Below are 72,089 nucleotides of genomic sequence, written 5' to 3'. Positions count from 1 at the left end.
ATCCTTGGCACTGAGGTTCAAACGATAAGATCTTCGTAGAATATGTAGGATCCAATATGGGCATCCAGGTCCCGCTATTGGATATTGACCGAGGAGTCTCTCGGGTCATGTCTACATAGTTCTCGAACCCGCAGGGTCTGCACACTTAAGGTTCGACGTTGTTTTATGCGTATTTGAGTTATATGGTTGGTTATCGAATGTTGTTCGGAGTCCCGGATGAGATCACGGACGTCACGAGGGTTTCCAGAATGGTCCGGAAACGAAGATTGATATATAGGATGACCTCATTTGATTACCGGAAGGTTTTCGGAGTTACCGGGAATGTACCGGGAATGACGAATGGGTTCCGGGAGTTCACCGGGGGGGGGGGGGCAACCCACCCCGGAGAAGCCCATAGGCCTTGAGGGTGGCGCACCAGCCCTTAGTGGGCTGGTGGGATAGCCCAAAAGGGCCCTATGCGCATTGGAAGAAAAATCAAAGAGAAAGAAAAAAAAGGAGGAGGTGGGAAGGGAAGGAAGGACTCCCACCCACCAAATCAAGTACAACTTGGTTTGGGGGGGGAGACCTTCCCCCCTTGGCTTGGCCGACCCCCTTGGGGCTCCTTGAGCCCCAAGGCAAGGCCCCCTCCCTCCCACCTATATATACGGAGGTTTTAGGGCTGATTTGAGACGACTTTTCCACGGCAGCCCGACCACATACCTCCACGGTTTTTCCTCTAGATCGCGTTTCTGCGGAGCTCGGGCGGAGCCCTGCTGAGACAAGGTCATCACCAACCTCCGGAGCACCGTCACGCTGCTGGAGAACTCTTCTACCTCTCTGTCTCTCTTGCTGGATCAAGAAGGCGGAGATCATCGTCGAGCTGTACGTGTGCTGAACGCGGAGGTGCCGTTCGTTAGGAACTAGATCGTGGGACTGATCGCGGGATTGTTCGCGGGGCGGATCGAGGGACGTGAGGACGTTCCACTACATCAACCGCGTTCACTAACGCTTCTGCTGTACGGTCTACAAGGGTACGTAGATCACTCATCCCCTCTCGTAGATGGACATCACCATGATAGGTCTTCGTGCGCGTAGGAAATTTTTTGTTTCCCATGCGTCGTTCCCCAACACAAGCAACTTTCAATGTAAACAATTTAAGTACAAGTCACCGCAAAGAGGCAATTGGATATGGGATATGGGCTCGATAATCCAAGTGACTTGGCTTGAGATGATACGAATGATGAAGAGTCCTCAAATCTTCATTGTGTATCCAAGTCTCCAATGTCCTCCATAGTCACCTATTGATCAAGTTTGAGTTTGTTGGTCCCCAACTACGTTGGGTCCTAAGAGGTTAGTCACAATAGGCTTGGCAACCCAAATGGTTCTTTTCTTGACACCATATTGAGTTCCAACAAACTTGGCTAACACATTGCCAACCTTATCCTTCCCAAGGGAATAGCTATCATCAATGGTGATTGGGTTGGATAAGTTACCTCTCGTGCAAGACGAAGTGACGTGACCCTTCTCACGACATAAGTAGCAACATCTACCCTTTGTTTTCTTCCCAGTTGATTTCTCACCTCGGGGAGTGTTGGCTTGGGTCTTATTGGGAAGAGACCTTCCTTCAACTTGTAGCTGAGTGTGTGATTGAGTTTGTGGCCGCTTCCCTTGTTGCTTGTGACTTTGAGACTTCGTCTTCAGAGGGCAAGATCTAACATGGTGCCCTTTAACTTTGCACTTGAAGCAAATGATTTTGGCTGAATTCTTAACTCATTCTAGGCCACTCTTGTTCTTGTTTGAGTTTACTCCCACATCATTTTTGTCATTCGGAGATGTTTGCTCACACATGACGTTGTTGAGTGTGGACATCCCTTCATGACACTGTTCCAAGTCTTTCTTTAAAGAAGTGACTTGGGCCTTGAGCTCTTCGATTTCCTCTGCATGGTTAGTGTCAATGCAAGTACTAGAGGAAGTGTAAGCTTCATTGTTAGAGCAACAAGCCAAGGAAAGTAATTCATCACACGAGGTAGCAACATTATGAGTAGACGAATTACGAGGACTAGCACATGGAAATATAGTACTTTGATTAGAAGTGGTGCCATTGTCCACATGAGGCTCACTTGATGTTACCTTGGTGATGATAGCCTCATGAGCTAACTTTTGCACATTATGGGATGTTAGAAGATCGGCATGGGAGCTTGTGAGCATTACATGATATTCTTCCAACTTCCCATAATTGCTAGTTAGTAAATCAAGTTGAGCACGTAGCTCAACATTCTCCTTCAATGTTGATACTTTAAAAGAGACAGGGTTAGATGCACAAGTATCATCAACAATATGAGAGGAGCAGGTAGCGATTAGAGACTTATCATGAGTAGATTGAAGCTCCTCATAGATCTTAGAGGTTTTGATGAGCTCTCCCTTGACATTCTTGCATTCAAGGAGAAGGACCTCAAAATCCTTTTTAAGTTTATCATGAGAAACTTCAATCTCTCCTTTTGAAGATCTTAAGTCTCTACATGCTTGATGACTCTTCTCAAGTTCATGTTCAAGTTGTTCACTTTTAGCTTGTTCATGATTAAGTGAATCATTACAATTTTCAGAGTAAGCAAGAACATCTTGAAATCTTTGAAGAGCATTATTTTTAGCTTTATGAAGAATTTTACTGATCACATAGATATTTTCAGTCAAGTCATCATCATCAACCTGATCGCAAATATCATCGTTGTTGCACAGGGAGGATGATACCTCATTATTACCTCTTGCCATGAGGCACATGTGAACTGGAGGAGTTGATGATGATTCTTTTGGTGAATCAGATTCTCCATTAGTCAAAAGTACTTCATATTTCTTGGTTTCCCCTAAATGATTAGTCATAGAACAACTAGGGAGAAACAAGATATTTTGATCAAGAGGACACGGGAAAGCAGGCATATCACCACAAACATTTGTCGAGGGATCTTTAGGTGAAATGCATGACCTATCAGCACAATAATTTACACTATGTGTGGTGCTCGATATGCTCGTGTCCATGGAGGCTATGACATTTTCATTATCATGTATTTCTTTACTCACCATATCGTTACCTTGTGAGATTGAAGATGCTGAGGTGTGCAAGCAATCGGATATGGAAGTACTGGTGGACTCTTTATGATCGAAAAGAGTGAAGAGCTCATGCACCAACTCCTTCATCATAATATCGTCTTCATCAAGATTGGACCAACCATATATATCTTCAAGTTTAGTCCAAACTTCATGAGCTGACTTGCAAGTCGAGATAGACTTAAACACTTCAGGACTTATGGTTCGATGAATGGCAAGAAAAGTCTCACAATCAAGATACATTTCATTAGTAGATGAAGATGCATCATCCTTTTTGTCGGAAATCCCTACAAGAACAATTCGTAAAGTATTTGGGCCCATGGCCCGAAAGTGATGAAGCATACGAATTCTCCATAGGGTATAATTTGTGCCATCAAAGTCAAAGGTGTCATTGTGCACTAATCCAATAGTCTACATCGATACTCTCTAGGTTGTGAAACCTAATTAAAGAGAGACCTCGCTCTGATACCAATTGAAAAGACCTCGATGACGCCTAGAGGGGGGGGGTGAATAGGCTATTTAAAAATTTCTTCGGATTTGGCTTAAACCTAATGCGGAAATAAACTAAGAGGGTACTTGTCAAGCACAAATCCTAAATGCACTAGGCACTGCAATGTGTAACAACAACACGATCTACCAAGATGGACACAATACAGTTACTAACAAGCACAAGTAAGTTACACAAACTTACTTGAGCTATATCACACAACAAGTAGGTGAACGACATAAGATACTAGATCACACTATAGCACACGATATATCAAAAGCTGCAAGTGTGAACGTGTGGATATAGAGGGTATGCTTGAATGATTAATCTTGTACAAGAAATCGCCAACACAATATAATGAGCACAACCAATATGCAATGTATGTATGCTCAAGTAACACAAGTAAACCACAAGTAAGGAGTTAGGGTTAAGGATAACCAAGGTCACTCAGACGAAGATGTATCCCGATGTTCACTTCCTTGGAGGGAAGCTAGTCACCGTTAGAGAGGTGGATGTTACCACGAAGGCACACCAAGGCCACGAAGGCTCACCCTATTCTCCCTTTGAGATAACACCACGAAGGCGTTTCTCAACCACTAGTGGTAATCCTTTGAGGTGGCTTCCAAACCCTCACAAACTTTTCCGGGGGTAATCACACGGATTGATTCCTCTCCGAAGAACTCCTACCGCCTAGGAGTCTCCAACCTCCAAGAGTAACAAGATCACGGGGAATGCTCAAAACTTTCTCAAATCTCAAATAGCTTGGGTTGAGAGAAGAAGAGGGAGACGATCTATCTTTTGATTGGAACAACTCTCAAAGGGGCTCACAAATGCTCTTGGGATCTGAGATTTGGTGTGAGCAAATGTATGTGGGGTAGAAATGTGTTCGTATGAGGATATGGCTGTGTTGGGCACCCTCTCATGAAGTGGGAGGGGGGTATATATAGTGGGGAGTGTAAAACAGCCGTTGGGGACACTTTAAGTCACACAGGGTTCGGACATCCGGCAGTTCACGGATGTCCGGGCGTCCACAAGGGGTCAGACGTCCGACAGGGGTGGGTCGTCCGAGGGCTGTATATATATCTGGAACCACTGTGGAGTTCAACAGGGACCGGACGTCCGGAGAAGGCCGGAAGTCCGAGTTATTCGACTCAAACTTCTCTAGTGCAAGATTCCGGATTTCCGAAAGGGGACGGACGTCCGGCTCTCGGACGTCCGGAGGGAGCCGGAAGTCCGAGTTATATGGCTCAAGTACTTCTGGTGCAAAGCTCCGGATTTCCGAAGCTGGTCGGACGACCGGCCCTCGGACGACCGGAGGGAGCCGGAAGTCCGAGTTATATGGCTCAAGTTCTTCTGGTGCAAAGCTCCGGATTTCCGAAGCTGGTCGGACGTCCGGCCCTCGGACGTCCGGAGGAGGCCGGATGTCTGAGGCACTGGTCCTGTTTTCTGATAACAGCAGAGCAGTGGAGATGTGGTATGAGCCGAACAGTGGATATCTAGTTTGAGCAAGTTCATCACAAAACCTGTGATCCCCTCTTAATAGTGTGGGATCCTAAAGACTCAAGAATTGTAAAAGGGGTACCGATGATCCATACTTGAGTGTATACTTTTATTCGGTGATCATCACTCTGCACCGCTAACTTCAAAGGAACTGATACCTTCAGTTAGCCCTTTCACTTGAGCTTGATGTTGTTGTTCCTTCTTGGCTCAATGTTGAAAGCAAGACATGATGAAGTCTTCAAGTAGATCTCCCATACACAATGTGGAAAGCCTAGCTTATATATTCATCTCCATTTGTCCACCATGTGAACATCCACAAGGATCAAGCATGTAGTGCTCAGGAATGCTTATCTTGATCTTGTCCTTGTTAGCACATGAGCTTGTCCTTATCAACACATGATCATTCACAATTGCTCAAAAAGGGATTAGTGATTAATTATCTATATGTGTGTTGTCAGCAACACCAAAACGCGATTAAGGGCATGACTGCACTTTCAACAGTCTAAAGTGACTGGGGAGGAGAGTATGAGAAACTCAACTCTTTCTTTCGTAGTATTGGCATTGCCCACCATGTCTCCTGTCCTCATGCTCATCAACAGAATGGCCGTGCTGAGCGTAAACACTGCCACATTGTTGAAGTAGGTTTATCTCTTCTAGCTCATTCCTCTATGCCACTAAAATATTGGGATGAAGATTTCATTGCTGCAACATATCTTATCAATTGTCTTCCTGCCAAAGTTATCGACAATATCACTCCCTTAGAAAAGTTGTTTCATCATAAACCTGATTACAATTCTCTAAGAATCTTTGGATGTGATTGTTACCCCAATCTTCGCCCTTAAATCATCACAAACTCAAGTGAAAGGACGTGGATGTCGCCTAGAGGGGGGTGAATAGGCGCTTTAAAATAATTACGGTTTAGGCTTGAACAAATGCGGAATAAAACTAACGTTTAATTTGTCAAGCACAAAACCTAAAACAACTAGGCTCACCTATATGCACCAACAACTTATGCTAAGCAAGGTAAACAACTAAGTGATAGCAAGATATATGACAATAAACAATACGGCTATCACAAAGTAAAGTACATAAGCAAAGGGTTTGGGTAAGAGATAACCGAGGCACGCGGAGACGATGATGTATCCCGAAGTTCACACCCTTGCAGATGCTAATCTCCGTTGGAGCGGTGTGGAGGCACAATGCTCCCCAAGATGCCACTAAGGCCACAGTAATCTCCTCACGCCCTCGCACAATGCAAGATACCGTGATTCCACTAAGGGAACCTTGAGGGCGATCACCGAACCCGTACAAATGGCAACCCTTGGGGGCGGTTACCGGTACCCGTACAAATTGCTCGGGGAAATCTCCACAACCTAATTGGAGACCCCGACGCTTTCCCGGAGCTTTACACCACAATGATTAAGCTCCAAGACACCACCAAGCTTCTAGGACGCCAAAGCATCCACGAAGAACAATCTCTAGGGTACTAAGTACCAAAAGGTAATATGGCTTCTCAAACTTCACTTCCACGTATCACCGTGGAGAACTCAAACCGATGCAACTCATGCAATGGCAAGAACACACAAAGTGGTCAAGTCCCTCACACTCAAATCCCTCCAGAATAACAAAAGCTATGGAGAAATATGAGAGGAAGAACAAGGAGTTCACAAAGAACTCCAAGATCAAGATCCAAGTGGTTGCCCTCACATAGAGGAGAAAATGATTGGTGGTGATGTGGATCTTGATCTCCTCTCTCTTTTCCCTCAATAACAAGCAAGAATCATTGGAGGGATTGAGAGTTAGCAAGCTCTAAGAAGGTCAACAATGGGGGAAGAACATGAGCTCAACGGATAGATTAGGCCAAGGGGGAAGAAGACCCCCTTTATATAGTGGGGGAAGGAATCAGACCGTTACCCCCACTTACAGCCCGCGCACAGTGGTACTACCGCTGCCCCCAGCGGTACTACCGCTCAGGGTGGAGCGGTACTACCGCTAGCCCCTGGTGGTACTACCGCTAAAGAAAGTCTTTGCAAAAAGTCCGACAGAGAACAACCGCTCAGAGAGAGGTACTACCGTCCCGAAGCGGTACTAGATGCATATGGAAAGAGACCTCTATGAATGAAGAACCGGCAAAAACCATGTGAATATGAAAATGCTAATGCTATAGAGATGTGAGACCTCTATGAATGAAGAACCGGCAAAAACTCCAACATCGAAAACATCATAGTAGATGCATATGGACTCCGTTTTTGATGAACTCGAGCTTGTTATGAATATCACCATAAGCTCTAAAACTCACAAAGAGAAACACCAAATAAGAACCAAGAAGTGTGATGCAAGGATGGAAATGGTTTGAGATCTCAACGAACGATACGATCGAGCTACTCACTTGAGAGCCCCCCTTGACAGAACGACAATCTATCCTAAAACAGAAAACCTATCAAGGGCAAACCTATACCTTGCACCTCGTCCTCTTGAGCTAGATGACGATGATCTTGGCTTCCTCAAGATGGACCACCTTCTTGATTGCCTTCGCTTGATGAATACTAGTTGATTGCTCCCCCATACACAACATGGGTGAGCCGCTCTTCAATATATGTTCACAAGTCCATTACGGCCACAATGGACGGCAGGCTTCAAGCATGATATCTTCGTGCCGATCCTCTTGAACTTGCACACCGCAATCTTGATGACGATCACCACTTGACGTCATCCTTCATGGGTTGTATGAGATCTTCCTTTAGACGCAAGCCCATGGAGACACATCTAACCCCACATAGAACTCTCACGAAGACCATGGGTTAGTACACAAACACGTAATGGACAATGCTTACCATACCATGGGATCACTTGATCCCTCTCGGTACATCTTGTACGCTTTATATGAGATCTTCCTCTAGACGCAAGCCCATGGAGACACACCTAACCCCACATAGAACTCTCACGAATACCATGGGTTAGTACACAAACACGTAATGGACAATGCTTACCATACCATGGGATCACTTGATCCCTCTCGGTACATCTTGTATGCTTTGTGTGTTGATCATCTTGATTTACTCTTTGCCTGAGATCTTGATCAACCTTGTGTCTCTATGACCATTCTTTGGATAATAACTTAAATACCATCTTGGTCATCATATAAACTCCTTGAACCCAACAGATGGACTTCAAGAAGTGCCTTTGGACAAATCCTATAAATATAACTTAAGGCAACCATTAGTCCATATTAATTGTCATCAATTACCAAAAATACATATGGAGATATATGCTCTAACATCGAGTTTCGTTCCACTCAATGTGTGTTAATCGGATACAGTAGTTTGTGTTGGAAATATGCCCTAGAGGCAATAATAAATTAGTTATTATTATATTTCTTTGTTTATCATAATCGTTTATTATCCATGCTATAATTGTATTGAATGAAAACATAGATACATGTGTGGATACATAGACAAAACAATGTCCCTAGCAAGCCTCTAGTTGGCTAGCCAGTTGATCAAGGATAGTCAAGGTTTTCTGACTATGTGCAAGTGTTGTCGCTTGATAACTGGATCACATCATTAGGATAATCATGTGATGGACTAGACCCAAACTATGAACGTAGCATATTGATTGTGTCATTTTATTGCTATTGTTTTCTGTGTGTCAAGTATTTACCCTATGACCATGAGTTCATATAACTCACTGGCACTGGAGGAATACCTTGTGTGTATCAAACGTGGCAACATAACTGGGTGACTATAAAGGTACTCTATAGGTATCTCCGAAGGTGTCCGTTGAGTTAGTATGGATCAAGACTGGGATTTGTCACTCCGTGTGACGGAGAGGTATCTCGGGGCCCACTCGGTAATACAACATCACACACAAGCCTTGCAAGCAATGTGACTCAAGTGTGAGTCACGGGATCTTGTATTACAGAACGAGTAAAGAGACTTGCCGGTAACGAGATTGAAATAGGTATAGGGATACCGACGATCGAATCTCGGGCAAGTAACATACCGAAGGACAATGGGAATGACATACGTGATTTTATGAATCCTTGGCACGGAGGTCCAACCGATAAGATCTTCGGAGAATATGTAGGATCCAATATGGGCATCCAGGTCCCGCTATTGGATATTGACCAAGGAGTGTCTTGGGTCATGTCTACATAGTTCTTGAACCCGCAGGGTCTACACACTTAAGGTTCGATGATGTTTTAGTATAGTTGAGTTATATGTGTGGTTACCGACTGTTGTTCGGAGTGCCGGATGAGATCACGGATGTCACGAGGGTTTCCGGAATGGTCCGGAAACGAAGATTCATATATAGGATGGTTTCATTTGGTCACCGGAAAGTTTCGGGCATTACCGGCAGTGTACCGGAGTGACGAATGGGGTCCGGGTGTTTACCGGGAGGGGCCCACCCACCCGGGAGTGAGACCAAGGCCCTAGAGTGGCGCACCAAGTCCTTAGTGGGCTGGTGGAGTCAGCCCATGAAGTCTATGGCGCCACAAGCAAAAATATACCAAAGGAAAGAAGAAAAAAAAGGAGAGGGAGGTGGGAAGGAAGGAGTGGACTCCTTCCCCACCAAACCGAATTGGGGTTGGAGTCCAACTCCTCCCCCTTGGCTGGTGCACCCTTGAGGGCCTTGAGCCCCAAGGCTAGCCCCTCCCCTCCTCCTATATATATTGGTGGTTTAGGGCTTTTTGAGACACAACTTTGCCACGTGTAACTCTAGCCTATACCACACAGTTTCACCTCTAGATTGGATTTCTATGAAGCTCGGGCGGAGCCCTACAAGAGTAGATCATCACCACCACCGGAGCACCGTCACGCTGCTGGAGAACTCATCTACTTCTCCGTCTTGCTTGCTGGATCAAGAAGGCGAGATCGTCATCGAGCTGTACGTGTGCTGAACACAGAGGTGCCGTTTGTTCGGCGCTAGATCGGGACGGATCATGGGACGGATCGCGAGACGGTTCGTGGGAAGGATCGTGGGACGGTTCGAGGGACAGATCGTGAAGATGTTCCACTACATCAACCACGTTTCTTAACGCTTCCCGCTGAGTGATCTACAAGGGTATGTAGATCTAATCCCCACTCGTAGATGGACATCACCGTGATAGGTCTTCGTGTGCATAGGAAATTTTTTGTTTCCCATGCAACATTCCCCAACAGTGGTATTAGAGCTAGGTTCATGTGTAGATGTTATCTCGAGTAGACCACAAAAGGTTTTGTGGACGGTGATGTTCGATTTGCTGCCTTCCTTAGTCTTTTCTCGATTCAACGGTATTGTTGGATTGAAGCGGCCCGGACCGGCATAACTCGTACACTTACGGGAGACTGGTTTCATCGATTGACATGCAACCTCGTTGCATAAAGATGACCGGCGGGTGCCTGTTTCTTCAACTTTAGTTGAATTGGTTTTGTCCGAGGCGGTCCTTGGAGAGGTTAAAGGGCAATTTGCACATCTCCTTGTGGTTTTTGCGTAAGTAAGACGCGATCATACTAGATACCCATAGCAGCCACGTAAAACATGCAACAACAAATTAGAGGACGTCTAACTTGTTTTTGCAGGGTATGCTTGTGATATGATATGGCCAATGACGTGATGTGATATATTGGATGTATGAGATGATCATGTTTTAATAGTTAATATCGACTTGCACGTCGATGCTACTGCAACCGGCAGGAGCCATAGGGTTGTCTTTAAACTAACGTTTGTGTTTGCAGATGCGTTTACTATATTGCTAGGTCATAGCTTTAGTAGTAATAGCATAGATAGCACGACAACCTCAGTGGCGACACGTTGATGGAGATCATGATGATGGAGATCATGGTGTGGCGCCGGTGACAAGAACATTATGCTGGTGCTTTGGTGATGGAGATCAAGAAGCAAAAGATGATGGCCATATCATGTCACTTATGAATTGCATGTGATGTCAATCCTTTTATGCACCTTATTTTGCTTAGAATGATGGTAGCAATATAAGGTGATCTCTCACTAAAATTTCAAGATGAAATTGTGTTCGCCCCGACTGTGCACCGTTGCGGCAGTTCGTCATTTCGAGACACCACGTGATGATCGGGTGTGATAGACTCAACGTTCACATACAACGGGTGCAAAATAGTTGCACACGCGGAACACTCAGGTTAAGCTTGAAGAGCCTAGCATGTGCAGACATGGCCTCGTAACACAAGAGACCGAAAGGTCGAGCATGAATCGTATAGTTGATATGATTAGCATAGAGATGCTTACCACTGAAACTATTCTCAACTCACGTGATGATCGGACTTGAGTTAGTGAACTTGGATCATGTACCACTCAAATGACTAGAGAGATGTACTTTTTGAGTGGGTGTTTATTAAGTAATTTGATTAGTTAAACTCTAATTATCATGAACATAGTCAAAAGGTCTTTGCGAATTATGATGTAGCTTGCGCTATAGCTCTATTGTTTTTATATGCTCCTAGAGAAAATTTAGTTGAAAGATGATAGTAGCAACTTTGCAGATTGAGTCCATAAAACTGAGGATTGTCCTCATTGCTGCGCAAAAGGCTTATGCCCTTAATGCACCACTCGGTGTGCTGCTCCTCGAGCGTCGTCTATGGATGTTGCGAACATCTGACATACACGTTTTTGATGACTACGTGATAGTTCATTGCGTAATACTTAATGGCTTATAAGCAAGGCACCAAAGATGTTTTGAAACATCACGGAACATAAGAGATGTCCTAAGAGATGAAATTGAGATTTCATGCTCGTGCCCTTGTTGAGAGGTATGAAACCTCTGACAAGATTCTTTGTCTACAAAGTAAAGGAGAAAAGCTCAATCGTTGAGCATGTTCTCAGAATGTCTGACTACAACAATCACTCGAATCAAGTGGGACTTAATCTTCTAGATGAGATAGTGATGGTTCTCCAAAGTCGCTGCCACTAAGCTGCTAGAGCTTCGTGATGAACTATAACATATCAAGGATAGATATGATGATCCTTGAGTGATTCACAATGTTTGACATTGCGAAAGTAGAAATCAAGAAGGAGCATCAATTGTTGATGGTTAGTAAACCCACTAGTTTCAAGAAGGGCAAGGGCTAGAAGGGATACTTCATGAAATGGCAAACCCGTCGCTCTAATGAAGAAACCCAAAAATGAACCCAAACCCGAGACTAAGTGCTTCTGTTACGAGGGGAACGGTCACTGAGCCGAATCTACCCTAGATACTTGGTAGATAAGAAGGCTGGCGAAGTCAACAGAAGTATATTTGATATACATGATATTGATGTGTACTTTACTAGTACTCCTAGTATCATGAGGTTATTAGATATCGGTTCGATTACTAAGTAATTAGTAACTCAAAATAAAAGCTACGGAATAAACAGAGACTAGCTAAAGGCGAGGTGACGATAACTGTTGGGAGTGTTTCCATGGTTGATGTGACAAACATCGCACGCTCCCTCTACCATCGGGATTGGTGTTAAACCTAAATAAATTTTTTTTGGTGTTTGCGTTGAGCATGAACATGATTGGATCGTGTTTATTGCAAAACGATTATTCATTTAAAAAGAATAATGGTTATTCTATTTGCTTGAATAATTACCTTCAATGGTTTATTGAATCTCGATCATAGTGTTACACATGTTCATAATATTGGTGCCAAAAGATACAAAGTAATAATGATAGTACCACTTACTTGTGGCACTTCCACTTGAGTCCCGTTGGTGTAAAATGCATGAAGAAGCTCCATGCTGATGGATCTTTGTACTCACTCATTTTCGAAACGTTTGAGACATGCAAACCATACCTGTTGGTATAAACGCATGAAGAAACTCCATGCAGATGGATCGTTTGGACTCACTTGATTTTCAATCACTTGAGACATGCAAAATCATACCAGATGGAACAAGAAAGTAACTTGTTGGATGCAATACATTTTTGATGTGTGCAGTCCAATAAGTGCCGAGGCACGTACTGGATATCGTTATGTTCTTACTTCGGTGACGACTTGAGTAGATACAAGAGTATTTTCTTGATGAATCACAAGTCTGAAATATTGAAAAGTTCAAGGCTCTTTCTGAGTGAAGATCGTCGTGACAAGAGGATAAACTATCTACGATACCATCATAGAGATGAATATCTGAGTTGCGAGTTTTGGTACACAATTAAGACAATGTGGAAATTGTTTCGCAGTTCATGCCACCTAGAACACCATAGTGTGATGGTATGTCCGAACGTCATAGTCGCGCCCTATTTGATATGGTGCATACTATGATGTCTCTTATCGAATTACCACTATCGTTTATGGGTTATACATTAGAGACAACCGTATTCACTTTAAATAGGGCACCGCGTATTTTCATTGAGATGACACAGTATGAACTATTGTTTGGAGAAACCTGAGCTATCGTTTCTTGAAAGTTTGGGGTTGCGACGCTTATGTGAAAAAGTTTTAGTCTGATAAGCTCAAACCCAAAGTGGATAAATGCATCTTCATAGGATATCCAAAACAGTTGGGTACATCTCCTTTCTCAGATCCGGAAGCAAAGTGTTTGTTTCTAGAAACGGGTCCTTTCTGGAGGAAAGGTTTCTCTCGAAACAATTGAGTGGGAGGGTGGTGGAACTTGGTGAGGTTATTGAACCATCTCTTCAACCAGCGTGTAGCAGGGCGCAGGAAGTTGTTCCTGTGGCGCCTACACCAATTGAAGTGGAAACTAATGATGGTGATCATTGAGCTTCGGATCAAGTTACTACAAACCTCGTAGGTCGACAAGGTTGCGTACTACTACAGAGTGGTACGGTAAACTTGTCTTGGAAGTCATGTTGTTGAACATCAATGAACCTACGAGCTATGGAGAAGCGATGGTGGGCCCGAATTCCGACAAATGGCTGGAGGCCATGAAATCCGAGAGAGGATCCATGTATGGAAACAAAGTGTAGACTTTGGAAGAACTACTTGATGGTCGTAGGACTGTTAGGAAAATATGGATCTTTAAAAGGAAGACAAACGATGATGGTGAAAGGTCACCATTAAGAAAGCTCGACTTATCGCAAAGATGTTTCCGACAAGTTCAAAGAGTTGACTATGATGAGACTTTCTCACTTGTAGCAATGCTAAAAGTCTGTTGGAATTATGTTAGTAGTTGCTGCATTATTTATGAAATATTGCACATAGGATGTCAAAACATTGTTTCCTCAACGGTTTCCTTGAGGAAAGGTTGTATGCGATACAACTAGAAGGTTTTGTCGATCCTAAGGATGCTAACAAGTATGCAAGCTCCAACGATCCTTCTATGGACTGGTGCAAGCATCTCGGAGTTGGAATATACGCTTTGATGAGATGATCAAAGCTTTTGGGTTTGTACAAGGTTTATGAGAAACTTGTATTTCCAAAGAAGTGAGTGGGAGCACTATAGAATTTCTGATAAGTATATGTGGTTGACATATTGAATATCGGGAGTAATGTAGAATTTCTGTGAAGCATAAAGGGTTGTTTGAAAGGAGTTTTTCAATGGAAAACCTGGATAGAGCTACTTGAACATTGAGATAGATTAAAACACTTAATAGAACTTTCAATGAAATGCATGCCTTGACAAGTTTTTGAAGGAGTTCAAAATAGATCAACAAAGAAGGAGTTCTTGGCTGTGTTGTAAGGTGTGAATTTGAGTAAGACTCAAAACCCGACCACGACAGAAGAAAGAGAAAGGACGAAGGCGTCCCCTATGCCTTATCTATAGACTCTAAAGTATGCCATGTTGTGTACCGCGCCTAGTGTGTGCCTTGCCACAAGTCTGTTAAGAGGTACAGAGAGTGATCCAGGATTGAATCATTAAACAGCGGTCAAAGTTATCCTTAGTAAATTAATGAGCTAAGGAATTTTTCTCGATTATGGAGGTGGTTAAAGAGTTCGTCGTAAAGGGTTATGTCGATGCTAGCTTTGACACTAATCCGAATAACTCTGAGTAGTAAAACGGATTCGTATAGTAGAGTACATATTTGGAATATTTCCGAATAGCACATAGCAGGAACATCTATAAGATGACATAAAGATTTGTAAAGCTCACACAGATCTGAAAGTCTCAGAACCGTTGACTAAAACCTCTCTCACAAGCAATACGTGATCAAACCCCAGAACTATATGGGTGTTGGATACGTTAAAATCACATAGTGATGTGAACTAGATTATTGACTCTAGTGCAAGTGGGAGAGTGTTGGAAATATGCCCTAGAGGCAATAATAAATTAGTTATTATTATATTTCTTTGTTTACCATAATCGTTTATTATCCATGCTATAATTGTATTGAATGAAAACATAGATACATGTGTGGATACATAGAGAAAACAATGTCCCTAGCAAGCCTCTAGTTGGCTAGCCAGTGGATCAAGGATAGTCAAGGTTTTCTGACTATGTGCAAGTGTTGTCGCTTGATAACTGGATCACATCATTAGGAGAATCATGTGATGGACTAGACCCAAACAACGAACGTAGCATATTGCTTGTGTCATTTTATTGCTATTGTTTTCCGCGTGTCAAGTATTTATTCCTATGACCATGAGATCATATAACTCACTGGCGCCGAAGGAATACCTTGTGTGTATCAAACGTTGCAACGTAACTGGGTGACTATAAAGGTACTCTATAGGTATCTCCGAAGGTGTGCGTTGAGTTAGTATGGATCAAGACTGGGATTTGTCACTCCGTGTGACAGAGAAGTATCTCGGGGCCCACTCGGCAATACAACATCACACACAAGCCTTGCAAGCAATGTGACTCAAGTGTGAGTCATGGGATTGATACGTCCATTTTGCATCATGCTTTCATGTTGATATTTATTGCTTTTTGGGCTGTTATTTCATTACACGGTACAATACTTATGCCTTTTCTCTCTTATTTTGCAAGGTTTACATGAAGAGGGAGAATGCCGACAGCTGGAATTCTGGCCTGAAAATGAGCAAAGTTGAGATACCTATTCTGCGCAACTCCAAACGTCGTAAAAATCAACAATGATTTTTTTCGGGAATTATAAAAAATAGTGGGCCGCAGAAGTGCCATAGGGGCGCCAACAGGTGGCCACAAGCCTGCTAGGCGCGACCACCCCCTTGGCCGCGCCTAGGGGGCTTGTGGGCACCCAGCTGGCCCTCTGGCCCCCTCTTCTCCTATATGGAGGGTTTCGTCCGGAAAAAAAATCAGGAGGAGGCTTTTTGAGGATTCGCCGCGGCCGCGAGGCGGAACTTGAGCAGAACCAATCTAGAGCTCCGGCAGGACGATCCTGCCGGGGAAACTTCCCTCCCGGAGGGGGAAATCGCCGCCATCGTCATCACCAACACTCCTCTCATTGGAGGGGACTCATCACCATCAACATCTTCATCAGCACCATCTCGTCTCCAAACCCTATTCATCACTTGTAACCAATCTCCATCTCGCGACTCCGATTGGTACTTGTAAGGTTGCTAGTAGTGTTAATTACTCTTTGTAGTTGATGCTAGTTGGATTATTTGGTGCAAGAGTTTATGTTCATATAGTGTGCTGAAATTTATTGTCACTTGTCACTATGGAAACTAAACCTTTGAGGGACTTGTTCGGGGTATCTTCACCTCGAACGGAAGCGCAAAGAGTTGCTCCTCAACCTACTGCACCTACTGAAAATATTTGCTTTGAATTTCCTTCGGGTATGCTTGAGAAACTTCTGGCTAATCCTTTTACAGGAGATGGAACATCACATCCAGACTTGCATCTAATCTATGTAGATGAAGTTTGTGGTTTATTTAAGCTTGCAGGTTTGCCCAAGGATGAGGTCAAGAAGAAGGTCTTTCCTTTATCTTTGAAGGATAAGGCGTTGACATGGTATAAGCTATGTGATGATACTGGATCATGGAACTACAATCGGTTGAAATTGGAATTTCATCAAAAGTTTTATCCTATGCATTTAGTACATCGTGATCGGAATTATATTTATAATTTTTGGCCTCGTGACAGAGAAAGCATCGCTCAAGCTTGGGGGATGCTTAAATCAATGCAATATTCATGCCCCAACCATGAGCTCTCGAGAGAAATTATCATTCAGAACTTCTATGCTCGGCTTTCTCATGATGATCGCACCATGCTTGACACTTCTTGTACCGGTTCATTTATGAAGATAGATATTGACTTCAAATGGAATTTATTGGAGAGAATTAAACACAACTCTGAAGATTGGGAGCTTGAAGAAGGTAAGGAGTCGGGTATGAATTTCAAGTTTGATTGCGTTAAATCCTTTGTTGAAACAAATACTTTTTGTGACTTTAGCGCTAAGTATGGCCTTGACTCTGAGATAGTAGCTTCACTGTGTGAATCTTTTGCTGCTCATATTGATCTCTCCAAAGAGAAGTGGTTTAAATATCATCCTCCTTTAGAAGTCAATGTAGTTAAACCCACTCCAGTTGAAGAGAAATTCATTGCCTATAATGATCGTGTTGTTCCCAGTGCTTACATTGAGAAACCACCTTTCCCTGTTAGGATAAAGGATCATTCCAAAGCTTCAACTGTGATACGTTGATGCCACATTAGAACACCTACACCCCCTGAGCAAATGAGAGTTGAACCTAGCATTGCTATTATCAAAGATCTTCTGTCCGAAGATGTTGAGGGACATGATATTCACTTCTGTAAAGATGCTGCTAGAATTGCTAAACCTCACGCTAGAGACAAACATAGGCCTGTTGTTGGCACACCTGTTGTTTCTGTTAAGATAGGAGATCATTGTTATCATTGTTTATGTGACGTGGGTGCTAGTGTTAGTGCAATACTTCAATCCTTATATGATGAAATTAAAGACGAGATTGCACCTCTTGAGATAGAGCCTATTGATGTCACTATTCAGCTTGCCAATAGAGATACTACCTGCCCCGTGGTAATTGTTAGGGATGTTGAAGTCTTGTGTGGTAAAACGAAGTATCCTGCTGATTTCCTCGTCCTTGCTACCACTCAAGATAGCTTTTGTCCCATCATATTTGGCAGACCCTTCCTCAATACTGTCAATGCTCATATTGACTGTGAGAAGCATACTGTCACTGTTGGCTTTGAAGGTGTCTCACACGAGTTCAATTTCTCCAAGTTTGGTAGACAACCTCATGAAAAAGAGTTGCCTAGTAAGGATGAAACTATTGCCTTAGCTTCTATTGTCGTGCCTCCTACTGATACCTTAGAGCAATACTTGCTTGAGCATGAAAATGATATGCATATGGATGAAAGGGATGAGATAGATAGAGTTGTCTTAGAACAATATACTATCCTTAAAAATAACTTGCCTGTTGAAATGCTTGGGGATCCACCCCCACCAAAGGGTGATCTTGTGTTCGAGCTTAAACAGTTGCCTGATACTCTTAAGTATGCTTATCTTGATGAAAAAGGGATATATCCTGTTATTATTAGTGCTAGCCTCTTAGAGCATGAAGAAAAGAAGTTACTAAAAACTCTGAGGAAGCACCGTGCTGCTATTGGATATACTCTTGATGATCTTAAGGGCATTAGTCCCACTCTACGCCAGCACAAGATTAAAACTGATCCTGATTCCAAACCAGTTGCTGATCATCAAAGGAGATTAAATCCTAAGATGAAAGAAGTAGTGAGAAAAGGAATCTGAAGCTCCTGGAAGCAGGTAGTATCTATCCTATTGCTCATAGTGATTGGGTGAGTCCGGTGCATTGTGTCCCTAACAAGGGAGGCATTACCGTTGTCCCTAATGATAAGGATGAATTGATCCCACAGAGGATTATTACTGGCTATAGGATGGTGATCGATTTTAGGAAATTGAATAAAGCCACTAGGAAATATCATTACCCTTTGCCTTTTACCGACCAAATGCTAGAAAGCCTGTCTAAACACACACACTTCTGCTTTCTAGACGGTTATTCCGGATTCTCCCAAATACCAGTTGCACAATTTGATCAGGAGAAAACCACTTTCACCTGCCCTTTCGGTACCTTTGCTTATAGACGTATGCCTTTTGGCTTGTGTAATGCACCTGCCACCTTCAAAGATGTATGATGGCTATATTCTCTGACTTTTGTGAAAATATTGTTGAGGTTTTCATGGATGACTTCTCCATTTACGGGTCTTCCTTTGATGATTGCCTCAGCAACCTTGATCGAGTCTTGCAGAGATGTAAAGACACCAATCTTGTCTTGAACTGGGAGAAGTGCCACTTTATGGTTAATGAAGGCATCGTCTTAGGACATAAAATTTCTGAAAGAGGTATTGAAGTCGATAAGGCTAAGGTTGATGCAATCGAGAAAATGCCATACCCCACAGATATCAAAGTGTTGGGGAACGTCGCATGGGAAACAAAAATTTCCTACGCGCACGAAGACCTATCATGGTGATGTCCATCTACGAGAGGGGATGTTCGATCTACGTACCCTTGTAGACCGCACAACAAAAGCGTTAGTGAACGCGGTTGATGTAGTGGAACGTCCTCACGTCCCTCGATCCGCCCCGCGAACAATCCCGCGATCAGTCCCACGATCTAGTACCGAACGGACGACACCTCCGCGTTCAGCACACGTACAGCTCAACGATGATCTCGGCCTTCTTGATCCAGCAAGAGAGACGGAGAGGTAGAAGAGTTCTCCGGCAGCGTGACGGCGCTCCGGAGGTTGGTTGTGATCTAATTTCAGCAGGGCTCCGCCCGAGCTCCGCAGAAACGCGATCCAGAGGAAAAACCGTGGAGGTATGTGGTCGGGCTGCCGTGGAAAAGTCGTCTCAAATCAGCCCTAAAACCCCCGTATATATATGTGGGAGAGGGGGGGCCTTGCCTTGGGGCTCAAGGAGCCCCAAGGGGGTCGGCCGAGCCAAGGGGGGAAGGTCTCCCCCCCAAACCGAGTTGGACTTGGTTTGGTGGGTGGGAGTCCTTCCTTCCCTTCCCACCTCCTCCTTTTTTTTCTTTCTCTTTGATTTTTCTTCCAATGCGCATAGGGCCCTTTTGGGCTGTCCCACCAGCCCACTAAGGGCTGGTGAGCCACCCTCAAGGCCTATGGGCTTCCCCGGGGTGGGTTGCCCCCCCGGTGAACTCCCGGAACCCATTCGTCATTCCCGGTAACTCCGAAAACCTTCCGGTAATCAAATGAGGTCATCCTATATATCAATCTTCGTTTCCGGGCCATTCCGGAAACCCTCGTGACGTGTGTGACCTCATTCGGGACTCCGAGCAACATTCGATAACCAACCATATAACTCAAATACGCTTAAAACAACGTCTAACCTTAAGTGTGCAGACCCTGCGGGTTCGAGTACTATGTAGACATGACCCGAGAGACTCCTCGGTCAATATCCAATAGCGGGACCTGGATGCCCATATTGGATCCTACATATTCTACGAAGATCTTATCGTTTGAACCTCAATGCCAAGGATTCGTATAATCCCGTATGTTATTCCCTTTGTCCTTCGGTATGTTACTTGCCCGAGATTCGATCGTCAGTATCCCTATACCTATTTCAATCTCGTTTACCGGCAAGTCTCTTTACTCGTTCCGTAATACAAGATCCCGCAACTTACACTAAGTCACATTGCTTGCAAGGCTTGTGTGTGATGTTGTATTTCCGAGTGGGCCCCGAGATACCTCTCCGTCACACGGAGTGACAAATCCCAGTCTTGATCCATACTAACTCAACTAAAACCTTCGGAGATACCTGTACAGCATCTTTATAGTCACCCAGTTACGTTGCGACGTTTGATATACACAAAGCATTCCTCCGGTGTCAGTGAGTTATATGATCTCATGGTCATAGGAACAAATACTTGACACGCAGAAAACAGTAGCAACAAAATGACACGATCAACATGCTACGTCTATTAGTTTTGGTCTAGTCCATCACATGATTCTCCTAATGATGTGATCCCGTTATCAAGTGACAACACTTGCCTATGGTCAGGAAACCTTGACCATCTTTGATCAACGAGCTAGTCAACTAGAGGCTTACTAGGGACAGTGTTTTGTCTATGTATCCACACATGCACTGTGTTTCCGATCAATACAATTATAGCATGGATAATAAATGATTATCATGAACAAAGAAATATAATAATAACTCATTTATTATTGCCTCTAGGGCATATTTCCAACACAAAGGTATAAGAAGTTTCCTTGGTCATGCTGGTTTCTATAGAAGGTTCACTAAAGACTTCTCTAAGATTTCTAGGCCTCTTACCAATCTCTTGCAAAAGGATATTCCTTTTGTTTTTGACGATGATTGTGAGGAAGCCTTCGAAATATTTAAGAAGGCCTTGATAACTACACCTATTGTTCAACCATCTGATTGGAACTTACCTTTTGAAACCATGTGTGATGCTAGTGATTATGCTGTTGGTGCTGTCCTAGGGCAAAGAGTTGATAAGAAGTTGAATGTTATTCACTATGCTAGTAAAACTCTAGACAGTTCCCAAAGAAACTATGCTACTACGGAAAAGGAGTTTTTAGCAGCCGTGTTTGCATGTGAAAAGTTCAGGTCTTACATAGTTGATTCCAAAGTCACTATTCACACTGATCACGCTGCTATTAAGTACCTCATGGAGAAGAAGGACGCTAAACCTAGACTTATCAGATGGGTTCTCTTGGTGCAAGAGTTTGATTTGCATGTTGTCGACAGGAAGGGTGCTGATAACCCAATAGCAGATAACTTGTCTAGGTTGGAGAACGTTCTTGATGACCCACAACCTATTGATGATAGCTTTCCTGATGAGGAATTGAATGTCATCAACACTTCACATAGTGCACCGTGGTATGCTGATTATGCAAACTATATCGTTGCCAAATATATACCACCTAGTTTCACATACCAGCAAAAGAAGAAATTCTTCTTTGATTTGAGACATTACTTTTGGGATGATCCTCACCTTTATAAGGAAGGAGTAGATGGTGTTATTAGACGTTGTGTACCTAAACATGAACAGGGACAGATCCTACAGAAGTGTCACTCCGAGGCCTACGGAGGACACCATGTTGGAGATATAACTGCACACAAGGTATTGCAATCAGGTTTCTATTGGCCCACTCTCTTCAAGGATGCCCATAAGTTTGTCTTGTCTTGAGATGAATGTCAAAGAATAGGTAATATCAGTAAACGTCGGGAAATGCCTATGAGCTATTCACTTGTCATTGAACCATTTGATGTCTGGGGCTTTGATTATATGGGATCTTTTCCAAAATCCAACGGGTATACTCATATCCTAGTTGCTGTTGATTATGCCACTAAGTGGGTAGAAGCTATCCCCACTAGTAGTGCTGATCACAACACCTCTATCAGGATGCTTAAAGAAGTTATTTTCCCTAGATTTGGAGTCCCTAGATATCTAATGACCGACGGTGGTTCACATTTCATTCAAGGTGCTTTCCGTAAAACGCTTGCTAAGTACGATGTCAACCATAGAATTGCGTCCCCCTATCACCCTCAGTCCAGTGGTCAAGTAGAGCTAAGCAACAGAGAGATTAAACTGATTCTGCAAACGACTGTCAACAGGTCTAGAAAGAATTGTTCTAGGAAGCTCGATGATGCACTGTGGGCTTATAGAACTACCTATAAGAATCCAGTGGGCATGTCTCCATACAAAATGGTGTACGGTAAAGCATGTCATTTACCTCTTGAGCTAGAGCATAAAGCTTATTGGGCAATCTAAGAGCTCAACTTTGATTTCAAACTTGATGGTGAGAAGAGGTTATTTGACATTAGCTCGCTTGATGAATGGAGAACTCATGCATATGAGAATGCCAAGTTGTTCAAAGAAAAGGTTAAGAGGTGGAATGATAAGAGGATACAAAAGCGTGAGTTCAATGTAGGTGATTATGTCTTGCTATATAATTCTCGTTTAAGATTTTTTGCAGGCAAGCTTCTCTCTAAATGGGAAGGTCCCTATATTGTTGAGGAAGTATATCGTCGAGGTGCTATCAAGATCAACAACACGGAAGGTAATTGTCCGAGAGTTGTATATGGGTAGAGAATCAAGCATTATATCTCAGGTACTCCCATAAATGTTGAAAGCAATATTATCAATACCATAACTCCGGAAGAATACCTAAGGGATATTTATCAGCCTGTTTCAGACTCCGAAAACGAAGAGGTATGTGATTCGGTAAGAAAACATATTCCAAAACTTTTCCAGTAGGAATTTTTCTCCGTTTTGCAATATTTGAAAAAATAGAAAAATTGGAAGTAGTCCGGAAAGCGCGCGAGGAGGCGACAAGCCTGCCAGGCGCAGGCCCACCCCCTGGCCACGCCTGGAGGGCTTGTGGCCACCTCGTGTGCCTCCCGGACTCCGTTTTCGTGTGGAGTAGTCCTTCTGGTCTGGAAAAAATCATTATATATTCTCCCGTAAGGTCTGACCCTCGTATCACGCAATTTCCTCTGTTTTCGTTTCGAGCCCGTTTTCTGCGGCAGATTTAGGTCAAGATGTCTTCTCAGGATTCAGAGGGGGAGAGCTACGTGGCTGATTACCTCGCTAACCCCAAGGTCTATGGGGACTTGGATCGTTATGGCTGGACCACTGATGAGGAAGAAGATTATGAACCCAAGGGGAAGGAAGGAACAAGTTCCGATGAGGAGGAGGCTCCTCTACCTTCACCTGGAAACACCCATGTGGAGTTCAAGAAGTCGAGCCTCCCTGACTCAAGGAAGAAACCTAAGACTCTGTTTATCCCTTCACGTTTCTTGCAAGAGAGTAAGCAGGAATTATGCCTAAGGGTGTCGAAGCTTGAAGAGGAAAATGATGATTTGAGGGAGCAGATTTTATGCTCAGGTGGAAATTAAACAAGCTCAAGACCTCTACAACAACTCCACCACCATAACCTCCAAAGGAAGACAACTGAGCATGGGTATGGGCAATCCCCTTGGCTTTTGCCAAGCTTGGGGGAGTTGCTCCGATATCGTATCACCATCACATCTTTTGCCTTCACCTTTGTTTTAGTTTGTTCCTTTTCAGTTTTCTTTTTCTCTAGTAGTTTTAAAAGTCTTAGTGTTTTAGTCTTGAGTTTTGCTTTGTGTCACCCCCGATGTATTCGAGCTTGTGAGCCATATAATAAAGAGAGTCTTAGTTGAAGGGCTTTGCCTCTTGCCATGATCAAAAGAGTGAGAAAAGAACAAAAGCATGAAAGATCATGTAATGATCTTATGGGAAGTGATGGCTTCACACATAAAAAGAATGTTGATTGAAACTTGTTGAGGGTAGACAAACGTAGACCTTGGTCATTGTTGCAATTAATAGGAAGTGATAAGGAAGGAGAGGTTCACATATAAATACATCATCTTCGACACCATCTATGATTGTGAACACTCACTAAACTATTGCATGCCTAGAAGTAGATGTTGGACAACGAAGACAACATAATGAATTGTGTTTGCCTGGCTCCGAACAATGTTATATGATTAGAGATCCCTTAGCATGTGACGATTGCTTCCACCTCATATTAGACAAAACTCCCGCACCAAGTAGAGATACTACTTGTGCATCCATAAACCTTCAACCCAGTTTTGCCATGAGTGTCCACCATACCTACCTATGGATTGTATAAGATCCCTCAAGTAAGTTGTCATCGGTGCAAGCAATAAAAATTGCTCCCTAATATGTATGATCTATTAGTGTGTGGAAAATAAGCTTTGTATGAACCTGTGATGAGGAAGACATAAAAGCGACAGACTGCATAATAAAGTTCTTTATCACAGGAGGAAATATAAAGTGACGTTCCTCTGCACTAAGAGGACACGCATCCAAACCTCAAAAGCGTATGACAACCTCTGCTTCCCTCTACGAAGGGCCTATCTTGTACCTTTACTTTTTGCCCTTGAAAGAGTCATGGTGATCTTCACCAATTCCTTGTTTCGCCTTTATCTTGGCTAATGCCATATGCTTGGGAAAGATCTATATTCATATGTCAACTTGGAGGTAAGCATTCATGAATTATTATTGTTGACATTACCCTTGAGGTAAGCAGTTGGGAGGCAAAACTATAAGCCCCTATCTTTCTCTGTGTCCAGCTGAAACTTTGATCTCATGAGTACCACGTGAGTTGTAGCAATTGTAGAGAATGAAAAGATGATTGAGTATGTGGATTTGCTTTACAAGCTCTTACTTGACTCTTTGTGATGTTGTGATAAATTGCAATTGCTTCAATGACTAAAGGCTATCGGTTGCTAATTCTCGGTAAGGTTCTTGATCCATACTTTACTTAGTGAAGGAATTGTTGATACGTCTGCGTTGTATCTATAATTTTTGATTGTTTCATGCCAATATTCTACAACTTTCATATACTTTTGGCAACTTTTTATACTATTTTTGGGACTAACATATTGATCCAGTGCCCAGTGTCAGTTCCTCTTTGTTGCATGTTTTTGTTTCGCAGAATATCCATACCAAACGAAGTCCAAACGTAATAAAAACTTATGGGGACTTTTTTTGGAATATTTATGATTTTTGGGAAGAAGAATCAACGCGAGGCGATGCACGGAGTGCCCACAAGCCCTGTCGCCGCGGCCAGGGGGTGGGCCCGCGGCAGGCAGTCTTGTGGCCACTTCTTAAGGAGGTTGGAGCCCTTCTTTCGCCGCAACAAAGATAATATCCGGAAGAAAACTTGTTAAAATTTCAGCCCAATCGGAGTTACGCATCTCCGGGAATTTAAGAAACGGTGAAACGCAGAATCTGGGAGCGCAGAAACACAAGGACACATAGAGAGAGATCCAATCTCGGAGGGGCTCTCGCCCCTCCGCCGCCATGGAGACCATGGACCAGAGGGGAAACCCTTCTCCCATCTAGGGAGGAGGTCAAGGAAGAAGAAGAAGGAGGGGGGCTCTCCCCCTCTCTCCCGGCGGCGGCGGAACGCCGCCCGGGACATCATCGTGCGACGACCATCTACACCAACACCTCCGTCATCTTCACCAACATCTCCATCATCTTCCCCCATCTATATTCAGCGGTTCACTCTCCCGCAACCCGCTGTACCCTCTACTTGAACATGGTGCTTTATGCTACATATTATTATCCAATGATGTGTTGCTACCCTATGATGTCTGAGTAGATTATCGTTGTCCTATCGGTGATTGATGAATTGCTATGATTGGTTTAATTTTCTTGTGGTTATGTTGCTGTCCTTTGGTGCCCATCATATGATCGCGCGCGTGGATCACACCATAGGGTTAGTTGTATGTTGATAGGACTATGTACTGGCAGACTAGAGTGACAGAAGCTTCAAACCTAGCACAGAAATTGATGCATATGGGATTGAAGGGGGACCAATATATCTTATTGCTATGGTTGGGTTTTACCTTAATGAACGTTAGTAGTTGCGGACTCTTGCTAATAGTTCCGATCATAAGTGCATAAAATTACAAGTAAGGGATGACATGCTAGCAGAGGCCTCTCCCACATGATACTTGCTATCGATCTATTAACGTAGTCAATTGCTTAGGGACAATTCCGCAACTCCTACCACCACTTTTCCACACTCGTTAGACACTCGTAGTTGTTTTATTTATGTGTTCTTTACTTTCTTGCAAGCCTATCCTATCACTCCTACAAAGTACTTCTAGTTTCATACTTGTTCTAGGTAAAGCGAACGTAAAGTGTGCATAGAGTTGCATCGGTGGTCGATAGAACTTGAGGGAATATTTGTCCTGCCTTTAGCTCCTCGTTGGGTTCGACACTCTTACTTATCGAGAAAGGCTACAATTGATCGCCTATACTTGTGGGTTATAAATTGTCACTTTAGCATGAGAGAATATATGTTGGTATTGCTGTTCTGATCATGATCATGATGCCTGCATGTTCGTATCTTGTTTTGTCGACACCTCTCTTCCTAAACATGTGGTCATATTTATTGAGCTTGGCTTTTGCTTGAGGACAAGCGAGGTCTAAGCTTGGGGGATTTGATACGTCCATTTTGCATCATGCTTTCATGTTGATATTTATTGCTTTTTGGGCTGTTATTTCACTCCACAGTACAATACTTATGCCTTTTCTCTCTTATTTTGCAAGGTTTACATGAAGAGGGAGAATGACGGCAACTGGAATTCTGGCCTAAAAATGGAGCAAAGTTGAGATACCTATTCTGCGCAACTCCAAACGCCGTAAAAATCAACGATGATTTTTTTCGGGAATTATAAAAAATACTGGGCCAAAGAAGTGCCATAGGGGCGCCAACAGGTTGCCACAAGCCTGCTAGGTGCGGCCACCCCCCTGGCGCGCCTAGGGGGCTTGTGGGCACCCAGCTGGCCCTATGGCCCCCCTCTTCTCCTATATGAAGGGTTTCGTCCGGGAAAAAAATTAGTAGGAGGCTTTTTCGAGGATTTGCCTCCGCCACAAGGCGGAACTTGAGCAGAACCAATCTAGAGCTCCGGCAGGACGATCCTGCCGGGGAAACTTCCCTCCCGGAGGGGGAAATCATCGCCATCGTCATCACCAACACTCCTCTCATCGGAGGGGACTCATCACCATCAACATCTTCATCAGCACCATCTCATCTCCAAACCCTAGTTCATCACTTGTAACCAATCTCTGTCTCGCGACTCCGATTGGTACTTGTAAGGTTGCTAGTAGTGTTAATTACTCTTTGTAGTTGATGCTAGTTGGATTACTTGGTGGAAGAGTTTATGTTCAGATCCTTGATGCTACTCATTACCTCTCTGGTCATGAATATGATTATGCTTTGTGAATAGTCACTTTTGTTCCTGAGGACATGGGATAAGTCATGCTAATAGTAGTCATGTGAATTTGGTATACGTTCGATATTTTGATGTGTTGTATGTTGTTTTTCCTCTAGTGGTGTTGTGTGAACGTCGACTAGATAACACTTCACCATTAGTTGGACCTAGAGGAAGGCATTGGGAAGTAGTAAGTAGATGATGGGTTGCTAGAGTGACAGAAGCTTAAGCCCTAGTTTATGCGTTACTTCATAAGGGGCTGATTTGGATCCACTAGTTTAATGCTATGGTTAGACTTTGTCTTAATTCTTCTTTCGTAGTTGCGGATGCTTGCGAGAGGGGTTAATCATAAGTGGGATGCTTGTCCAAGTAAGGGCAGTACCCAAGCGCCGATCCACCCACATATCAAACTATCAAAGTAACGAACGTGAATCATATGATTTCCCTGAAGTTGATGATCGCGCCTTGCGCGGGTGTTCCTCTTCTGGAAGCACTCAGACTCAATATGACGATCATTATTGCAGTAGCTACAATGTGGGCGGGGGCGAACTGAGCCTCCGGAAGGAGTGGGCAAGAGCGGCGGAGCACTCGAACGAGAAGGGGTCGGTGCAGCAGGTGGCGTAGAAGGAGCCCAAGCAGCAAGCACAGAGGGAACCTCTATTAAACCAACACCACGTAAGCGATTCTCCTGAGCACGAATCTCAAAAAGTGCCTCCATGAGAGAAATATGACCACGAGCAAACAACTGAGCACGCCGGGGCTCAAACTCCTTACGGAGCCGAGACAGGAACTCGTAGACGCGATGAAACTCCAAATTGGCCTGGACAGCTTGGCAACAGGGGCAAGAACGACAACCAGCACTGCGGAGAGAATCAAGCTGGCGCCAGATAGCAAAACTCTGTGCATAGAAATCATCAACAGTAGAGTCACCCTGCTGAAGATCATGCTCCTGACGGATCACAGAGAGGTATAAGGCATCACTAGAGGGCTCATAGCGCTGACGAAGACGGGTCCACATCTCAAAGACAGTAGGAAGGACTAGAAACTCAGAGGCAAACTGAGGTAGAACACTAGCAGTGAGAACAACTGCAGCACGAGCATCATCATTAAGCCACTGGGTGTAAATAGACAGAGCACCATGATACGTGTGAAGAGCCTCCTCATAAGCCAAAACCTTCTCATCATAAGCACGATCAACGGCCTCATCAGCAAGCTTAGCTGCATCCTTTGCGGCCTGATTAGCATCCGCAGGAAGAGCCGATGGCTGCAGCGGAGTAGGGCCACAGGAGGAACCGGACGTGGCGGACAACAGACCTCGCCAGAAAGAACGCCCCATAGACGGATGCCACGCATATGAATGCGCATGAAGCCAACGAACTAGGTGTAGTCAGAGCCATCAAAAATCACTGGGCAACGAGGAACAACAACATAGCCCGAAGCAGCAGACATTTTTTTACTCAACAGCGATCGAGACGGGACCAACATCAACGAGGAACCAACAGTCGTAGCGAGCCGAGCTGGATCCAATCGGGATCGGGACGGGAACTGAGCCGAGCCGAGATCTAGCAGCTGTATGGGGCGACGGCGGGATGGAGCAGCGGTGGCGTGGACGCGAGCTAGGATGGAGGGCGGCGCGACGCGAGGCGGCGGGATGGGGCGGGGCCCTGGCGAATCCGGCGGCGCGACCGGGAGATGAAGCTGGAGTTGACGAGATCGAGCCTTTGATCTGCTGACGAGATCGAGACTTTGATCTGGTGAAGCGGTGACGGGCCGACGGAGATCGATCCTTTGATCTGGTGAAGCGGGACGGGCCAGCGGAGATCGAGGCTTTGATCTGGTGAAGCGGATCCGTCGACCCGACCTGGAGCAGAGCCACGAAGCGCTTAACAGCGGTGACGAGAGACGAGCTCCACGGGCCGGCGGAGATCAAGACTTGAGGAGGAGATCGAGAACGGGCTTCGTTCGGGGAGAGACGGATCAATTGCATGAGTTGCAGCGTGCAAAAAATTGACCTAGCTCTAATACCATGTTAGGAATAAGCAACTTAGTATTCCAATGAGGCCACAAGCCGGTATATATGCATGTACAAATGTGTAACATATGCAGGAAACCCCTTACATAATGGGATAAATACAAAGGGGTACATGACTATTATATATACTCTAACAGCCACCACATTCAGATGTTGATTTCGTGCAATTACCTTGTAACATGCATTCCTTCAAGAATGTGTGTTACATCGTATAATGCACAACAATAACTGGTAAGACAAGCTAAATGGTTGAAATCTCGAAGGTTGCAAGACTTGCATTTCACATGGTATTATAGCATTTTAAATAGATGTACTTCTATGTAGGGCCATAACCAAACTCTCCATATTCAGAAAGACCCCAACTTATGCAAGAATCATGTGCACAAACAATATGGTGCATGCTGCCAGAAGCCATGCAGCGGATGTTCCAACCGCTGAAGCAAAAAAAATATCTATTAAAAAGATAAGTGAGGATAATACTATTTCAATAGGAAGCTGATTGTGAGAAGGGAAACACTTACCTACATACGTCTGATGCAAAAGCATTCGTGAGGCCAGTTGCATGCCGTCTATTCTTAATTTGATCCCATGGCTGAGAGGCTCGAGTCATGCGTGAGAAGCTCACAAACCATCCGGTCTTTTGGTCCACGCCCGTAATCTCGCCCCGAATTAATCACCCCAAATTAATCATCCCAAATCAGCTCTTCCCATCTCTTCTGCCCGTTCGTGCTTAGAGCGGAGCTTGCCATGCGTGTAGGCTGTAGCCGCCCCTTCTCTCTCCCACTACACAAGTTCCTGAATTGTCTATCTTCAGCGTCCGCTCTACCTGGCAAGTACGTCATGCCATCCGGTGACACGCGGGGGTCTGGTAGGTATTGTTTTTTACCGGCAAGGTTGTAACTTTCATCATCATCATCCTTAACTCCACCGGGATCGGCCTGTCCTTCAGCTGCAGTTTTGGCCTCTGATCCACCTCGTTGAAGCACCGTCTCGGTTGGAGAATAAGGCCGACACTACACGGGACTCCCCACCCCATCCTTGTCTGATTTAGGGTTTGGATCATCCCCTTTTGACGCCTTTTATTTCCCGTATTACTAGTGATTCCTAGCATATATTCCCTGAGATGTGTGTTATATCTCCTCTATGTTATAACTTTATTTTTTTAATCACTAAAACACTAGTCGAATTTCTTTGAAATTTGTATGTACATCACTCAAGTACGCCTCCCTAGGTGGAATTTTAGCTTGTTCCTTTTTAGTTTTTCAAGGTTCCAAGTAAGAGTAGTTATGAACTTATGATTCAAATTTACTCTTTTTGTGCTTCTTACCATAATGCATCCACACACAGATATTTTTTGCTTCTTTTGAGATAGAAGATTGCTTTCACTCGCAAAAGAAAATTGGTAATGATTCAATGGTAATGATTTTTTTTGCTTCAACCATTGTAACTGTGTGCTACTTCTATTGTATATACATTTTCTTCAATCATCATCAGATTAGTGCATGCTTCAATCACTATTAGTTTCTGATTCAACCATTGCTAGTATTGCTTCTGTTTGAACATTTTATTATACAACTATTTTGCCTCTTCTAGTAAAAAAATTTATGAGTCACTGACGTGTGTGCTCCCTTCTTTCTCAGAGAATGCTTCAGTTATACAGATTCCCAATTATATGTAATGAGTTGAGTGCAAGAACAACAAGGCACTATCCTAAGTTGTCGCTTATATGTACAACTCATGGCACATGGATCTTGTCATGATAAGACTGTCTAGCGCGTGTCATTATGTCGACCATGACGAAATAAAAATAGTGTTGTAATAGTATTTACTCTTGTTGCAAAAAAGATTTGTAAATCGTTGTTCAGACTGGATTAATATGTTCAATGCTTCATCATTCATGTTGTGCTTCCACGTGTTTCTTTGCGAGGCAAAAAATTCATTGTATGAAAAGATCATTTCGTTTGCACCACAAATTATTATTTGGATGGAAGCAATTTGATAGTCGATGGAAGCAAGAGATTGCCGCTTATGAAACAAGTGAAAATATTTTTTCTGTTGTGATGAAGACAAATCATAATTTGGTTGGATGCAATTCTAGTCGACGAAAAAAATGATAACAATGTTTTTGACGCAAAATATGTTGTTACTAGGAGTTCGTTTTTATATGAAAGCAAATATTAAAAATAAAGCTCGAAGCAAATATTAGTGTAGAGGATACGAAATATCATACATCATGCTTGCTTCCACGTAAAAAAAAGTGTCATGCTACTTGAATAGGGAATGAATCTATTGACATAGGACAAATACGCGAGGAAGACACGCTACCAGGGATCAGTTACCAGAACCACGTAATTAGCGGAGACAAGTAACTACCTAACGCTCAGCCTCCTTCCTACTAGATCGCATTGTCAGCATGGTTTTAATCCTACGGCCACCGACTAGTCTCACAGGAAGCAACCTACCAGTAGTCTGATTGCTAGTGCTCCCCTTGTGAGAATAGCTAACAGCAGAGTGTAGCTACCTAAGACACTGTTCATCACTATGGTGTTTCATAGTTTGTAAGGAACCTTAAATCTCTAACTGGCTTTGGATACATGCACTCATCACCCCAGTTGTTCAACTTTCCCCACATATACAGCTGCCCACGACCTAAAAATCAAACCAAATGACCAATGGTTAATTAATATGTAGCAGTCTAAATATTGCGACACAATCAACAGAACACCAATATGATTGAAAGAGCGCAAGGTATAACAACAATACTATTTTCCAACCGTATGCGATATTGCAATATAAGATCTAACTTGCAGATGAAAAATTTGAATGATTCAGGAATCATAGCATATGCATCCTTTTGGAATGCAACTAAACCCAAACATCATAAATAGTCAACAGAAAATAAAGACTATTGTTCTTCCTTAGTTTGGATATACTTGCCCCGAGTGGTATGTCCATCCCTAAAGCAGGACAATCTGATTTGATGCTCACGGCATCAAGTGACCAGATATTTCCATGAATAATCTTGCTCTACAAAATGCTCAGTGCAATAAAAAAACTGCTAAAGTATTTGATTTGCATATCTGAAAACACATATCACTGCATCTTCAGCCACATCTAGACCCTCTGTCTATAGCACCCCACTTTACTAATAAAAGGGCTGATGCATACACTTCATCCATCCTACTCCCTCTGTTCCTAAATATAAGTCTTTTAAGTGATTTCACTAGATGTCTACATACGGAGCAAAATAATTGAATGTACACTCTAAAGTATGTCTATATACATTCGTATGTAGTCCATTAGTGAAATCTCTACAAAGACTTATATTTAGGAACGGAGGGAGTAGTTTGCATGGCATCCTTGTCTTTTGTGATTTAATTAGACCAGTCATATATAAGCAATGCGCCATAAAAATTATACCATTGAAACCTTTTTTTATGGCAATCTACTATAATTAGGATAGAGGGAGTAGGAAATTATGTATGGGCAGTATGACATGAAAATGAAAATGATAGTGCATGTTAACACGATGTTTTCCTCCAATTGAAATAATTTAAGAGCAATATTATCAGAAAGTACCCAAGTTTTGAGCTCCTTTTCAAGTAGTAACGCACACAGAAGCATACACTTAAAAGGCAACAACGTTTAACAACTTTCAGGAATATGTATGCAAACATAGAGAAATGCTAACATATGGTACAATAATGTTTGCCAGGCTTGAGAGGTTTGGGTCTTCAACAGGCTAAGTTCCATTGCTAACTCAATTGTCCTATGCCATCTCACTTGGATGTCTGAATTGCATAATTAGCTCACCAAGACATGCAACACAAACATAACTAAATATCAACTTAAAGTGCAAGGTAAACTAATCACAAGAGCTGCTTGATACATATGTGACCCTCGGTCAAACTATATTCTCAAAACTGTCTTTTTCTAGTATATTTTGTCATATAGCCCAAGCAATAAACTCCTGTGGTAATTTTAGCCTGGAGTGCATGAGATATATATGGATCATACCACTGGCAGTGCACGCAGAACTTGCAGAACCAGCTGAGATAATATCACTGGGAGATAGGATATTGTTCTTTTGAAATATTTCAACAGGGCGTGGTTGCCACTCATCCTTCTGTTCATTGTGGCCCAACCTACATCAAAGGAAAGTGGACAAATCAACAATGTGGGATACATCATGAATACAGTGAGATACATCATACATGAAAATAATAAGTTACCTTCCATATCCACCAAAACCCGAGCTGGTAAAGCATAAAAAGGAACCATGTGAGAGAACATAAATGTGACACGAAGGAATCATATTTATTTGTGCAGAAATGGACTTCTATACTATTAGGAATGGGCAACTAACATTCACAGAGGGCCTAGGGTCAGTACATATACATGTGGTAAAAGGCAAGAAACCCCTTATACAATGGGGATACATAGTAAAGGGACTATACACATCTAACACCCCCCTCAAACTCATGGTGGGTCAACAACACTGAGTTTGGAGAGAAAGAACCCATGACGCGCTCGAGTCTGTGCCTTCATGAAGAAGTCTGCCAATTGTAACTCAAAGGGCACATAGTGAAGAGCGAGAGTCTGATCCCGCACAGCAACACACACAAAGTGGGCATCCACACAAATGTGCTTGGTGAGCTCATGTTTCACCGGATCTCACGCGATATTGAGAGCACCTGTGCTGTCAGATAGTAGGGGAGTCGATGTAGTAGCAGACATACCAAAGTCCTCAAGTAACCATCGTAACCATATCACCTCAGCTGTCAGCATAGCCATCGCACGCAACTCAGCCTCGGTACTCGAGCGAGAATCTGCAGTCAATTTCTTGGTCTTCCAAGCAATGAGAGAGCCACCAAGAAAAACACAGTAAGCAGATAGCGAGCAGTGATCAGAGGGATCACTAGCCCACATAGCATCAAAGTAGGCGTGAAGCTGTCGTGAGCTGGAGCGGGGAAAGAAAAGGCGATGAGAGATCGTGCCACGAACATATCGTAGAACACAGAGGAGGTGGCTATAGTGGACAGAGGTGGGGGCTGCAACAAACTGACTCAGAATGTGGACAGGATAGGAGATGTCAGGACGCGTAACAGCAAGATAGACAAGGCTCCCAACAAGATGATGATAGCGAGTGGGATTAGGAAGAGGATTACCGTCAGAAGCACGAAGGTGAATGTTGAGCTCCATAGGAGTCACAACAATGCGCTCATCACAGAGAGCGGAGCGAGCAAGAAGATCCTGAATATATTTTTCCTGTGAGATGAAGAAGCCATCAGGGGTCGAAGAAATCTCAATCCCAAAAAAATAGCGAAGGGGACCAAGATCAGACATGAGGAACTGGTCGCGAAGGCGGGCCTTAACAAAGCCAATGTAGTGAGAGTCATCACCAGTGATGATCATGTCATCAACATAGAGAAGGAGAAGAGTCCGACCACGAGGGGACGTGTGAACGAACAACGCAGGGTCATGATCACTAGGAGAGAAGCCCGCGACAGTCACCACAAAGGCGAAATGCTCAAACCAGGCACGAGGAGCCTGTTTTAGACCATAGAGGGAGCGTCGAAGACGACAGACCATACCATCAATAGCATAGTACTCCGGTGGTGGCTGCATATAAACCTCCTCACGTAACTCACCGTTGAGAAAAGCGTTCTGGATGTCAAGTTGAGACACAGACCAATGGCGAACAAATTCCACAACATGGAGAGTGCGGACAGTGGTCATGTGGGCTACAGGAGTGAATGTCTCATCATAATCGCGTCTTGCTCCTGCTGAAAGCCACGAGCAACAAGGCGAGCTTTGTAGCGCTCAAGAGAACCATCGGAGCGAGTCGTAATCTGATAGACCCACTTGCAGGTGATGGGACGAACACCGGGAGGAAGGGAGACCAAATCCCAGGTGCCATTGCACTCAAGGGCAGCAAGCTCCTCGGCCATCGCAAGCTGCCAATCAGGCTGAGTCATGGCAGACCGATAGGAAGTGGGCTCAGCCACAACAGAGAGACCATAATGATCAGGAGAATAGCGATCATGTGGGAGGCAAGGCCGAGCACGAAGGTTATGAATCGGGGGAGTCGTGGAGGGAGGCGCTCCGGAAGTGGAAGGCGCGTTAGTAGGATCATCTTCACTACGAGGGCGGCGAGTGTAGTGAAGAGGAAAATGAGAGACGGATGATGAGGGTTGGGAGGAGGATGGAGGGGAAGGAGCGATGGATGGTGAGGATGGGGAGGAGGATGGAGGGGAAGGAGGTGTCGATGGTGGATGAGGAAGAGTGAGAGGTGCCAGAGGAAGGGGGGAGACAGGAGGCACATAGGAGGAAGTAGCTAGAAGAAGAAGAAAGGAAAGGTCGTCCACAGAATAGCGCGAGGAGGAAGGGCGAGAGTAGTACGAGCGAGACTCATCGAAAGTCACATCACACGAAATGCGCAACTGACGACCAACAGGATCGCAACATCGATAGCCCTTGTGCTCATCACTGTAGCCAAGAAAAACACACTCGACTGACTGGGCAGTCAGTTTGGTGCGTTCTCGCGGGGCAAAAAGGACGTAGCAAACACACCCAAACATACGGAGAGCGGAGTAGTCAGGAGAACGACCAGTGAGACACTCCATAGGAATGCCACCCTGCAAGGCAGTCGATGGCTGAATGTTGATGAGATAGGTGGACGCGGAAACGGCCTCAACCCAAAAGTGGGGTTGAAGAGAAGCAGCGATCATCAGCGCACGAGCCGTCTCAAGGAGATGACGATGCTTGCGTTCCACAACGCCATTCTGAGCATGGGCACCAGGACATGAGAACTGAGGAAGAGTACCCTGGTCCGCGAGAAAAACACGCAACATCTGGGAGATATACTCTCCAGCAGAGTCAACACGAGAAGTGCGAATAGGCATGGAAAACTGGGTGTGAACCATGGCAGCAAATTGTTTGTATATAGAGAGAACCTCGCTACAAGATTTCATAAAATAGAGCCAGGTGTAGCGAGAGAAATCATCAATAAATAGAACATAGTAGCAATGTCCACCTTTCGTATCAAAAGGAGTAGGTCCCCATTCATCAGAATGAACTAAGTCAAAAGGACGCTGAGATACTGACTCACTAGTAGGATAAGGTAATTGAGTATGTTTGCCAAGCCTACAACCATTACAATGTAAGGATACATCTCCGGATACAGACCCTAAGACACCCTGACACACCAACGACGACAAGCGGGAACCATATAGGTTCCCGAATCGATGATGCCACTGTTGAAAGGTCACACAAGAGGAGGCAGCAAGAGCATGAGAACTGGCGGAAGTGGTGGCAGCGGAAGGAACATGAAGCCAGTCAACCTCCCAAAGACTCTCCGACTCACGGTGCCGAGGGCCAGCACCAACCAGAGCCTGGGTGTGAAGCTCCTGAATAGAGCAAGAGTCGGCATCAAGAATAACACGACAACCAAAATCAGTAAGTTGGGCAGCAGAGAAGAGATTCATGGTAAGACGGGGAACATGAGAAACACTAGGAAACGAAAAAGATGGAGTAGAAAGTGTGCCATGACTAGCAATAGGAAGAGGACTGCCATCGGAAGTGAGAACATTAACAGGCAAATCAAGAGGTTGAAGAGAAGACAATGCAGGAGAATCAGAAGACATATGAAAAGAAGCTCCAGAATCCAGAACCCATGAAGATGTACCTGACTGTGTAGGTGCCGATGGTGATGAAGGGGTGGGAGCTATCACAACGGCAGCGGAACCCATCGATGAAGAGCCAGAAGAAGTCAGGAGGCGCTTGAGCCAGATAATGTTCTGGTCAGTGAGTGACGGAGTTGAGGAAGACGCATGATTCACACTGGAGGAAGAACGCCTCTGGTCTCGCTGTTTCTAGCGACAATCAGCCTCGGGGCAGCCTGACCTGGAGCTGTAGCCATAGACTGTATCACGACGCGATCGGCCCTTCTCAACATGAGGAGGGCGAGCAGTAGCCATCGACTGTATCATGGCGGGTGTCGGCAGGAGGGGCGGTGCAGTGGAACGAGCAGATGACACAGGAGCTCGGACAGGCAACACAGAGGGAACGACAAGCAACCCAGCAGACCGAAGGCGAGTCTCCTCAGCACGAAGCTCAGCAAGAACCTCTGTGATAGGAATACGGCCTCGAGCAAGTAAGTGAGCACACCTAGACTCAAACTCGGAGTGGAGTCGAGCTAAGAACTCATGGACACGCTGAAACTCCAAGTCAGACCGGCTAGTCTGGCAACAATGACAAGCTCCACAAACAGCTGTCCGAAGAGAGTCAAGCATGCGCCAGATGGCGGAACTCTGTGTGTAGAACTCATCCACAAAAGAGTCACCTTGTTGAAGAGCATGCTACTAATGCACCACAGAGAGGTAGAGAGCATCACCAGAGGGCTGATAGCGATGAGAGAGATAAGTCCACATCGCTGCAACGGTGCTAAGACCCATGAACTCCGAGGCAAACTGAGGGAGGACACTCGCAGTGAGAACATCAGCAGCCCAAGCATCATCGTTGCACCACTGAGTGTAAGCAGACAGATCATCCCGGTAAACAGAAAGAGCATCTGAATAAGCAGATACCTATTGATCATAAGCATCGACCGCAGCATCATCAAGGCCCTTGGCTATTGGGGAACGTCACATGGGAAACAAAAAATTTCCTACTCGCACGAAGACCTATCTACAAGAGGGGATTTGGATCTACGTACCCTTGTAGATCGCACAACAGGAAGCGTTAAGAAACGCGGTTGATGTAGTGGAACGTCCTCACGTCCGTCGATCCGCCCCGCGAACCGTCCCACGAACTGTCCCGCGATCCGTCCCACGATCCGCTCCGATCTAGTGCCGAACAGACGGCACCTCCGCGTTCAGCACATGTACAGCTCGACAATGATCTCGGCCTTCTTGATCCAGCAAGAGAGACGGAGAGGTAGATGAGTTCTCCGGCAGCGTGATGGCGCTCCGGAGGTTCGTGGTGATCTTATCTCAGCAGGGCTACGCCCGAGCTCCGCAGAAACGTGATCTAGAGGAAAAACTGTGGAGGTATGTGGTCGGGCTGCCGTGGAAAAGTTGTCTCAAATCAGCCATAATACCTCAGTATATATAGGAGGGAGGGGGAGGACCTTGCCTTGAGGCCCAAGGAAGCCCCAAGGGGTCGGCCGAAGGGGGGGAGGAGGAATCCTCCTCCAATCCTAGTCCAACTAGGATTGGAAGGTGGAGTCCTTCCCTTCCTTCCCACTTCCCCTTTTTTTTCCTTTTCTCTTTGATTTTCTTTATCTCCTGCGCAAGGGCCCTCTTGGGCTTTCCCACCAGCACACTAAGGGCTGGTGCGGCACCCCTAAGGCCTATGGGCTTTCCCCGGGTGGGCTGGCCCCCCCGGTGAACATCCGGAACCCATTCGTCACTCCCGGTACATTCCCGGTAATGCCGAAAACTTTCTGGTAATCAAATGAGGTCATCCTATACATCAATCTTCGTTTCCGGACCATTTCGAAAACCCTCGTGACGTCCATGATATCATGCGAGACTCCGAACAACATTCGGTAACCAACCATATAACTCAAATACGCATAAAACAACGCCGAACCTTAAGTTTGCAAACCCTGCGGGTTCGAGAACTATGTAGACATGACCCGAGGGACTCCTCCGTCAATATCCAATAGCGGGACCTGGATGCCCATATTGGATCCTACATATTCTACGAATATCTTATCGATTGAACCTCAGTGCCAAGGATTCATATAATCCCGTATGTCATTCCCTTTGTCCTTCGGTATGTTACTTGCCCGAGATTTGATCGTCAGTATCCGCATACCTATTTCAATCTCGTTTACCGGCAAGTCTCTTTACTCGTTCCATAATACAAGATATCGTGACTTACACTAAGTCACATTGCTTGTAAGGCTTGTGTGTGATGTTGTATTACCGAGTGGGCCCCGAGATACCTCTCCGTCACACCGAGTGACAAATCCCAGTCTTGATCCATACTAACTCAACGGGCACCTTCGGAGATACCTGTAGAGCATCTTTATAGTCACCCAGTTACGTTGTGACATTTGATACACACAAGGCATTCCTATGGTGCCAGTGAGTTATATGATCTCATGGTCATAGGAATAAATACTTGACACGCAGAAAACAGTAGCAACAAAATGATACGATCAACATGCTACGTTTATCAGTTTGGGTCTAGTCCATCACATGATTCACCTAATGATGTGATCAAGTTATCAAGCAACAACACCTTGTACATAGTCAAAAGACCTTGACTATCCTTGATGAACTGGCTAGCCAACTAGAGGCTTGCTAGGGACAGTGTTTTGTCTATGTATCCACACATGTATCTAAGACTTCATTCAATACAATTATAGCATGGATAATAAACGATTAATTTGGTACAAGAATTATAATAATAACTTATTTATCATTGCCTCTAGGGCATAATTCCAACAGTCTCCCACTTGCACTAGAGTCAATAATCTAGTCCTCACATCGTCATGCGAATTACATTGTAATAAATCTAACACCCATACAGTTCTGGTGCTGATCATGCTCTGCCCGTGGAAGAGGTTTAGTCAGCGGGTTTGCCACATTCAGATCCGTATGCACTTTGCAAATATTCACGTCCTCCTCCTCGACGTAGTCGCGGATGAGGTTGAAGCGTCGTTTGATGTGTCTGGTGTTCTTGTGAAACCGTGGTTCCTTTGCTAAGGCAATGGCACTCGTGTTGTCACAAAACAGGGTTATTGGATTCAGTGCGCTCGGCACCACTGCAAGATCCGTCATGAACTGCTTCATCCAGACACCCTCCTTAGCTGCCTCCGAGGCGGCCATGTACTCCACTTCTCATGTAGAATCAGCTACGACGCTTTGCTTGGAACTGCACCAGCTTACCGCACCCCCATAAAGAATAAATACGTATCCGGTCTGCGACTTAGAGTCGTCCGGATCTGTGTCAAAGCTTGCATCGACGTAACCTTTTACGGCGAGCTCTTTGTCACCTCCATATACAAGAAACATCTCCTTAGTCCTTTTCAGGTACTTCAGGATATTCTTGACCACCGTCCAGTGATCCACTCCTGGATTACTCTGGAACCTGCCTGCCATACTTATGGCCAGGCTTACGTCCGGTCTAGTGCACATCATTGCATACATGATAGAACCTATGGCTGAAGCATAGGGTACGGAACTCATATGCTCTCTATCTTTATCAGTTGCTGGGCACTGAGTCTTACTCAATCTCGTACCTTGTAGAACTGGCAAGAACCCCTTCTTGGACTGTTCCATTTTGAACCTCTTCAAAACTTTATCAAGGTACGTGCTTTGCGAAAGTCCTATCAGGCGTTTTGATCTATCCCTATAGATCTTTATGCCTAGAATGTAAGCAGCTTCTCCTAGGTCCTTCATAGAGAAACTTTTATTCAAGTAATCCTTTATGCTCTCCAAAAACTCCACGCCGTTTCCAATCAGTAATATGTCATCCACATATAGTATAAGGAACGCCAGAGAGCTCCCACTCACTTTCTTGTAAATACATGATTCTCCAACCACCTGTATAAACCCAAATGCTTTGATCACCTCATCAAAGTGTTTATTCCAACTCCGAGATGCTTGCACCAGTCCATAAATGGATCGCTGGAGCTTGCACACTTTGTTAGCATTTTTAGGCTCGACAAAACCTTCAGGTTGCATCATATACAACTCTTCCTTAAGGAAACTGTTAAGCAACGCCATTTTGACATCCATCTGCCAGATTTCATAATCGAAAAATGCAGCTATTGCTAACATAATTCTGACGGACTTAAGCATCGCTACGGGTGAGAATGTCTCATTGTAGTCAATTCCTTGAACTTGTGAAAAACCCTTTGCCACAAGTCGAGCTTTATGAACGGTCATATTACCGTCAGCGTCCGTCTTCTTCTTAAAGATCCATTTGTTCTGAATAGCCTTGCGGCCTTCAGGTAGTACTTCCAAAGTCCACACTTTGTTTTCATACATAGATCCTATCTCGGACTTCATGGCCTCGAGCCATTTGTTGGAATCTGGGCCCACCATTGCTTCTTCATAATTCGCAGGTTCATTGTTCTCCAACAACATAATTGATAAGACGGGATTACCGTACCACTCTGGAGTAGTACGCGGTCTCGTCGACCTCCGAGGTTCGACAGGAACTTCATCCGGAGTTTCATGATCATCATCATTAACTTCCTCCTCAACCGACGTCGCAACGACAGGGGTTTCCCCTTGCCCTGCGCCACCATCCAGAGGGATGAGAGGTTCGACAACCTCATCAAGTTCTATCTTCCTCCCACTGAATTCTCTCAAGAGAAACTTCTTCTCGAGAAAAGCTCCGTTATTAGCAACAAACACTTTGCCCTCGGATTTGAGATAGAAGGTATACCTAACTGTCTCTTTTGGGTAACCTATGAAGACGCACTTTTCCGCTTTGGATTCCAGCTTTTCAGGCTGAAGATTTTTGACATAAGCATGACATCCCCAAACTTTAAGAAACGACAACTTTGGTCTTTTGACATACCACAGCTGATATGGTGTCGTCTCAACGGATTTCGATGGTGCCCTATTTAAAGTGAATGCAGCTGTTTCTAATGCATAACCCCAAAACGATAACGGCAAATCGGTAAGAGACATCATAGATCGCACCATCTATAATAAAGTACGATTGCGACGTTCGGACACACCATTACGCTGTGGTGTTCGAGGCGGTGTCAACTGTGAAACAATTCCACATTGTCTTAGGTGAGCACCAAACTCGAAACTCAGATATTCACCCCCGCAATCAGACAGTAGGAACTTGATCTTCTTGTTACGATGATTTTCAACTTCACTCTAAAATTGCTTGAACTTTTCAAATGTTTCAGACTTGTGCTTCATCAAGTAGACATAACCATATCTAATCAAACCGTCAGTGAAGGTGAGAAAATAACAATATCCGCCGCGTGCCTCCACACTCATCGGACCACACACATCGGTATGTATGATTTCTAACAAGTCACTTGCACGTTCCATTGTTCCGGAGAACGGAGTTTTAGTCATCTTGCCCATGAGGCATGGTTCGCACGTGTCAAGTGAATCAAAGTCAACTGACTCCAAAAGTCCATCGGTATGGAGTTTCTTCATGCGCTTTACACCAATATGACCTAAGCGGCATTGCCATAAAAACATGGCGCTATCATTGTTAACTCTAACTCTTTTGGTCTCAATGTTATGTATATGTGTATTATCACTATCAAGATTCAATATGAACAATCCTCTCACATTGGGTGCATGACCATAAAAGATATTACTCATAGAAATAGAACAACCATTATTCTCTGACTTAAACAAGTAACCGTCTCGCAATAAACAAGATCCAGATATAATGTTCATGTTTAACGCAGACACTAAATAACATTTATTTAAGTTCATAACTAATCCTGATGGTAACTGAAGTGAAACTGTGCCGACGGCGATTGCATCAACCTTGGAACCATTTCCCACGTGCATCGTCACTTCATCCTTCGCCAGCCTTCGCTTATTCCGCAGGTCCTGTTTCGAGTTGCAAATATGAGCAACATAACCGGTATCGAATACCCATGCACTACTACGAGAGCTGGTTAAGTACACATCAATAACATGTATATCGAATATACCTGATTTTTCTTTGGCTGCCTTCTTATCAGCCAGATACTTGGGGCAGTTGCACTTCCAGTGACCCATACCCTTGCAATCCGTTTCAGGCTTAGGTCCAGCTTTGGGTTTCTTCATCGGATTGGCAACAGGCTTGCCGCTCTTCTTTAAATTACCCTTCTTTTCTTTCCCGTTTCTCTTGAAACTAGTGGTATTATTCACCATCGACACTTGATGCTCTTTACGGAGTTCTGACTCTGCGACTTTCAGCATCGCGAATAACTTGTTGGGTGACTTGTTCATCCCTTGCATGTTATAGTTCAACACAAAGCCCTTATAGCTTGGTGGCAGTGATTGTAGAATTATGTCAGTGATGGCCTCTTGCGGGAGTTCAATCACCAGCTCAGCTAGACGGTTTGAGTACCCAGACATTTTAAGGACATGTTCACTGACACACGAATTCTCCTCCATCTTGCAAGCATAGAATTTATCCGAGGTCTCATACCTCTCGATCCGAGCATTCTTCTGAAAGATAAACTTCAACTCCTGGAACATCTCATATTCTTCATGATGCTCAAAGCGACGTTGAAGTCCCGGCTCTAAGCCATACAAGACTGCACATTGAACTACTGAGTAGTCCTCCTTGCGTGCTAACCAAGCGTTCTTAGCATCTTGGTCAACCGCGGCGGATGGTTCATCTCCTAGCGCAGCATTAAGGACATAATCCTTCTTCCCAGCTTGCAGGAGCAACTTAAGATTACGAGCCCAGTCTACAAAGTTGCTTCCATCATATTTCAACTTAGCTTTCTCTAGGAACGTATTAAAATATAGGGTGACTGTCGCGTGAGCCATTGATCTACAACACAAATATTTTCAAAGTGGACTTAGACTATGTTCAAGATAATTAGAGTTTAACTTAATCAAATTACTTGCTAAACTCCCACTCAAAAAGTACATCTCTCTAGTCATTTGAGTGGTTCATGATCCAATTCCACTAGCTCAAGTCCGATCATCACGTGAGTTGAGGATAGTTTGAGTGGTAAACATCCCTATGCTAATCATACCAACTATATGATTCATGATCGACCTTTCGGTCTCATGTGTTCCGAGGCCATGTCTGCACATGCTAGGCTCGCCAAGCTTAACCCGAGTGTTCCACGTGTGCAACTGTTTTGCACCCATTGTATGTGAACGTTGAGTCTATCACACCCGATCATCATGTGGTGTCTCGAAACGACGAACTGTAGCAACGGTGCAGTCGGGGAGAACACAATTTCGTCTTGAAATTTTAGTGAGAGATCACCTCATAATGCTACCGTCGTTCTAAGCAAAATAAGGTGCATAAAAGAATTAACATCACATGCAATTCATAAGTGACATGATATGGCCATCATCATGTGCTTCTCGATCTCCATCACTAAAGCACCGACACGATCTTCTTGTCACCGACGCCACACCATGATCTCCATCAACGTGTCGCCATCGGGGTTGTCGTGCTACTCATGCTATTACTACTAAAGCTACGTCCTAGCAATAGAGTAAACGCATCTGCAAGCAGAAACATTAGTTTAAAGACAACGCTATGGCTCCTGCCGGTTGCCGTACCATCGACGTGCAAGTCGATATTAACTATTACAACATGATCATCTCATACATCCAATATATCACATCACATCGTCGGCCATATCACATCACAAGCATACCCTGCAAAAACAAGTTAGACGTCCTCTAATTGTTGTTGCATGTTTTACGTGGTGACCATGGGTATCTAGTAGGATCGCATCTTACTTACGCAAACATCACAACGGAGATGTATGAATTGCTATTTAACCTCTCTCCAAGGACCTCCTCGATCAAATTCGATTCAACTAAAGTTGGAGAAACAGACACTCGCCAGTCCTCTTTGAGCAATGGGGTTGCTCGTAGTGATGAAACCAGTCTCTCGTAAGCGTACGAGTAATGTCGGTCCGAGCTGCTTCGATCCAACAATATAGCAGAATCAAGAAAACACTAAGGAAGGCAGCAAATCGCACATCACCGCCCACAAAAACTTTTGTGTTCTACTCGAGATGACATCTACGCATGAACCTAGCTCATGATGCCACTATTGGGGAACCTCGCATGGGAAACAAAAATTTTCCTACGCGCACGAAGACCTATCATGGTGATGTCCATCTACGAGAGGGGATTTGAATCTACGTACCCTTGTAGATCGCACAGCAGAAAGCGTTAAGAAATGCGGTTGATGTAGTGGAACGTCCTCACGTCCCTCGATCCGCCCCGCGAACCGTCCCACGAACCGTCCCGCGATCCGTCCCACGATCCGCTCTGATCTAGTGCCGAACGGACGACACCTCCGCGTTCAGCACACGTACAACTCGACTTGATCCAGCAAGAGAGATAGAGAGGTAGATGAGTTCTCCGGCAGCGTGACGGCGCTCCGGAGGTTGGTGGTGATCTTATCTCAGCAGGGTTCCGTCCGAGCTCCGCAGAAACACGATCTAGAGGAAAACCCGTGGAGGTATGTGGTCGGGCTGCCGTGGCAAAGTTGTCTCAAATCAGCCCTAATACCTCAGTATATATAGGAGGGAGGGGGAGGACCTTGCCTTGAGGCTCAAGGGAGCCCCCAAGGGGTCGGCCGAAGGGGGGGGGGAGGAGGAATCCTCCTCCAATCCTAGTCCAGCTAGGATTGGAAGGTGGAGTCCTTCCCTTCCTTCCCACTTCTCCTTTTTTTCCTTTTCTCTTTGATTTTCTTTATCTCCAGCGCAAGGGCCCTCTTGGGCTTGCCCACCAGCCCACTAAGGGATGGTGCGGCACCCCTAAGGCCTATGGGCTTCCACCGGATGGGATGACCCCCCGGTGAACATCCGGAACCCATTCGTCACTCCCGGTACATTTCCGGTAATGCCGAAAACTTTCTGGTAATCAAATGAGGTCATCCTATACATCAATCTTCGTTTCCGGACCATTTCGAAAACCCTCGTGACGTCCATGATATCATGCGGGACTCCGAACAACATTCGGTAACCAACCATATAACTCAAATACGCATAAAACAACGCCGAACCTTAAGTTTGCAAACCCTGCGGGTTCGAGAACTATGTAGACATGACCCGAGGGACTCCTCCGTCAATATCCAATAGCGGGACCTGGATGCCCATATTGGATCCTACATATTCTACGAATATCTTATCGATTGAACCTCAGTGCCAAGGATTCATATAATCCCGTATGTCATTCCCTTTGTCCTTCGGTATGTTACTTGCCCGAGATTTGATCGTCAGTATCGCATACCTATTTCAATCTCGTTTACCGGCAAGTCTCTTTACTCGTTCCATAATACAAGATATCGTGACTTACACTAAGTCACATTGCTTGTAAGGCTTGTGTGTGATGTTGTATTACCGAGTGGGCCCCGAGATACCTCTCCGTCACACGGAGTGACAAATCCCAGTCTTGATCCATACTAACTCAAGGGCACCTTCGGAGATACCTGTAGAGCATCTTTATAGTCACCCAGTTACGTTGTGACGTTTGATACACACAAGGCATTCCTCCGGCGCCAGTGAGTTATATGATCTCATGGTCATAGCAATAAATACTTGACACGCAGAAAATAGTAGCAACAAAATGACACGATCAACATGCTACGTTCATCAGTTTGGGTCTAGTCCATCACATGATTCACCTAATGATGTGATCCAGTTATCAAGCAACAACACCTTGTACATAGTCAGAAGACCTTGACTATCCTTGATCAACAGGCTAGTCAACTAGAGGCTTGCTAGGGACAATGTTTTGTCTATGTATCCACACATGTATCTAAGACTTCATTCAATACAATTATAGCATGGATAATAAATGATTATCTTGATACAGGAATTATAATAATAACTTATTTATCATTGCCTCTAGGGCATAATTCCAACATTGGCTGCATCCCGATCAGCCTGAGAAGCATTACAGCCAGAACAGGCGGCACCGGCGGGGTAGGAGCCACGGGAGCAACAGGGCATGGCGGATAAGGGAGCTCACCAGAGAGAATGCCCCACAACAGAAGACCACGCATGTGGATACGCATGAAGCCCACAAACTCGGCATAGGTGGTGCCATCAAAGACCACCGAGCATCGATGAACAACAACATAGCTTGAAGAGGACATGCTGATCCGCCTCTCCTTCTGTGTTTTTTGGGAAGTCAACCTGATCCCGATCTGGATCAGGGGCCGAGCACGGCTGCAGTGGGCGACCCACAGGGCAGGCCGGAGGCAGCAGCAGGCGACCCACGGAGCAGGAAGCCGCGGGGCAGGCCGGACCAGCCCGACGGTAGCTGCAGGAAGCAGCAGCGGTGGCAGCCCGACGACGGCCGAGGAAGCAGCAGCCGCGGCGGCGGGGACGAAGGAGAGATGCGGCAGGGACCAGCAGTAGCGCGAGTAGGACGGGACGACGACCAGCCGACAGCAGTGGATCCTGGCGGGGCCGGCCGAGAAGCAGCCGGCGGTGATAGAGTCCAGGCTGGTCCGGGCAAGGAAACTCCTCCAGCGGCGGTTTCTGGCAGGGGCAGGACGTGGGGCGCGGCAGAGCCTAGCGAAGGGAGAGCGGGAGACGAACCCAGGGGGAGCCAGGCGAGGGAAGGGTGGCCGGAGCAGCTAGCTCGCAGCTAGGAGCGGCGACGCTGGTGGAGAAGGAGAGCACGGAGCTGCGGCGTGCGGGGTGGGAGAGAACCTAAGAATCTGATACCATGTTAGGAATGGGCAACTAACATTCACAGAAGGTCAAGGGCCAGTACATATACATGTGGAGAAGATAAGAAACCCCTTATACAATGGGGATACACATCTACCATATACAACTTGTATAGAGACACTAGTTAGTCATAACTATCTGGATTCTAATTTTGTAACATTGTCAAACAAATGGTGGAGAAGGAACATACGTGTAAACAAAGCCACTTGAATCAACTGCAACTGCAACATCCAAGTATAGCAAAGGTTTTAATATCAGTGCTGATCCCGAAGACTCAAATTAACAAGAAAAAGAAAGAAAGGAAAATAACCTGTGTGATTCGTTCCACATGCAACTTTGACAACGGTCTTCCCAGATAATGCAACTATTGCCCTGGGGTTGGGCTGGGGATCATATGCTAGCCTTACCGATGATACATTGGCAATATACTGTAACATCATAAATTAAATCACAATTACTGATGATAGCATATTTAGTAGGTGTGACTGTTAACAGAGTAGCAGTCAACCTCATTATCGCTTCCATGACCAAGTTGACCGTACTGGGGAAGACCTGTTGTGCTGAATAGCACAGAAGAACAAAGTACATATTAAAAACATTGACGAACAAGAACAAAACCACTAAATACAGCCAAAGCAGATACTAATCAAACAATGTTATTATGAGAAGATGATCAATCAAAGCCTGTTACTTATTCTGAAAGAGGAAAGAGGTAACTAATATTTAAGTTTCATAGTTTCAGCAAGGCCATACAGTATGGAAGAGCCCTCAACTGATGACAGCCAGACATTAAAGTTAGCACCACAAATAGCATTAGTTGCTTTAGTAACAAGGGAGGGGACTGGCTGACACCTTAGTTCCTGCAACGTAAGGACCTAACAGAAAAATGAGCTTCCCATATGGTGAAATTCCCATGACGTTGTCAGAACTATCCCATCGTCCTAAACAATATAAGTTCTGTATGGTCATGGCATAAATATTACTATTGGTTTCGTTATCACCCAAACAGGTAACACCATAACAGAACACAACTGTAGATTATAGTACTAATGTCTCATCAAGCAACACTCTGGAAATGTCAAAAAGTGAAGTATGCTCCTAACAGAAAATGATATTTCCACTGAGCAGTGTATTTGTTGCACTTCTAGTTGTGTCATCTATCAATCATAAAAATAAAGGAAAAGGTGAGGGAGTCAACCACTCCTTAGTGAACCCATCCCCAACTGGCCATGTTTGTTGTCACCAAATGCAAAGGACTCCCCTTCGTCAGTTACGACCACCGTATGATTTCTTCCAACACCTGCTGCGATTATGTTGTATCTGCAGAAATTGACAAGTGGTGATTAGCATTTAGAAACATGTCAAGAAAACAAATAACGCCGTTGGACTATTCAATTCAAGTATGTTGGGATGGTACATATACATGGGTTCAGCAATACCACACACAACTTCTTTAAAAAATAAAATGAAGGGCAATGCAGACGAATCTCTTACTTTGATAGTTTAGAAACAACAGTTGGTAGGTTACGCAAGAGAGTGTCCCCGTGCCCCAACTGCCCCTTCTGCTAGAAATAACAATGTTAAGCAAGAAGCCACACAAAAATTAGGCATCGACTCATGCTTATACCTCATTTCGACCCCATGAGAAGCAACGGCCGTCAGAATTCAAAGCAACATAATGGCAAGCCGCTGGGAAAATGCAGGAATCCGTTAGCAAATTCGACATGACCATAACTCGATTTACTACTTGACAGCATTTCCGCGCACAAACTGGGCGAGTTCCCATGCCTCCTCATATTAGATGAAGAAATACAGTGCATTGGAAAAAAAGATGAAGAAATACAGGGGGGGATGCCGAAGCGCACCGTGCCGTAGTACAACAGCTCCCTGCCCCCGCCTCCGCCGCCTTCCCCTCGCCTTCCGCGCTGGATGGTATCCTCGCCGCGATTCCGACCGGAAACCCTAGCTTCGGTGGGGCGGAAACGGAGGACTGTGCAAGCGAATGGGGAAGAGGGTTTGAAGTTGAGTGCGATTCTGTAGACTGGAACTTTTCGCGATTCGCGGGGTGTTCTGCCCTGCCGCAACGACTCCCTAACCCCTTCCTTCGTTACTAAGGATGTGTTTGGTAGCTGTTCCCATTTCAACATAGTTATTCCCTTTTGAAACATGCGGAGTCCAAATATGTTGTGTGCATACATGTGTAGTTGTTTGGTAGTGATGTATGTGTTGAAACATGATGTATTCAGACTGTGTTTGGTAGCCTGTATCCGAGATATGATGCATCAATATTCTTTTGGCACAAATACAAATTCGATCAATAAACATCATAATTTCAACATAATCTGAACAATAAATTGGCGACAGATGCGGCTACGGAGTAGATCGGCGGCCGCGGCTATGGCGGTGGAGTAGATCAGCGGTGGCGAGGTTGAAGACGGGCGGCATCGAGCAACCGAGGCGGGGCAGAGACCGTGGAGGGGTAGACCGGGGGCGGCGGCGGCGGGTTGACCGGCGGAGTCGGGGTAGACCGGGGGCAGCAGCGGTTGCGACCGCAGAGTAGATCAGCGGCGGCGGCTGCGGCGATAGAGTAGATCGACGACGGCGAGGTTGAAGAGGGACGACGTCGAGCAACAGGGGCGGGGCAGAGACGGGGCAGAGACGATGGAGGGATAGACCAGGGCGACGGCGGGGTAGAGACAGTGGAGGTGTAGAACGGGGGCGACGACTGCGGGCTGTGCGAGAGAGAGGGTTGGGGGTCGCAAGGGAGGGTGGGGTTTGGGAGGGGAGGTCGTTCGAGGTAGAGATGGGTGATAGAGGCGAAGTTGTCCCTTTCTTTCGATGAGATCGTGGGAATCGTTTTGGTGGAGTAGACTTTGACGATCCGACTACGAACGTGTGAGGATGTCGCGCCTTAGAAATCCTAAACCAACTCCGAGAGGTTATTGACCACGCCGGAGCACGATCAACCTGACCACGAAGGTCTGTTTCCTGCACGCAAACGGAGAACAAGCAAGAAACCGAGATGCAATCAAGATATTGCGAATAAAAGAGGAAAACTTTATTGATGAAGGTGGGGTTCTGTGACGCCTTTGTCTGGTCGTAGAACACAAACGAAGAACGCGAAGTTGCAGCTATGACGAACTAAACCCAAGTCTAAACGGTGCCCTAAGGGCTGTATATATGAGGGAACGGAGAGGGAATTTCGTGACCCTTGGAGGAGGGTTCCGTAAACAGCCCTAAACTCGGTTTCCCCACATATACGGACTCTAAAAATAGCCTATATTATGGTATTTCGAAATTACATGGGCCTGGCCCAAAAATAAGGTGGTGCAACACCTATAATAGCCTATGGATGAAATTTATAAAGTGGTGTCTTGAATATTTCGTCCAAACCCTTCACGCTCTTCTTATGGTGGCTTTAGAGTGCGAAAATCACCAGTGGAAGCTCCATTGTTCTCTCCCGCGCGTGCACCTTCTTCTCCATGCTTGATCCCGCTCCAACGGATATCCTTCTTGTCCATGCTAGGTCCTTCATTCATGAGCACAACAAAAGTATCTAACTTAGGCAACATCATATGTTCATGAACATTAGAAGTATTCCCAAGAAACGAAAGTACCTGGTAATTCAATTGGCGTGCACGAGCTCTAGTAACTGGTCCAGTATGTATAGCAGTTGGGGTTGTGGGTGTAACAATGGTGTTGATGTCCTCATCATCCTCCCCTTCTTGAACTGAAGTAGTCCTCGACGGAAGCTCATCTTCCTCACCCAAATATGGCTTCAAATCTGCAGTGTTAAAAGTGGGACTAACCCCAAAATCTGCAGGCAGCTCAAGTCTATATGCATTATCATTTATTTTCTCTAACACTTTGAAAGGACCATCAGCACGCGGCATTAGTTTTGACTTGCGCAAATCAGGAAACCTATCCTTACGCAAATGCAACCAAACAAGATCTCCAGGTGCAAAGACAACATGTTTTCTACCCTTATCTCCAGCAGTTTATATTTAGCATTCATGCGCTTAATGTTTTCCTTAGTTAACTCATGCATCTTTAATATCAAATCAACACGTTCTTTAGCATCAAAATTAACCTTCTCCGAAGATGGAAGAGGTAAAAAATCAATAGGTGCACGAGGTAGGAAACCATACACAACTTCAAAAGGACACATCTTTGTAGTAGAATGCAGCGAACGATTATAAGCAAATTCAATATGAGGCAAGCATTCTTCCCACAGTTTTAGATTGTTCTTCAAAACAGCCCTAAGCATTGTAGACAAAGATCTATTGACTACTTCAGTTTGTCCATCAGTCTGGGGGTGACATGTAGTACTAAAAAACAATTTTGTCCCCAACTTAGCCCATAGACATCGCCAAAAGTGGCTAAGAAATTTAGCATCACAATCTAAAACAATCGTATTTGGCACACCATGCAAGCGAATAATTTCACGAAAGAACAAATCAGCCACATTAGCGACATCATCACTTTTATGACATGGTATAAAGTGTGCCATTTTAGATAATCTGTCCACGACAACAAATATGCTATCCCTCCCCTTCTTTGTTCGAGGTAAACCTAACAAAAAGTCCGTAGATATATCCTTCCAAGGAACACTAGGTACAGGCAAAGGCATAAATAAACCATGAGGATTAAGTCATGACTTAGCTTTTTGACATGTCGTGCAGCAAGCAACAAAACGCTCAACATCCCGTCGCATCCTTGGCCAAAAGAAATGTGTAGCAAGTACATCCTCCGTCTTCTTTATGCCAAAGTGTCCCATCAATCCTCCTCCATGCGCCTCCTCTAACAACAAAAGACTAACAGAGCTAGCTGGAATGCAAAGCTTGTTAGCACGAAACACAATTCCATTATTAATGATGAACTTATTCCATGTTCTCCCTTCTTTACAATTTTCCAACACATCTTTGAAATCAGCATCATGCACATATTGATCCTTGATGGTCTCCAAACCAAATATTTTAAAGTCAAGTTGTGAAAGCATAGTATAACGACGAGACAAAGCATCATCAATAACATTTTCTTTACCCTTCTTGTGTTTAATGTCGTACGGGAAAGTCTCAATGAATTCAAACCATTTAGCATGTCTACGGTTTAGTTTTGCTTGACTTTTAATATGTTTCAAAGATTCATGATCAGAATGTATGACAAATTCTTTGGGCCATAAATAATGTTGCCATGTTTCCAAAGTCCGAACAAGAGCATATAATTCCTTATCATAAGTAGAATAATTCAGACTAGGCCCACTTAATTTTTCAGAAAAGTATGCAACAGGTTTACCATCTTGTAATAACACACCTCCTAATCCAATTCCACTAGCATCACATTCAAGCTCGAAAGTCTTATTAAAATCAGGAAGTTGGAGTAAAGGAGCATGTGTTAACTTATCTTTCAAAACCGTGAACGCCTCTTCCTGTGCGGTACCCCAAGAATAAGGAACATCCTTCTCTGTAAGCTCATTGAGAGGTGCAGCAATGGTGCTGAAATCTCTCACAAAACGCCTATAAAACCCGGCGAGTCCAAGGAAACTCCTCACTTGTGTGACCGTTCTGGGCTGTGGCCAACTCTCAATAGCTTCAATCTTGGCTTTATCAACTTCAATTCCCTGTGGAGTAACAACATAACCAAGAAAAGATACTCGGTCTGTGCAAAAGGTGCACTCCCCAAGGTTACCAAATAGACGTGCATCACGTAGAACAGTAAAAACAGCACACAAATGATCCAAGTGTTCCTCCAAAGATCTACTATAAATCAGTATATCATCAAAGTAGACTACCACAAATCATCCAATGAAAGCACGTAAAACCTCATTCATTAATTTCATGAAAGTGCTAGGTGCATTAGTCAATCCAAAAGGCATAACTAACCACTCATACAAGCCAAACTTAGTTTTAAATGCCGTTTTCCATTCATCTCCCAATTTCATGCGAATTTGATGGTATCCACTACGCAAATCAACTTTGGAGAAAATTGTAGAGCCACTTAATTCATCAAGCATATCATCTAGCCTAGGAATAGGATGATGATAACGAATAGTAATATTATTAATGCCTCTACAATCAACACACATACCCGATGTACCATCCTTTTTCGGCACTAGAATAATAGGAACAACACAAGGACTAAGAGATTCACGTATGTAACCTTTGTCGAGAAGCTCTTGTACTTGACGCATAATCTCCTTCGTCTCCTCTGGATTTGTACGGTATGGTGCACGGTTGGGTAGCAATGCACCGGGAATTAAGTCAATCTCATTCTCAATCCCTCTAATAGGTGGTAGTCCCGGTGGCACGTCTTGTGGAAAGACGTCAGCGAACTCCTGCAAAATGTTAATGACACCAGGAGGCAAAAACGGTGGCATGTCCTCATATGAAAATAATACCTCTTTGCATACGAAAGCATAGCAAACATATGTAGTAATATCCAAATCAGTAATATCAGATTTAGTGGCAAGTAAACAACCACTCTATAGTTTTATTTCAGAGGCAACACTAGATGATGATTTAGTAGGCTTATTGTGTTGCTCAAATTCCTTTGCTACAATCTGATTTTCACTCTTATGTAGGTCTTGTTTTGCTTTACTAGCTCTAGCAATATCATCTTTCATAATATGTTCAGGAGACATAGGAAGCAAAGTTATATTTTGATCCTTGTGAACAAAAGTATACTGATTTGTTCTACCATGGTGTACAGAATTTTTATCAAATTGCCATGGTCTACCAAGTAAAACGGAGCATGCTTGCATGGGTACCACATCACAATCAACAAAATCAGAATATGTAGCAATGCTAGAATGCACACGAACAATACGTGTTACCTTAACCTTGCCACTTTTGTTGGACCACTGGATATAATAAGGATGAGGATGTGGTCTGGTGGTGAGAGACAGCTTCTCCACCATCTCCATGCTAGCTAAGTTATTGCAACTCCCTCCATCAATGATTATGCAAACATAACGTTCCTTTACCACTCCCTTAGTATGGAACAAGTTGTGCCTCTGATTTTGCTCAGCCTGTGTTACCTGCACACTTAAAACACGTTGAGAAACTAAGCTTTCATACCTGTCAGCGTAGTCAGCGGCCATGTATTGTGTCTCTTGTTCAGTATCATCTACACCCCGTTCTTCACTTGCAATAAGAGCTAGAGTCTCCTCGTCATAATCACTAGCGGAGTCATATCCACCATCCTTAGTAATAATCATCATGCGCTTGGATGGGCACTCTCTCTTATAATGACCTCCACCCTTGCAACGACGAAAAATAACCTCATGTGTTTGCCCTGTGGATGCCATGGAAGAAGAAGAGCTCTGTGGAGGCCCGGAAGGTGTGCTATTGGCGAAGGTTGTGGCAGGGGTCTGTTTCCTGGTATCTCTGGTGGAATTGGCAGCTGAAGAAGAAGGTGCTGATGTAGAAGGACGTGTGGAATTAGATGTGGTTGTGGCGTCCATGAGAAAGTGCGACCTGCAGAAAAATTAGTTCTCGCCAATGCTTGTCGATCCTGCACTTCACGTTCAGCTTTGCAAGCAAGATGGAATAAACAAGTGATAGTGTTATAATCCTTATATTCTAGAATAGTCTAAATATCTCTATTTAATCCACCCATAAAACATGCAAGCATAGCTTCATTGTCCTGAACAATACGACATCTAATCACGCCAGTTTGTAATTCCTGATAATATTCTTCTACAGACTTTTTTCCTTGTCTTAAACGCTGCAAGTTTTGAAGTAATTCACGTTGATAATATGGTGGAACGCAACGAGTACGCATAACAGTTTTCAAAGCAAGCCAAGTAGTTGGAATATTAGCATGATGTATTCCGCAATATTCAGACCACCAAACACAAGCAAAACTAGTGAAAGAACAAACAACAGCAACAACACATCTATCTTCAGGAAATTGCAAGCATGTAAAACGTTGCTCTGTTTCTAACTCCCAAGTAAGATATATATCAGGAACATATCGACCATCAAAAGTAGGAATATTCAATTTAAGTATAGGGAGATGGTCATGATCCCGTACCTGAGGGTGTGGTGCATCCCTACCATTGCGATTGTATCCATGTGGACGACCAGCGGCTTGTCGTGGTGGTTGTTGTTCCTCGTGCCGAACTGGAGCAACCTCTCCCTCATCATCGTAATCACCATCATAATCATCATCATACTCCTCATTCTGCTCAGCCATAGAAACCTTGGTAGTAGCAGCAGGAGGAGCAGCAGTAGGACCAATAGCAGTAGTAGGAGCAACAACACAAAAAGTCTGCACTTGGCCGACAGGCACGTGTCGCGCTCGTAGCCGTTGTTATGGTTGAAGAGGGACAACAGCTGCAGCTGGTGGTGGTAAACGGGAAAGCACCTGATTGAACTTGGCGTTCAACTTGGTGTCGAATTTCTTCTCCATACCTTCAAGCTTCTCCATGGCCTCTCCAAAGGTGGTCACGAAATCCTGTACCTGGTCAGACATCATTTGCTGAAATTTATCATGGAGCTCCCGGTTGGTCAGGTTCTCCGAGTCGATCTCCTCATCGTGTGATCCTAGCATGGTTAGCAGCAATAGGAACACAGAAGAATAGGAACCTACAGACTACTAGGAAGTGGTGGTGGTGGTGGTGGCGGTGGTGGTGTGTCACAAATCCGTCAAGCAAATCCCAATTTATTACCAATTCTTACCCAGCAGCAGGTGGCGATCGGCAAGCGGTGTAGTCAAAGCTGTCAAAGCTTGGATAGAGCGATTGCCAGGTGGTGTCAAACACACGATGTACATGTATGTGGAGCTGGTAAGGCCTATAATATGGTAGCAAGAATGGTTAACAATAATCAGTTCAAAGATGCAAAGTTGAAAAGACGCTCAACGACAGTACCATGCTGGTCCTAGGCTAGACCGTACTAGAGACGCTAGCCTAGAACACCAACGAGCCACTCTGTTTGTTTGCGCTCCTTTTTTTGCGCTTTTCTTTTAGAAAATCACTATAGTAGCGAGTGTCTCAAAACTCTTCCCAAGCACGAAAAACAGGATAGGCACGATTTTTTGTTGACAACTTTTTTTCTGGAGTAATTCGGGGCTGCGACGACCAAAAATTGCGTCAAAAATCACTATGATGGCGAGTGTCTCAAAACTCTCTAAAAATCCTAACAAAACGATAGGGAATTTTATTTTCACCCCTTGAAATTTTGGCCTAAAAAGTGCTCTGAAAGCGTGCCAGACTTTTTTTTTCTTCGAAACCTACTCAGGTAAGGAAATGCGAAACCGAAATCAAACAGATCTCGAAATTCACCTAAGACGAAAAGGAGGCAGACTAGGATTGTGGTGGGTATATGGTGGTGGTATATGGCAGCAAGGCTAATGGTGGTATATGGCAGCAACGATGATGGTAGCGTGGAGGTGATATATGGCAGCGATGAAAGACGATGCGGCGATGGCGTGACAACCTATGAACAGAACTCGAAACTCTAAAAGGACTAGACACTAAGACCAGCAACTCGACATGACGATGTAACCACAAATTCAACTAAGCAAACTACTGAAAAGACTATGCAAAGGCTCAAATTGGTTTGCATATGATGATCTAACCCTATTTTTTTGGCTTTTTTGTGGACGATGGGTATGAATAACAGATGCGATCTAACTACGAAAAACTAGTAAAATCTCACCGAGCAACCCAGAATCTGATACCACTTGATAGAGGCGAAGTTGTCCCTGTCTTTCAATGAGATCGTGGGAATCGTTTTGGTGGAGTAGACTTTGATGATACGACTACGAAAGTGTGAGGACGTCGCCCTTAGCAATCGCTAAACCAACTCCAAGAGGTTATTGGCCATGCCGGAGCACGATCAACCTGACCACGAATGTCTGTTTCCTGCACGCAAACGAAGAACAAGCAATAAACTGAGATGCAATCAGGATATTGCGAATATAAGAGGAAAGCTTTATTGATGAAGGTGGGGTTCTGTGACGCCTTTGTCTGGTCGTAGAACACAAACGAAGAACGCGAAGTTGCAACTATGGCGAACTTGTAATCTAAACAAAACCCAAGTCTAAACGTTGCCCTAAGGGCTGTATATATGAGGGAACACAGAGGCAATTTCGTGACCCTTGGAGGAGGGGTCCGAAAACAGCCGTAAACTTGGTTTCCCCACACATACGGACTCTAAAAATAGCCTATATTATGGTATTTCGAAATTACATGGGCCTGGCCCAAAAATAAGGTGGTGCAACACCTATAATAGCCTATGGACGAAATTTATAAAGTGGCGTATTGAATATTTCGTCCAAACCCTTCACGCTCTTCTTATGGTGGCTTTAGAGTGCGAAAATCACCAGTGGAAGCTCCATTGTTCTCTCCCGCGCATGCATCTTCTTATCCATGCTTGATCCCACTCCAACGGATATCCTTCTTGTTCATGCTAGGTTCTTCATTCATGAGCACAACAAAAGTATCTAACTTAGGCAGCATCATATGTTCATGAACATTAGAAGTATTCCCAAGAAACGAAAGTACCTGGTAATTCAATTGGCGTGCACGAGCTCTAGTAACTGGTATTGTATGTATAGCAGCTGGGGTTGTGGGTGTAACAATGGTGTTGATGTCCTCATCAGTGGGTCCAAGCGAGCTTAGCCGAGCCCATCTCGCCCCGTTGGGGGTGCTGGGTTGAGCATAGTTGAGGGGCATTTTTTGTATGAGATGGACATAGCTCAGGTGAGCCCATGCACCCTACCAAACAAGCAAAAGTGGGTCGGATTGGTAACTTTTGCCCTCATGCACCTTCACGCACCCTACCAAACACACCCTAAGAGCATCTATAGCACAACTCGAAAAAATAAAGCATCTCTAGCAGATATCATATAAAGCCGCGACCCGCAAAATAACGATCAAAATATGGGTCTATGCGGAAAATACCGTTTGATCAAACCCCGCAAAGGCATCCGACCCGTAATTTTTTTTAAGAATGCGAGAAAATCCCCTCCCCGACCCGCGAAAACACAGGTTTTCGCCTCACCTCTACGGTGCTCCCTATCCCAAGAAAGCGGTTGGCGGGAGGGACATTTCAGCCCGCACCCTTTCCCCACCCTCTTGTGTCGCCGCCCCGCCATTGGTTCCGCCAGTCCGCCGTCGGTGATTCCTGTCAAATCTATGGGCTGAATCGCACCGCGGGGCCGCCCCTGCCCTCTTCCGCTGAGCCGCTGCACCAGATTCCCTGGATCCGCCAATCCACCACGGCCGGAGAGGCACCACCTGAGATGGAATTGAGTCCATGCGAGAAGTTTTTTCTCGACGATTCATCCGATTCGTACGGCTCGGATGTTGAGACGATGCTTCTCACCTTTCGCCAACAAATTTTGATGATGTCCCTTGCCGTGAAGGAGCACGAAGACAAGAACCGAAAGAGGCGGCGAGAAGCGACCTTTGGCCGTATTTGCATTCCTCGAAATCGCCATCTTGGGAACGAGATGTTGATGCAAGACTACTTCATGGACAATCCGATATATCGGCCACACCTTTTCCGGAGAAGGTACCGTATGCGCCGATTCCTCTTTGTGAAAATTGTTCAAGCTTGTGAGGCCAATTGTCAATATTTTACTCAAAGATGAAATGTCGCGGGCTTGAAGGGATTTAGTGCATATCAGAAAATCTCGGCATCTATGCGGGTAATTGCATACGGCATTCCGGGTGACTATGCCGATGAGTACCTTCGCATTGGTGAAGATAGTACAATTGAGTCGGTGCATAGGTTTGCCAAAGTGATCATCCGTGTCTTTGGTCCTGAATATCTTCGGGCACCGAACGAGGAAGACACAATTTTTTTGATGGCATTTAATGATAGAAGAGGTTGGTCTGGCATGCTAGGAAGCATAGATTGTATGCATTGGACTTGGAAAAAATGTCCAAAGGCATGGTAGGGAATGTATTGTGGCAAGTCACGTGATGCAACAATTATGCTAGAGGTCGTAGCATCCCATGATTTATGAATTTGGCATTGCTTTTTTGGTATGTCGGGTACTCTCAATGATATCGATATGTTGCAACAGTGTCATTTGTTTACTAGGCTTGCTAGTGGTGATTCTCCTGCTTGCAACTACACTATCAATGGGCATGAATACACAAAGGGATACTATCTTGCAAATGGTATATACCCTTCTTGCTGCACATTTGTCAAGAGCATATAAGACGCCCAAACTAGGAAAGAGTGTGAATTCCCAAGGGCGCAAGAGGCAGCGTGAAAAGACATTGAAAGAGCATTTGGGGTTTTGCAATCTAGGTTTGCCATTGTTCGTGGTCCTACTTGGTTTTGGGACAAGCAATCCTTGAAAAACATCATGACATGTTGTGTTATTCTTCACAATATGATTATCAGAGATGAGAGAGGCATGAACTTGGAGTTCTTCTACGACAATGTGGGTAGCCATGTCAAACCAGCTAGAGCCCCTAACTAATTAGAGCTTTTCTTCAGACCTACAAGGAGATTGAAAATGCAAACACCCACTGTCAACTTAAGAAGGATATCATTGAGCACCATTGGCAAAGGGCTGGGCAGTAACACATTCCATTTTTCCATTCATTTTTTCATTCATGTGTGATTTGTATACGGGACAAGTTTTGTATTGAATTATTTAGTTTGCTATAGTGATTTGAATAATTATTGTACTTTGAATGACTATTGTATTGTAATATTGACATTTTTCTTATATTGCACATTAGTAATTCTGATTTACGGGGTTTTTGGTTTGCGGGTCGACACGGCAGCGCCCAAGCAGACCCCGCATAGCCGACCCATAAAAGAGCATCTTCTGCAAATATCCTTTTTTACGGGTCCGTTTTGCGGGGTCTGACTCTGTCCTCGCCCGTGCCGGCCCATAAAGCCGTTTTCCCGCAAACTGTAAACGACTTTTGCGGGTCAGCTTTATACGGGGTCTGCTAGAGATGCTCTAAGGGCATGTACACCGCTCCAGTCTGGACGGATGCCTCATCCGCCACATCAACATGCCCGATGCCACCTCCTCCAAACCTATCGCTTGGAGAGAAAAACGGGCTCGTGCAAAAGAGCTCGGCTCTTCCCTGACAAAAGCATGAGGTGGCCGCTCGGGCGATGCAGTGTGGGATCCGACGCCTCGCTCGATCTGGGACCATGCACGCCCAACAAAAGCCCGCGAGAGCGAGAGAGCAAGGGAGGGAAGGATAGAAGGGGAGGGCGGGAAGGGGAGAAGGGAGGGTACGAATCAGGGGAAGAGGCAAACCAGAGGAGAAGGCATCGCACCTCGTCCCCAGCCCACCGTTGACACTGTCCTGCCCGATCTGAGGCGTGAACGAGAGGAGAAGGTGGCGCACCCTCGTCCTCAACCTACCGTCAGCGTCGTCCTGCCTGATCTGAGAGGCGAACGGGAGGATAAGGCGGCGCACCCTCGTCCTCAGCCCGCCCTCGGTGTCGTCCTGCTCGATCTGATTTGATCTTCCGTGTAGGTATGTGATTACTTCTTCCTGTGTCTGTTCCTATTCTATTGGTCAACTTAATTTGGTATAGTAAACTAGGCTAGGGTTTGCTGAATTATTGAGATTTATGGTTATTCAGTCAATAGATTGGTCAATAGATTTGTTCCAATAACAATAGTTGTGATTCAAGTTCAATCTATTTGGGTCAGGATGTCATGATTGTGGGAGTCCACGCGTCTTTTTCTTTTAGGCAATGTTTTTGGATGAATGTTCCAGCAGGTTGCTTTCTTGTATGTTAGGATTTTGTTCCCTTTATTTGTGGAATGCATGTTACTGTTCTGATTAATAACTAAGAAATGGACCTGTCTAAGATTACAGTTCTGGGTGTAGTTGTGTGCATAATTCTTAATACTTGATATTTAAATGTTAGCTCAACTTGCAATATGTCATAATCGAGTTCCGATGAGTTTGAAGATGACACCGTTGACCCGACATAATTGTTCTCGCTAGAAGATTACTTGGCACAACATAATATTCTCAACAACTTTGTTGCACAGATAGCTACCAATATTCATGATACACTAGCAGCTCCAAGTACTAGGCGACGGTCAGCCCCTAGGACATATATTGACAGGAAGAGAGAATTTTGCAACCAACTTCTCATAGCAGATTACTTCTGTGGTAATGCAATCTATCCCAATTACTACTTTCATAGAAGGTTCCGAATGGGAAAACCCCTCTTTCTATGCATTGTTCAAGCGCTTGGTGAGTGGTCTCCCTACTTCACTCAAAGGGTAGATGCCCTCGGCCGTCCAAGTCTATCACCTTTACAGAAGTGCACATCAGCCATGCATATGTTGGCGTATGGTGGACCCGCTGACAAAATAGATGACCACATTCGACTAGGTGCATCCATGACACTCAAGTGTCTTGAAATTTTTGCTAAGGGGGTCATGGCCAAGTTTGGTGGAGAATATTTGCGTAGGCCAACTGTTGAAGACATTCAACGTCTACTAGAAATTGGCAAAGCAAGTGGTTTTCCATGCATGCTAGGAAGCATAAACTACATGCATTGGGAGTGGAAAAACTGACCGGTCGGATGGAACGGGAAGTTTGCACATGGTGAAAATGGTGTCCCTACTATCATCCTTGAGGCTGTTGCATCCTATGATCTATGGATATGGCAGGCCTTCTTTGGTGTTCCAGGATCCAACAATGACATCATTGTGCTCAATCAATCGCCATTGTTCACTGAAACATTGCAATGGGATGCTCCTAGGGTAGACTACTATGTCCATGAGCAACAATACAAGAAGATATATTATCTTGAAGCTAGAATATATCCGGAGTGGGCTATTTTTGTGAAAACCATTCGGCTACCTCAAACCGAGAAGGACTAGTTATTTGCAAAGAAACAAGAAGGTGCGAGAAAGGATATTGAACGTGCATTCGGAGTTCTACAACAACGCTTCAAAATTGTGGCAGAACCATCACGACTTTGGGATCAAGTAGATATTTGCAGCATAATGAAAGCGTGTGTGATCATGCACAACATGATACTCAAAAATGAGAAGGGCGTGGAGTTGACTTTCGATTTGAATGAAGCTCTAGGTTCATCTGCTGCTTTGCCACCTAAGCGATTAGTGGAGCTACTCCTTTGTTTGCTGCAGTGGTCAGAAGAGACATTGAGATCCGTGACCGATCCATGCACAATTGGCTCAAACAGGAATTGATTGAGCATATTTGTAAGAAATTCAGCGAAGATACATACAATTATTGTGTCTGTGTGTGTGTGTGAGAGAGAGAGAGAGGAGTGAGTTTGAAGACTATCTTCCAATTGTATGTGTTATCAAGAGTGTTTTAAGACTATCTTTGAATTTACTCTAGATTATACATACTGACTTGTGTTCTTTATTTTCTTCAATCTCATGTACTACTTCAGTGAACCATGAACTTGACAAGTTAACTATCCATGTGTTCTCTACTCACGGAATAAATGATAACAACATTATTTTCTATTTCAGCTGCAATGGAATACCATCCTCCTAATGGTTTCATGATCTTCCTTCAAGGCCAAAGTCATCCAAACTTCACCTTGCCAACCCCTTAGCAGTTGGTTTCCAATATCTGATGTTCTGCACGCAGCCGCCGCCACCAGCCAAGCACCACCCTCTTCCATCAACGTCTGATCCAAGGGCCACAACTCCATCCAATAAGCGAAAACAAGTCACAATTTATGTGGAAGCAGATGATGAAGATAGACATAGGTTATATTATACAAAAGATGAGGATATCAGATTGGTAAGCCCCTAGAATTTATTTAGGATGGTTCTCCTATTTTTGTACTCCTGGACATGCATGTTGTCTTTTGTTTAGTCAAATTTAACCATATGCTTACTTGCATGTTTACTTACTTTGTGTAGGTGAGTGCTTGGTTGCGCAACTGTGTGAATCCTATCGATGGGAATGCAAAGAAGGGAGAGTACTACTGGAAGGAGGTTGCTGATTCATTGAACAACACAACTCAAAGTGACCGAAAAGAGGGATGTGAAGCACCTCAAGAACCATTGGTACCAAACAACAAAGAAGGTAACCTCTTTCAATGGCTGCTATAACTAGATTAGAGACACCTATGCGAGTGGCCGGTGCGATAAACAATTGATGCAACAAGCTCTAGACCTGTACCACAGCCACAATGGACACCATTTCGCATATGCGCATTGGTGGGAAGTGATACGTCTCCATCGTATCTATAATTTTTGATTGCTTCATGCCAATATTCTACAACTTTCATATACTTTTGGCAACTTTTTATACTATTTTTGGGACTAACATATTGATCCAGTGCCGAGTGCCAATTCCTGTTTGTTGCATGTTTTTTGTTTCGCAGATTATCCATACCAAACGAAGTCCAAACACTATAAAAAACCTACCAGGATTTTTTTTGGAATATTTATGATTTTTGGGAAGAAGAATCTACGCAAAACGATGCCCGAGGAGGTCACAAGCCCAGGAGGCGCTACCCCAACCCTAGGGCGCGGCTGGCAAGCTTGTGACCAATCCCTAAGGCGGCTGGGGCCCTTCTTTTGCCGCAATAAAGATAACATCCGTAAGAAAATCATGTTCAAATTTCAGCCCAATCGGAGTTACGGATCTCCGGAAATTTTAGAAACGGTGAAAGGCAGAATCTGGGAGCGTAGAAACAGAAGAACACACACACAGAGAGAGAGAGAGAGAGATCCAATCTCGGAGGGGCTCTCAGCCCTACGCCGCCAAGAAGACCATGGACCAGAGCCGAAACCCTTCTCCCATCTAGGGAGGAGGTCAAGGAAGAAGAATAAGAAGGGGGGCTCTCTCCTGGCGGCGCCGGAACACCACTCGGGACATCATCGTGTGACGGCGATCTACACCAACACCTCCGTCATCTTCACCAACATCTCCATCACCTTCCCCATATATATTCAGCGGTCCACTCTCCCGCAACCCGCTGTACCCTCTACTTGAACATGGTGGTTTATGCTTCATATTATTATCCAATGATGTGTTGCCATCCTATGATGTCTGAGTAGATTTTCGTTGTCCTATCGGTGATTGATGAATTGCTATGATTGGTTTAATTTGCTTTTGGTTATGTTTCTGTCCTTTGGTGCCATCATATGAGCGCGCGCGTGGATCACACCATAGGGTTAGTAGTATGTTGATATGACTATGTATTGGAGGGCATGGGTGACAGAAGCTTCAGCCTAGCATAGAAATTGATGCATACAGGATTGAAGGGAGACCAATATATCTTATTGATATGGTTGGGTTTTACCATAATGAACGTTTGTAGTTGCGAATGCTTGCTAATAGTTCCAATCATAAGTCCATAGAATTCGAAGTAAGGGATGACATGCTAGCAGTGGCCCTCCCACATAAAACTTGTTATCGGTCTAGTAACGTAGTCAATTGCTTAGGGACAATTCTGCAACTCCTACCACCACTTTTCCACACTCGTTAAATTAACGTAATTGTTTCTTTATCTAACCAGCCCCTAGTTTTTATTTACGTGTTCTTTCTTATCTTGCAAACCTATCCTATCTCCTACAAAGTACTTCTAGTTTCATTCTTGTTCTAGGTAAAGCGAACATAAAGTGTGCGTAGAGTTGTATCAGTGGTCGATAGAACTTGAGGGAATATTTGTCCTACCTTTAGCTCCTCGTTGGGTTCGACACTCTTACTTATCAAGAAAGGCTACAATTGATCCCCTATACTTGTGGGTTATCAAGACCTCTTTCTGGCGCCGTTGCCGGGGAGCAATAGCGTGGGGTGAATTTTCTCATGTGTGCTTGTTTATTTTATCACTAAGTAGATTTATTTGCTGTTCTAAGTTGCTCTCTATCTTTAGTCATGGATATGGAACACGAAATACCAAAAAAATTAGGTGTACTTGCTACTCATGGAGATGGGGAACCTCCTAAAACCCTCGATGCTCGTTATGTGGAAAATATTATGCACTTCTTTAATAATCCTGAGAAAACCCCATTAAATTATATAATGGGATACACGTTGGATCAACGTGAATACTTTAGGGATTATCGCTTGACTCAAAAAGGGAAACTATTATGGGATCAAATTCATATGTTGAAATGGTATGCTTGGGAGCTATGCTCGAGATATGATATTACTTGTTGCTCAAGGATGAAGACTCAACACCTTCCCTTTTCTTGTAAATTTAATGCTAATGAAACCTTGGCTTCTTATGCTAATGGTATATATGATTACTATGATGTGGAACAAATAGAAGAGTTTGTTGCTTTTATGGGTGCTTATGAAATTGAAGGTCTGTTTAAAAGGTGTGATGATAATGATGCTGCTGCTTACCGATCTGAAAATTTGGTTATGCTTCATCATTGTTATACTAATTATGAATATAATTCCCATATTTATCGATTTATGGAGAAATTCTTCGCTGCCCAAGAGGAGACTAATATTTTGCAGGAAACTATGGAAGAAGAAAATGCTGAAACTGTGAGCTCATTAGATGAAAAAGATGACGAGGAGAGCGAAGAACAAAAGGAGGAAGAGCAGACTAGCTACCCGTGCCCACCTTCTAATGAGAGTAACTCTTCAACTCATACATTGTTTAATTCCCCTTCGTTCTTACCGAAGGATGAATGCTATGTTGATTGCTATGATCCCTTGGATTCGTTTGAAATATCCCTTTGTGATAAACTTGATGCTTGCTATGCTTGTGGCCATGATGCCAATATGAATGATGCTTATGAAGATGAACTTGCTATAGTTCCTTATGTTAAACATGAAATTGTTGCTATCGCACCCACTTATGATAGTCCTATTATCTTTTTGAACTCTCCCAACTACACTATATCGGAGAAGTTTGCTCTTATTAGGGATTACATAGATGGGTTGCCTTCTACTATTACACATGATGATTTTGATGAATATAATATGCATGTGCTTGCTGCTCCTACTTGCAATTATTATAAGAGAGGAACTACATCTCCACCTCTCTATGTTCCCAATACGATAAAATTGCAAGAAACTGCTTATGCTATGTATTGGCCTTTACATGATGTGCATGAATTATTCTTTTATGACATGCCAATGCATAGGAAGAGAGTTAGACTTAGTCATTGCATGATATATGTTACCTTGTGCTTACTACTAAATTACAAATCATTGTTAATTAAATTTGGCTTTGATATACCTTGGGATCCGGGTGGATCCATTACTTGAGCACTTTATGCCTAGCTTAATGGCTTTAAAGAAAGCACTGCTTGGAAGACAACCCGGAAGTTTTAGAGAGTCATTTATTTCTGTTGAGTGCTTTTATTTAGTTTAAAAACAAAAAAAATATAGAGGGGAACTTAAAACTCTTTCGAAAAGAGAAGCGATTGAAAGGTGATGCATTGCGGAAGTGAGGGTCGACCTTGAACACTTGTGTTCATGCTCATGGAAACAATGTAGAATTTTTCATGGAAGTTTATCGCAAAAATAATTATCCCCTTGTACAATTCCATTGTATTATAAAAATAATGTGCCAAGTAAAGCCTTTATGATTAGTTTGGGTGATAGTTGTTTGATCATACTGATAAAGACAAAAACTTTGCACTCACGAAATCATTTCTTATTTCTATACAGAGAGTGCTATTGAGTTGATTATTTTTTCTGCTGATTGATATACAAATTTCCTTAATTATCATAATTTGTTCAGAATTTTTGGAGTATCAGAAGTATGGTATAAGTTCAGATTACTATAGATTGTTCTGTTTTTGACAGATTCTGTTTTCTATGCATTGTTCTCTTATTTTGATGAATCTATGGGTAGTATCAGGGGGTATGAACCGTGGTGAAGTTGGATTATAGTAGATATAATGCTAATATGAATTTGGAATGAGTTCACAACAGTACTTAAAGTGGTGATGTGCTTTATTATACTAACGGATCTCATGAAGGTTTTGTTGAGTTTTGTGTGATTGAAGTTTTCAAGTTTTGGGTGAGACCACGATGGATGAAGGAATAAGGAGAGGCAAGAGCCTAATCTTGGGGATGCCCAAGGCACCCCAAGGTAATATTCAAGGAAGACTCAAGCGTCTAAGCTTGGGGATGCCCCGGAAGGCATCCCCTCTTTCGTCTACAATCTATCGGTAATTTTACTCGGAGCTATATTTTTACTCATCACATGATATGTGCAAATGCTTGGAGCGTCTTTTGTGTTTTTTCCTTTTTCTTTTATGCACCATGCTGGTATGAGATAGTTCTTGGTGGCTTTATAGAATGCTTCATGTGCTTCACTTATATCATTTGAAATTTGGATTTCCTGTTTCCTACACACAGCAAACCGCCATTTGTAGAATGCTCTTTTGCTTCACTTATATTTGTTAGAGCGGGGCATATCTTTTGTAGAAAGAATTAAACTCTCATGATTCACTTATACCTATTTAGAGAGTTAACAGGAGTTGGTCATTCACATGGTTAGTCATAAAATCCTACATAAAACTTGTAGATCACTGAATATGATATGTTTGATTCCTTGCAATAGTTTTGCGACATGAAGATGTGATATTAGAGTCATGCTAGCGAGTAATTGTGTATTCATAGAAATACTTGTGTTAAGGTTTGTGATTCCCATAGCATGCACGTATGGTGAACCGTTATGTGACGAAGTCGGAGCATGATTTATTTATTGATTGTCATCCTTTGTGTGGAAGTCGGGATCGCGCGATGGTTAACTCCTACCAACCCTTCCCCTAGGATCATGCGTGTAGTACCTTGTTTCGATGACTAATAGACTTTTGCAATAAGTATGTGAGTTCTTTATGACTAATGTTGAGTCCATGGATTATACGCACTCTCACCCTTCCACCACTGCTAGACTCTCTAGTACCGATCAACTTCCGCCGGTGCATTACACCCACCATATACCCTTCCTCAAAACAGCCACCATACCTACCTATCATGGCATTTCCATGGCCATTCTGAGATATATTGCCACACAACTTCCATTGTTCCGTTTATTATGACACGCACCATCATTGTCATATTGCTCTGCATGATCGTAAGATAGCTAGCATGATGTTTTCATGGCTTGTCCGTTTTTTGATGTCATTTCTATGCTAGATCATTGCACACCCCGGTACACGCCGGAGGCATTCATATAGAGTCATATTTTGTTCTAAATATCGAGTTGTAAGTAAATAAAAGTGTGATGATCATCATTATTAGAGCATTGTCCCATGTGAGGAAGTAATAAAAGAGGCCAATGAAGCCCAAATAAAAAAAGAGGCCAAAGAAGCCCACCAAAAAAATGAGAGAAAAGAGAGAAGGGACAATGCTACTATCCTTTACCACACTTGTGCTTAATAGTAGCACCATGATCTTCATGATAGAGAGTCTCCTATGTTGCCACTTTCATATACTAGTGGGAAATTTTCATTATAGAACTTGGCTTGTATATTCCAATGATGGGCTTCCTCAAATTGCCCTAGGTCTTCGTGAGCAAGCGAGTTGGATGCACACCCACTAGTTTCTTTTTGAGCTTTCATACACTTATAGCTCTTGTGCATCTGTTGCATGGCAATTCCTACTCACGCACATTGATATCTATTGATGGGCATCTCCATAGCCCGTTGATACGCCTAGTTGATGTGAGACTATCTCCTCCTTTTTGTCTTCTCCACAACCACCATTTTCTATTCCACCTATAGTGCTATGTCCATGGCTCACACTCATGTATTGCGTGAAAGTTGGAAAAGTTTGAGAACACTGAAGTATGAAACAATTGCTTGGCTAAAACCGGGGTTGTGCATGATTTGAATACGTTGTGTGGGAAAGATGCAACATAGCCAGACTATATAATTTTGTAGGGATAACTTTCTTTGGCCATGCTATTTTGAGAAGACATGATTGTTTTGTTAGTATGCTTGAAATATTATTGTCTTTATATCAAATGATAGACTATTGCTTCGAATCACTCGTGCTTTAGTATTCATGCCATGATTAGATTTTATGATCAAGATTAATCTAGGTAGCATTCCACATCAAAAAATATCTTTTTTATTATTTACCTACTCGAGGACGAGAAGTAATTAAGCTTGGGGATGCTCATACATCACCATCGTATCTATAATTTTTGATTGCTTCATGCCAATATTCTAAAACTTTCATATACTTTTGGCAACTTTTTATACTATTTTTGGGACTAACATATTGATCCACTGCCCAGTGTCAGTTCCTGTTTGTTGCATGTTTTTTGTTTCGCAGATTATCCATACCAAACGAAGTCCAAACACAATAAAAAATCCGACGAGGATTTTCTTTGGAATATTTATGGTTTTTGGGAAGAAGAAACTACGTGAAACGATGCCAGAGGAGGTCACAAGCCCAGGAGGCGCAGCCGCACCCCTAGGGCGCGGCTGGCAGGATTGTGACCAATCCCTAAGGCGGTTGGGGCCCTTCTTTCGCCGCAAGAAAGATAATATCCGAAAGAAAATCGTGTTAAAATTTCAGCCCAATCGGAGTTACGGATCTCCGAGAATTTAAGAAATGGTGAAAGGCAGAATCTGGGAGCGCATAAACAGAAGGACACACAGAGAGAGATCCAATCTCGGAGGGGCTCTCGCCCCTCCGCCACCATGGAGACCATGGACCAGAGGGGAAACCCTTCTCCCATCTAGGGAGGAGGTTGATACGTCTCAAACGTATCTATAATTTTTGATGGTTTCATGATGTTATCTTGTCATCTTTGGATGTTTTATGTACCTTTTATATCTTTTTTGGGACTAACTTATTCATGCAGTGCCAAGTGCCAGTTCATGTTTTTTCTGTGTTTTTGACTCTTTTCAGATCTGATTTTGGAACAGAGTCCAAACGGAATAAAATCCCCAAAATAATTTTTTCCAGAACATAAGAAGATCGGGGGACTTGAGGGCCAAGGAAGGAGCGCCACAGGGAGCCCACAAGCCCACAAGCCCTGTAGCCGCCACCAGGGGGGCGGCTACCAGGCTTGTGCCCCCCTGGAGCTCCCCTGCCCTAGCTCTTTCGCCTATATATTCCCTAAAATCCATAAAAAAATCAAGGCAACCACGAAAACACTTTTCCGCCGCCGCAAGCTTCCGTTTCCGCGAGATCTCATCTGGAGACCATTCCCGTTGCCCTGCCGGAGGGGACTTTGGAGTTGGAGGGCTTCTACATCAACATCATCGCCCCTCCAATGACTCGTGAGTAGTTCACTTCAGACCTACGGGTCCGTAGTTAGTAGCTAGATGTCTTCTTCTCTCTCTTGGATCTTCAATACAAAGTTCTCCATGATCTTCATGGAGATCTATTCGATGTAATCCTCCTTGGCGGTATGTTTATCGAGATCCGATGAATTGTGGATTTGTGATCAGATTATCTATGATATATATTTGAGTCTTTGCTGATTTCTTATATGCATGATTTGATATCCTTGTAAGTCTCTCCGAGTCTTGGGTTTTGTTTGGCCAACTAGATCTATGATTCTTGCAATGGGAGAAGTGCTTGGTTTTGGGTTCATACCGTGTGGTGACCTTTCCCAGTCACAGAAGGGGCAGCAAGGCACGCATCATGTTGTTGCCATCAAGGGTAACAAGATGTGCTTTTATCGTAGATATGAGATTGACCATCTACATCATGTCACCTTGCTTAAGGCATTACTCTGTTCTTATGAACTTAATACACTAGATGCATGCTGGATAGCGGTCGACGTGTGGAGTAATAGTAGTAGATGCATAAAGTATTGGTCTACTTGTTTTGGACGTGATGCCTATTGATATAATCATTGCCATAGATAACGTCACGACTTTGCGTGGTTCTATCAATTGCTCGACAGTAATTCGTCCACCCACCGTCTACTTGCTTTCATGAGAGAAGCCACTAGTGAACACTACGGCCCCCGGGTCTATTCACAACTATCGTCTCCACTTTCGCTTTTACTTTGCTTTGTTTACTTTTTTGCTTTCTGTTCTCACTTTGCAAACAATCTATAAGGGATTGACAACCCCTTC

The 72,089-nt window shown here is 44.0% G+C and overlaps 1 protein-coding gene across 1 annotated transcript; it reads right to left on the bottom strand.

The window, feature by feature from the left end:
• Window positions 1-30,059: 30,059 nt before the first annotated feature.
• On the bottom strand, window positions 30,060-59,570 carry LOC123396367 (protein RCC2-like). Its single transcript, XM_045091325.1, has 14 exons — window positions 59,456-59,570; window positions 59,282-59,367; window positions 49,988-50,084; window positions 49,750-49,811; window positions 49,617-49,684; window positions 49,318-49,442; window positions 48,876-48,993; window positions 48,631-48,682; window positions 48,433-48,550; window positions 48,313-48,343; window positions 33,976-33,999; window positions 33,764-33,888; window positions 32,311-32,392; window positions 30,060-30,177 (listed from the first exon to the last, which is right to left on the bottom strand). Exons 1-14 carry the CDS (start codon window positions 59,568-59,570, stop codon window positions 30,060-30,062), a joined length of 1,221 nt encoding a protein of 406 aa, XP_044947260.1.
• Between the last annotated feature and the right edge of the window lie 12,519 nt (window positions 59,571-72,089).

Source organism: Hordeum vulgare, chromosome 1H (assembly GCF_904849725.1).
Source record: "Hordeum vulgare subsp. vulgare chromosome 1H, MorexV3_pseudomolecules_assembly, whole genome shotgun sequence".
NCBI classification, from domain to species: domain Eukaryota; kingdom Viridiplantae; phylum Streptophyta; class Magnoliopsida; order Poales; family Poaceae; genus Hordeum; species Hordeum vulgare.
This window is presented reverse-complemented; position numbering and strand designations above follow the sequence as displayed.

Excerpts from the sequence above, each read along its gene's own strand:
- LOC123396367 (XM_045091325.1), bottom strand. The coding sequence starts at position 59,570 with ATGGCGATTTCGAGGAATGCAAATACGGCCAAAGGTCGCTTCTCGCCG. Across the intron at positions 50,085-59,281 it reads AGGGCAGGGGCGGCCCCGCG|GGTTTCCGGTCGGAATCGCG; the intron begins GTGCGATTCAGC and ends CACCGAAGCTAG. Across the intron at positions 48,683-48,875 it reads GTTGAGGGCTCTTCCATACT|CACAACAGGTCTTCCCCAGT; the intron begins GTATGGCCTTGC and ends TGTGCTATTCAG.